Genomic DNA, 72,089 nt, shown 5'->3' on the forward strand with positions numbered 1-72,089 from the left:
GAATCTGAAACACCCAGGATTGACATGTATTAAATACACGTAAAGGACTGTGATGCAAATAGCAAATGTGAAGAAACTACATCCCAGATTCCTCACCAAACGCCTCTCCAGATGTTAATGATATAGATAGTCATCAAATCTCACTGTTGAATACCATATTTCAGAACTCCCTTAAAAGAGCCATTCCTCAATGACTGCTTCCATTCTGTTCAATTGCCCTCTATTACTGGCCTAAACTCTGCTGGACTTCAGAAACTGCAATCCAGCACTCACTCACAGGCACAACTCCAGTTTTTCATCATCAGCTGGCTTCACCAAGGTAAAAATACCTCCGCTTTCTTCCACGAACTTTAATCTTGCTCAGTTGCATCAAGCAAATACTGCTTGTGGAATTTGTGCCTGTGGAATTCTCTCCCACAGGAAATGGCCGAGGCTGAAACATTGAAGAAAGATGTAGACATCGTTCTTAGGAGTGAAGGGATCAAAGGATATGGCAAAAAAGCAGAAACCGAATACTGAGTTGCATGATCAGCCATGATCACATTGAATAGCAAAGCAGGGACCAAATGGCCTATTCCTACTGTATTTTGTATTTCTATAGTGTTAAACTGCTCATGATATACATTTCTTCTGAGCCCCCCACTCTAAAAATTAACTGCTTACAAATGTTTGAAACTTCCTGAGTTCTAACTGCATACAAATATCCAACTGTTCTTGGAACTTCTCACAGTCCCTACAAAATATCTATGTTGTTCAACTGCCCTCCCACTAGTATAATTAAGAACAGCATCGCTTAACATGGAAGCTACTTCTTATTCTCCCTCACATATTCATTAATTTCTAGTTCTGAGGAGGGGCCACCGGACCCAAAATGTTAACTCATTTCTCTTCACAGATGCTGCCAAACCTACTGAACTTTTCCAGCAACTTCTGTTTTTGTTTCTCATTAACTTCCAACCTCTTTATGTCTCCCTTTCCAACTACACTTCCAGAACTGATTCTCATTGACATATGAACTGTTTTTTAAATGACCTATTAGAGTCATAGGGGTATACAGCATGGAAACAGACCCTTCAGTCCAACTTGTCCATGCCGACCAGATATCCCAACCAAATCTAGTCCCACCTGCCAGTATCCAGCCTATATCCCTCCAAACCCTTCCTATTCACATACCCATGAAAATGCCTTATAAATGTTACAATTGTACTAGCCTCCACCACTTCCTCTGGATAGAGTTAAAACTTTGTCACAAATTCTGCTACACATTGTTAGGCAGGATTGAATATAATTGATTTTTCGGAACAGTCAGATCTAACCACTGGGGCGACACAATGGCCCAGTATTAGCTCTGCAGCCTCACCTGGGTACGAATCCAGCCTCAGACTGTGTGCAGTTTGCACATTTTCCTCATTTCTGTGTGGGTTTCCTCCGGGTGCTCCGGTTCGCTCGCACAATCCAAAGATGTGGGAGTTAGGTGAATTGGCCAAGCTAATTTGCCCATTGCGTTCAGAGATGTAGGTTAGTTGCAATAGTCATGGGAAATGGAGTGTAATAGGGTCAGGGAATGAGTCTGTGTGGGTTACTCTTCAGAGGGTCAGTGTGGACTTGTTTGGCTAAATCACCTGTTTCCACACTTTAGGGATTCTATGAAACAATATCTTAGCATTCTTTGTTCCATATGTTCTACCATTTTCACTGATGGTGGATTAGATGACAAATTGTGTACAACTGAAAAGAAATTCATCTCTTCGCACAATTCAGAAGACACAAATTATTTTAGATATTACCAATGACTCGGTCTCAGATTTATGATCATCCAAAGACTTGACTAGAGACTTAACTCTTTACATGTAAATGTTGATCTCTCTACACCTTCTCGGTGGCTGTAACATTATATTTGACATTCTGTTCTGTTACTCTGATTCGTTTGTATAGTATGATCTGCCTGTAAAGAACGTAATACAACACTTTTCACTATACCTCTGTACACAGACAATAATAAATCAAATTAAGAAGAGGGTTTAGATCAGAGTGATGCTGGAAAAGCACAACAGGTCAGGAAGCATCCAAGGAGCAGGAAAATTGATGTTTCGGGCAAAAGCCCTTCATCAGGAATACAGACAGGAAGCCTGCAGGGTGGAGAGATAAATGGGGCGGGGTAGGGGGGCGTTGGGGCTGGGGAGAGGGTAGCAAAGAGTACAATAGGTGCGTGGGGGTAGGGCGGATAGGTGGGGAGATGGGCAGGTAGGACAGGTCATGAGGACAGTGCTGAGCTGGAAGGTTGGAACGGAGGTAAGGTAGGTAGAGGGGAAATAAGGAAACTAGAGAAATCAAGAAAGTCAGTCAGTCAATCAGATGGTGAGTGAAGCAGATCTTGTTTATTCATTTGTGGGACGTGGACATCACTGGCGGGTCAACATTTATTGCCCACCACTAGTTGTTCTTGAGAAGGCGTTGGTGAGCTCCTTTCTTGAATCCCTCGAGTCTACCTCCTTTTGGTTGACCCACAATGGTATTAGGGAGGGAATTCCAGGATTTTGACCCAGTGACAGGGAAGGAACGGCAATATATTTCCAAGTGAAAATCACACAACAACAGGTTATAGTCCAACAGGTTTAATTGGAAGCACACTAGCTTTCGCAGCACCGCTCCTTCATCAGGTGGTTGTGGAGGACACAATTGTAAGGCACAGAATTTATAGCAAAGATTTACAGTGTGATGTAACTGAAATTATACATTGAAAAATCCCTTGATTATTTGTTGAGTCTTTCATCTGTTAGAATACCATGATAGTTTCACTTCTTTCATATGTAAATCATAAACTTTTTAAAAGTTACATTCTCAGGTTAACTGTAACAATTGGTGTCAGCCAGATAATATGTTGAAGGCGTTAGCTCCCTTTGTTCTCTGTCTGTACCATAATGTTTAGACTGATTCTAATCTAAAAAGTGAGTTAACAGAGTCTTACATGGATTCATGCAGTTTTTGAGCACAGTACAATGTAACTCTGCAAGTACAAATTTACCCTACAAATGTATATGTATATGTGTGCGTGTCTGTCTGTCTGTCTGGGGTGGAAGGTTGTGAGGGTGAGAGGTAGTGTATGTGTGTGAGTGTAAAGTGGTCTAAGTCTGTCAGAGGATGCATGTGTGGGAGTGTGTGTGTCTGTATGAATCCATACAAGACTCTGTTAACTCACTTTTTAGGTTAGAAGCAGTCTAGACATTATGGCACAGACAGGGAACACAGGGAGCAAACACCTTCAACATATTGGTGGGCGGGACAGTGGCACAGCAGTTAGCACTGCTGCCTCACAGCGCCAGAGACCCGAGTTCAATTCCCGCCTCAGGCGACTGACTGTGTGGAGTTTGCACATTCTCCCCGTGTCTGCGTGGGTTTCCTCCGGGTGCCCGATTTCCTCCCACAGTCCAAAGATGTGCAGGTCAGGTGAATTGGTCATGCTAAATTGCCCGTAGTATTAGGTAAGGGGTAAATGTAGGGGTATGGGTGGGTATGGGTGGGTTACGCTTCAGCGGGTCGGTGTGGACTTGTTGGGCCAAAGGGCCTGTTTCCACACTGTAATGTAATGTAATGTAATCTAATCTAATGTAATATTATTTGGCTAACACCAATTGTTACAGTTAACCTGAGAATGTAACTTTTAAAAAGTTTGTGATTTATATATGAAAGAAGTGAAACTATCATGGTAATTCTAACAGATGAAAGATTCAACAAATAATCAAGGTATTTTTCAATGTATAATTTCAGTTACATTACACTGTAAACTTTTGCTATAAATTCTGTGTCTTACAATTGTGTCCTCCACAGCCACCTGATGGAGCAGCATTCCGAAAGCTAGTGCTCCCAATTAAACCTGTTGGACTATAACCTGGTGTTGTTTGATTTTTAACTTTGTACACCCCAATCCAACACCGGCATCTCCAAATCATATTTCCAAGTGAGATAGTGAGGGGCTTGGAGGGGAACTTCAAGCTTGTGATATGTACCTTCTGTTCTTATCCTTCTAGATGGAAGCTTTCATAGGATTGATCTGTGTCGCAAACCCAAGAGGAGAACGTCAAACTTTGCACGTGAGATGTTTCAAATCCATTCAGTTACAAAGGTGTGAAACCACAAAAGATGTAATAAGACAATGCAGCAGACATTAAAAGCCTTTGTCAATGGTTTTTTATTCTAAAACATTAGGGCACCCTCAGAAAATGTGCTAAAGCAGGGAAGGGAACACCCTCACAACTACCACACAAAAAGGGACTGAGGTAGAATAGTCTCCTCTAAAAGACAAACTGAATGGATTCCTAGGGGAAATTGTTGGTGCAGACTAAACATTTTGCAAAGCTAACATTTAGGTTAATAGGCATCTCACAAAATTTAGTTGAACCCTGGAATAAATATCACAACATTACCAGATAGCAAGCCTTGCGATTCCTGAAGAAGGGCTTATGCCCGAAACATCGATTCTCCTGTTCCTTGGATGCTGCCTGACCTGCTGCGCTTTTCCAGCAACACATTTTCAGCTCTTACTTGACAAAACACTATTTACAGTTGACAGAAGTTCAACTACATGGCTCAAGGCTTTAGCATTTCACACTAAATGTATGCAACAGATAACTCCCAAGAAAGGGACATAAAATACCAGATAACTTACATGTACTTCATGAACAAGAATTCTCACTCCTGCTTGGAATCTTCTGTTTTGACAACAATCTCACTCAAAGGTAGGAGGAGGTTAAACAATAAAAAGTCAAGGAACAGCCAGTCAATGAATTGCCAGCCAAGGCACAGCTGCTTAAGGAACAGCCAGAAGATTTTACAGGGCTCCATGAGCTCATAGCAGAACTTAAACAAAAAGCAGTATCTCTTGAGGTTAATTCCACTGGAACGAGAAATTTATTTCACACCAACGTGACCAACTGCTGTAACTACAATGGTTTGGCAGCAAGGTTTTCTATCAAAGAGAATACAAATTTCAAGTGTAAACCAACTTCGAGAAGAAAGTTTTATGACATGGAGACAGACAACCAAACAAATCCAACTTTTCTACCTGTATATTTGCTGCACAGTAAAATTAAATCCTTCAAAGACTCAGTAGTTTCTCCAATGGTTCCTAACGGTTTCCTCCCACAGTCCAAAGATGTGCAGGTCAGGTGAATTGGTCGTGCTAAATTGTCCGTAGTGTTAGGTAAGGGTATGGGTGGGTTACACTTCGGCGGGTCAGTGTGGACTTGTTGGGCCAAAGGGCCTGTTTCCACACTGTAATGTAATGTAATGTAATGTAATCTAATCTAGACCTTTGTATTACCAAAACCAGACTTGCAAATAATTAATTCCAAACACAAGTTTTGTATCTTAAACAAAAGACTTAATATATTAAACATAACAATAATCTTTAGCACAAAAATACAGCAAAGTAATCTAATTAATGTCTATGCTTTAAATCTAAACACATTTGTTTTCAGCTCCCATTCACACAAAAGACAGACAGATAAACAGTGAAGGGGCAAATACAACAAAACATAAATCTAGTATAACAATAATAGTACCAGCAAAATGGTTGGGCAGATGTCATACATAGCTACAAAAGAGTGCAATACTTTATTGTGTGTAATAGAGAGCTATTAAACAAAGAAAAAGGCCCATTGAGTCGGTGCCAGCCAAAAACCACCTAACTATTCTAATCCTATTTCCAGCACATGGTCCATAATGATATGAGGACATGGTGGAGAGATAAGTACGGACGTCGCCCTGAGGTGTGGTCCTCCACACAGTCTTTATGGTAATAAGAGCCTATTCTTAAACAGTTGCATTGCAGAAATACTTTAAATATGGAAACATTATACAAAGAGAGAACGCCATATGGCCGTTCAATCCTGCTCAACCCAGCATCCCGTTCTCACTTTCTTCCCATTCCCGTTGTTCCTTTTGGCCCTAAACATTTCAACAAGTATCTTCTCAAAGCTGGTACTCTCGCCGACTGAACTACTTAGATCCCTTAAAGAATCCGCCCATTTAGAAGTTGCGAATAGCAACACACATATCTAACTTAATAAATGAAATTCGTCTTGTTTGGAACCATCCCAGTCAAACACTTCGACGCTACCTCCAATGAAGACGATATCACACCCAGTTCCTTCCGCCAGGCACTGCACAAGCGCCTGGCACGGAGCCCAATCCTGCCGCCAATGCGCAAGCACCTCGCTCCGTGGCTGGTCCCTGCCGGCACTGAGCAGGCGCCTGGCACAGCGCCCGGTCCCTGCCGGCACTGAGCAGGCGCCTGGCACAGCGCCCGGTCCCTGCCGGTTGGAGTGAAACGCTTCGGAGCCGCACGTGACCGCGAGCGCTCCTCTCGTGAGGGGCGGGGCAGGGAGCTCGGGCAGCGATGTGGCAGCGTTGCCTGGTAACGGCAGCTCGAGCTGGCGGGCGGCCCCGGGATCTGAGGGAGAGACTGCGGCCGGCGGGCGGGTGAGTGTGTGTGTGAGAGAATCCTTTTTTTTATCCGGGGTGAGGGCGGAGGAGAGACAGAGAGAGATCCCCGAGGGAGGGGGAAAGAGGGAGACCCCAGGGGGTAGGGAGGGAGACCGAGATCCGGGGGGATGAGGGGAGAGACAGAGAGAGAGAGAGATCACCGTGGATGGGGGGGAGGGGGGGATGGGGGGATGGGGGAATGGGGGAATGGGGGAGTGGGGGAGGTCCGTTGGGGAGTAAACCTGCTGGGTATTTCCAGCCAGCACTTAGTATTTTACTTTAAGGTAGCAGTCGGGCTGGTGCGAGCAGAGCGGCTGAGCCCTCGAAATGCCGAGGAGGAGGAGATAGGGCGGGGGGCCGGGGGCGTGTAGACCGGACCTTGGGAGTGTCAGTGAGACAGCGAGGGGCTGATGAAGTTAGTGGGTATCCCTGCACTGGGAAAACAGGGAATACGGCAGGTACTCGGCACTGATGCCTATCCACCTACTACTTCCTCTGTCTCGCTTACTTGCTGATGTTCCGCACCAAAACCCTGCTGCTACCTGAACCTAAAATACTAAGTGCTGGAAATATTCAGCACGTTTAGTAGCATCTGTAATGTTTCGGATTGAATCTGACTCTTTCGAACTGGTTCTCCATCTGATCTGAAACGCTCACCATCTGTCTCTCTGTAATGATGCTGCTGAAGCAGCTAAATATTTCAGCACTTTTTTTTAGCGCCTGCAATATTTTGCTTTTATTCAGTTCTCCCTTCCGATCTTGGTCCCTTCACTCCAGTTCCCTCTACTCGACGGTGATCGTGCAGAACGTCACTAAAAATGCTCAGTAGTCCAAAATGTCCCAATTTGACACTGCTGCGTATTACCTAAACGGAGTTTTCCAGAAATGCACACTGCAGCGAACAGAGGAACTTGGTCTGAATAGAAGTGGGGGGAAAATGTGTTGCTGGAAAAGCGCAGCATCCAAGGAGCAGGAGAATCGACGTTTCGGCCATGAGCCCTTCTTCGGGAATGAGGAAAGTGTGTCCAGCAGGCTAAAATAAAAGGAGGGATTTTCTCCTGCTCCTTGGATGCTGCCTGACCTGCTGCGCTTTTCCAGCAACACATTCTCAGCTCTGATCTCCAGCATCTGCAGACCTCACTTTCTCCTCGAAGAACGTGTTGACCCACAATGATCTGACGACTCACCTCACAAGTACCTTTCTTGACTCAAAACTAAGTTAAAAGTCACACAACACCAGGTTATAGTCCAACACCAGGTTTAATTGGAAGCACACTAGCTTTCGGAGCGACGCTCCTTCATCAGGTGATTGTGGAGGGCTCGATCGTAACACAGAATTTATAGCAAAAATTTACAGTGTGATGTAACTGAAATTATACATTGAAAAATTGATTGTCTGTTAAGTCTTTCATCTGTTAGAATACAGTGATAGTTTCACTTCTTTCATGTATACATCACAAAATTTTTTTTAAAGTTGCATTCTCGGGTTAACTGTCAACAATGGTGATAGCTAGACAATACGTTGAAGGTGTTAGCCCCCTGTGTTCTCTGTCTATGGCATGATGTTTAGATTGATTCTAATCTAAAAAGTGAGATAACAGAGTTTTACATAAATTCATGCGGTTTTTGAGCTCAGAGTTCTACATGAATGCATGCAGTTTTTGAGCAAAGTACAATGTAACTCTGCAAGTACAAATTCACCCCACAAAATACATGTGTGCATGTGGGTCTTTGTCTGTCTGTGTGTGTGTGTCTGTCTGGGGTGGGGGTTGTAAGTGTGTGGAAGTGTGTGTATGTGTGTAGTGAGTGCAGAGTGTCTTAAGTCTGTGAGGGGGTGCATGTGGGAGTGTGTGTGTCTATAAGGGTGTGTGTGGGTGTCTGTGTGCGCGACTGTGTGTACCTGTGTCCATGTGTATGTCAGAGTGTGTGTGTGTAGGAATATCTGTGTGTGTGTGTAGTGCAATGGTGATCACCTGTAATGTGACATGAACCCAAGGTCCCGGTTGAGGCCTTCCCTATGGGTACCGAACTTAGCTAAGCCTCAGCTCGGCCACTTTTCTCTGCTGCCTGTCCCGAAGTCCACCTTGGAGGATGGTCACCCAAACGTCTGAGGCTGAATGTCCTGGACCACTGAAGTGTTCCTCAACTGGGAGGGAACCCTCCTGTCTGTTGATTGTTGTGCGGTGCCCATTCATCCGTTGTCATAGCCTTTGCTCGGTTTCCCCAATGTACCATGCCTCCGGGCATCCTTGCCTGCAACGTATAAGGTAGACAACGTTGGCTGAGTCACATGAGTACTTGCCACGTACAAGGTGGGAGGTGTTCCCACGCATAATAGTGGTATCTATGTCCACAATCTGACACGTCTTGCAGTGTCCACCGTGACAGGGTTGTATGGAGTTGTCCTGAGAGCCGGGCAGTTTGCTACAAACAATGATCAGTTTGAGGTTTGGCGGTTGTTTAAAGGCAAGTAGTGGAGTTGCAACCCTTCGTTGTTCAGTACTTCCCAGGAGCTGAAAGATTACGCCATATTCTTCATGACCTGCAACACATTATCAATGAGGATGAGCACCTCACCAAGACCTTCCCCACACCTCCACTACTTGCCTTTAAACAACCGCCAAACCTCAAACTGATCATTGTTTGTAGCAAACTGCCCGGCTCTCAGGACAACTCCATACAACCCTGTCAAGGTGGACGCTGCAAGACGTGTCAGATTGTGGACAAAGATACCACTATTACGCGTGGGAACACCTCCCACCTTGTACATGGCAGGTACTCATGTGACTCAGCCAACGTTGTCTATCTTATACGTTGTAGGTAAGAATGCCCGGAGGCATGGTACATTGGGGAAACCGAGCAAAGGCTACGACAATAGATGAATGGGCACTGCACAACAATCAACAGACAGGAGGGTTCCCTCCCAGTTGAGGAACACTTCAGTGGTCCAGGACATTCAGCCCCGGACCTTCAGGTGACCATCCTCCAAGGTGGACTGCGGGACAGGCAGCAGAGAAAAGTGGCCGAGCAGAGGCTGATAGCTAAGTTCGGTACCCATAGGGAAGGCCTCAACCGGGACCTTGGGTTCATGTCACATTACAGGTGATCACTATTGCACTACACACACACACACAGGTATTCCTACACACACACACTCTCACATACACAGGTACACACAGACGCGCACACAGACACCCACACACACCCTTATAGACACACACACTCTCACACGCACCCCTCACACACCTAAGACATTCTGCACTCACTACACACACACACACACTTTCTCACACTCACAACCCCCACCCCAGACAGACGCACACACACACAGACAGACAAAGACCCACATGCACATATATATTTTGTGGGGTGAATTTGTACTTAGAGTTACATTGTACTTTGCTCAAAAACTGCATGAATTTATGTAAAACTCTGTTATCTCACTTTTTAGATTAGAATCAATCTAAACATCATGGCATAGACAGAGAACAAAGGGGGCTAACACCTTCAACATATTGTCTAGCTATCATCGTTGTTAACAGCTAACCTGAGAATGCAACTTTTAAAAAAAAAAGGTTTTGTGATTTACACATGAAAGAAGTGAAACTGTCACTGTATTCTAACAGATGAAAGACTTAACAGACAATCAATTTTTCAATGTATAATTTCAGTTACATCACACTGTAAATTTTTGCTATAAATTCAGTGTTACGATTGAGCCCTCCACAATCACCTGATGAAGGAGCGTCGCTCCGAAAGCTAGTGTGCTTCCAATTAAACCTGTTGGATTATAACCTGGTGTTGTGTGATTTTTAACTTTGTACACCCCAGTCCAACACCGGCATCTCCAAATCATGACTCAAAACAGATTACCTCAGCTGCGATGCCCCAAACCCCATAAGTTCAGCTACAGCTCAGACCTGAGCACTTCCCTCCTCCCCTTACTGCTGACTCAACTGTTTGTACATGCAATTGCATCTGCCTCACCACTTCTGCCAGCAAACACTCCCCACTACCTCCACCTAATCGCTTCTCTCCTGATCTTCATTCACTTGTGGGATGTTGGTGACATATGCTGTTCTTTCAGTGTCACTGGGTCAAAATCCTGGAACTCCGTTCCTAATGGTTTTGTGAGTCTGTGTATGGCGCATGGATTGCTGTGGTTTAAGTGCTTCTCAAGGTAAACTAGTCACTGGCAATAAATGCTGGCCAGTCAGTGACACCCGTGTCCCATGAGAGAATAAACAAAAGACCAGGATCTAAGTGGTGGGTGGGTGAAGGGGTAAGATGTGGTGTTTGGTGGTAAAAGTGGTCAAATGGAGGGAGGTGGAAACAGTTCAGTCGGAAACAAGTTGTCACTCCAACTGCTTTCAGCACTGACTCTACAGTTCCCATCCAAACCAACTGCTTCTCCCCTGCCCTGACCTGCCTGCTCTTCCCAATCAAACCAGCCCGTTATCCCAACCCGAACCTGACCTTACTCTTCACTCACCTATCCACCATACTCTCACACCTCAACTAACTACCCACTTCCCTATTTAGGGTAGATTAAGACAAAGGCATGGAAGTAAGGCCATTCGGTCCATCAAATCCACTCTGCCATTCAATCATGACTGATGGGCATTTCAATGCCACTTACCCGCACTATCCCTGTATCCCATAATTCCTTGCAAGATTAAGCATTTCTGTGTCTTGAAGATATTTAACGTCCCGGCCTCCACTGCGCTTCATGGCAATAAATTTCACAGGTCCACTACTCTCTGGCTGAAGAAATGTCTCCTCATTTCTGTTCTAAATTTTAAATCCCTCTAATTCTAAGGCTGTGCCCATGGGTCCTAGTATCCCTGCCTGACAGAAACAAATTCCCAGTGTCCACCTTTTCTAAGCCATGCATTATCTTGTAAGTTTCTATTAGATCTCCCTTCAACCTTCAAAACTCTAATGAATACAATCCCAGGATTCTCAGCTGCTCATCGTATGTTAGGCCTACCATTCCAGGGATCATCCATGTAAATCTCCGCTGGACACACTCCAGTGCCAGTATGTCCTTCCTGAGGTTTGGGCCCAAAATTAGACACAGTATCCTAAATGGGGCCTAACCAGAGCTTTATAAAGTCTCAGTAGCACATCGCTGCTTTTACATTCCAACCCTCTTGAGACAAATGACAACATTACATTTGTTTTCTTAACCACGGACTCAACCTGCAAGTCAACCTTTAGAGAATCCTGGACTAGCACTCCCAGATCCCTTTGAACTTGGCTTTATGAATTTTCTCACTGTTTAGAAAATAGTCCATGTCTGCATTAAAGATCCAGTGTTTGATTGGATGTGACTCAGGTGAATGAGTGGATAGAGAGGTGGGTCGGAGTCAACCAATGAAACCCCTGAGTCTGCTCCACCTTTCAGCGAGATAATGGCAAACTGATTGTGGTCTCAACTTCTTTCCTGCCTGTTCCCCTTCACACCCTCTCTGTTACTAACTTGAATATATTCAAGACCTAGCCTCCACTGCTTTCCAGGGTAAAGAATGCCAAAGACTCATGATCCTCAGAGAGAAGTTGTCCTGATCTCAATCCTCAATGCGATACCTTTTATTTTTAAACTTTGCCCCTGAGTTCTAGATTCCCCATGAAGAGAAATATCTTCTCCACATTAATCTTGTCAAACCTGCTCGGAATCTTTGGAGTTTGGAAGAATGAGAGGTGATCTTATTGAAACATTAAAAATTCTGTCTGCTCATACTTTCCTCATAAGACAACCCTTTCATTTCCAGGAATTAGCCTAGTGAACTTTCTCTGAACCGCCTGCAATTCAAGCATATTCTTCAAGGCAATAAAACCATGTGCAACACTTTGTGTGGGCTTACTAATGTCCTTACAATTGTAACATTTCACTATTTTATACTCAATACCTCTTACTATAAAGGCCAATATTCCAATTGCTTTCCTAATTACTTGCTGTGCCTGTAAGCTAGCACTTCATGGAATAGAATCCCTACAGGGTGGAAATAGGCCCTTTGGCCCAGCAAGTCCACACTGACCCTCTGAAGAGTAACCCACCCAAACCCATTCCCCTATCCTAATTCTACCCCTGACGAATGCACCTAACTTACATATCCCTGAACACAATGGGCAATTCAGCATGGCCGATTCACCTCAGCTGCCCATCATTTGGATTGTGGGAGGAAACCGGAGCACCTGGAGAAAACCCACGCAGACGGGGAGAATACGCAAACTCCACATTGACAGTTGCCCGAGGCTGGAATCGAATCCGGGTCCATGGCACTGAGGCAGCAGTGCTAATTACTGAACCACAATGCTGCCCCCATGATTCCTGTACTAGAGCAGGCAGACTTCTCTGCAGTCTTTCTTCATGTAAATATATTCTGGTTTACTGTTCTTTCAGTTAGGATAAAGTGAGGACTGCGGACGTTGAAAATCAGAGTTGACAGTGTTGAGCTGGAAAGGCACAACAGGTCAGGCAGTATTTGAGGAACTGGACAATCGACATTTTTGGCATAAACCCTTCATCAGGAATGGCTGACTTATGCCCGAAACGTCGATTCTCCGCTTCTCGGATGCTGCCTGACCTGTTGTGCTTTTCCAGTACCACACTCTTGACTCTGTTCTTCCTGTCAAAGTGGAAAATTGTTTAATTTCGCTCATTATATGCCATCTGCTAAATTTTTGCACTCATTTGTCTATCTTTCTGTCACATGTGTGTGCTGGGAGTAATTTTTGCCAATCTCATTCCTCTTCCTTTGACTTGTCACACATCTGGCCCTGTAGGTTCTACCAGGTGATCATCTGTCCCTGCACCTCTCAGCAGCAGCCTACAGAAAGCTTGTGTGAACAAGAATCATTAACAATGTGTAAAATTCTTACTGGACTTGACAAGGTAGGTAGAAACTTTAAATAAAAAACTGAACGGTAGAAAATTGTTTCCCTATGTGGAAAAGTCTAGGAGCAGAGGGCATAGCTTTGGAATAAGGAAGTTGCACGTTTAATACACAGATGAAGACAAACTGCTTCTCTGAGGGTAGTGAACTGTGGAATCCTTTACTGCAGAGGGCTGTAAGGCTGAGTTGGTAAGTTTTATTTTGTTTTCGAGGAGTTGGTAAATATATTCAAGGCTATGACAGGCATTTCCTTAATCAGGGAGTGAATCGAGAAATAATGGAGAAAAAGCAAGAAAATGGAGTTGAGGATTATCAGATCAGTCACGATCTCACTGGTGGAGCAGACTCGGTAAGCAGAGTGACTTAGAACTCCTACACCTTATAATCTCTATTTAGACTTCTTCCTGGCACTGAATGGAAATGGCCTTTATCAAAATCTTTCCTGTCCTATCTGCAACGTTCTTTCTTCAACAGCTCTTTTCTGCTGTCCAACTGAGTGAGAATACACTATTAAGAGTTCCATTTTTAACTATCCAATTATAGCCAGAGAATCTCTTTCCTCTTTTGCACAGTTACCCTTCTATTCCTTTGAGGATCTACCCTTGACCCCCTTCAATTTCTAATCTGCATGCTATCCTTAAGCAATATCAACTGAAAACAATACCACATTCTACATGTATGTTGATGATATGTAGTTCCACATCACCACCACTCTGCTAACCTTTCCTGTGCCTGTGATTTATCATACTGATTGTCTAACTATTGGAGTGGCAGAAATTTATCTCAGTTAATTACTGTGAAAACTGAAGCCATTGCTTTTAGCCATAAATTTTGTTGCCTAATAACCAATTCTGTTTCCTCGACAATTTTATGAGATTGAATTAGCTATTTACAACATCTGTGATCAGTTTAACCTTGAGGTGAATATTTGACACGCGTATGCTCTTCACCGCTAAGAGTGCCGACTTTCGACTTTGTAATCGTCTCCAATATGGACTTAATTCGTTGCTTGACAGAACCCTCATCCATCCATATACTTCATATTCAACTGTACCAATGTTTTCCTAGCTGGCCTCCCTTCATGTATAAGCTCAAATTTATTCAAAATGCTGCTGTCTAAGTTCTAATTCACACCAAGTCCTGTACTTATATTTCAGATCTGCTCACTGATTTGTAACTTGCTCTGTAAACTCCTTTGTATCCTTCTCCACCTTTTAAAATTCCTCTGAAAGCGTACATCTTTGACCAAGTTCTTGGTTACTTGCACTGGTATCTCCTAAACTGGCTCAAGGCCAGATTATGTTTGCTGCTTTTTGAAGAATCTTTGGACATTTTATTGCATTGAATTCAAAAATATTTGTATCATATAGAAAAGAGACGATAGAAGATAGTTAGTGATGGATAAGAATAAAAGATCAAAAATCAAGACACCATTCCTTGGATGGGCAATGATTGTTGTCAGCATGAATCAACCAAGTGAGATTAGGGTAGCTGAATTAGGTGGCACGGTGGCTCAGTGGTTAGCACTGCTGCCTCACAGCACCAGGGTCCTAGGTTCGATTCCAGCCTCGGGCCACTGTCTGTGTGGAGTTTGCACATTCTCCTCCAATTTCCTCCCAAAGACCTGCAGGTCAGGTGAATTGGCCATGTTAAATTAGCCAGAGGGAAATGGGCCTGTTTAGGTTACTCTTCGGTAGGTCAGTGGGAACTGGTTGGGCCGAAGGGCCAGTTTCCACATTTCTGGGAATCTAATCTAAAAAAGGAAGAATCTAATCATGAATTCCCTGTTCACTTTTATTTCTGGGAGTAAATGGATCGAGATGAGAGGGAACAATTTAAAAATAAATGCAAAAAAAAAATCAATGCAATGTGAGAGAAAGCATTTCCTTGCAGAGAGTAGTTGGGGTCTCTAATGTACAGCCTGGAAGTGTGGTGGAGGCAGGTTCAATCAAAGCATTCAAGAGGGAATCAAATGATCATTTGAATAGAAAAAATTGGCAGGGTAACATGTGGAGAAGAGGTAAAAGAATGGCACTCAGGTATGAAGCTTGTTCAGGAAGTTAGCACAGGCACAATGGACTAAATAGCTTCCTTCTGGTATAACAATTTTGCAATACTGAGTGTAAAATTGGAGTAAAGTGGTGTTAAGCTAATATAGGCCCTGACAAAGCTACATTCAGCACTGTCCATAGTTCTTGTCTACTGGAGAGGATGAAAAGAAAATGAGTGTACCAGGTCAGTGGGATTACAGCTATTAGGAAAGACTGAAGTGTTTGGGACTTCTTTCTTCAGAAATGCAAAAATTTAGACGAGACTTCATTGAGGTCTCTAAAGTTCCAATTGAAAGAATTTAAAACTAGAGACAATAAGTACAAAGCAGTTACTGTATTATATATCCGAAAGTGTGAATGTTTTTGCTCAGCTTCGTTAAAATGCAGATGTCACCGCCACAGGAAGTGGTTGCAGCAAATAGTTAAGATGCTTTTGATAGGAAATGAGCAAAGTCTATAAAAAAAAGGAAACAAAAATATAAAACAAGAAGATTTAATGGAGATTGTAGCTTTGTGATTCAGGACTCCCAGGCTAATTTTCTGTTTGGTTTGAATCCCTCCAAGGAAGATGGTGAAATTTGAATCCAGTAAAAATTTGGGAAAATCTGTTTGTCTTATGACCACAAGATATAGGAGAAGAAATAGGCCATTCAGCCATTAAATTAGCTCCAATACAGCAGTGCAGCCGTTCATTGAGATTGTGGCTGATCTGATAATTCTCAATTATACTTTTCCTGCCTTTTTCCTATTAGCCTTGATTCCCTTCCTGGTTAAAAATCTGACTATCTCAGATTTGAATATGCATAGTGACCCATCCTTGACAGCCTTTCCCAGTAAAGAATTTCATGGATTTACTACCCTTTGAAAGAAGAAACTTCTCCTCTTCATCTCTGTCTTAAATGTGCAATCCCTTATTCAAAGATCTCTGGTCTCCCTCAAGGAAAAACAACATTTCTGCATCTATCCTGTTAAGTCCCCTAATAGTCTATTATATTTCAATAAGGTTGACCATCATTCTTTTAAACTCCAGTGAATTCAGGTTGTAAAAACCCATCTGGTTCACTGGTGTCTTTTAGGTCTGGCTTACATGTGACTCCAGACTACAGCAAGTGGTTGATTCTTATCTACCCTTTTGAGCAATTAGGAATGACCAGTCTTGCTGGTGATGCCCATATCTCATGAACAAATAATAAAAAAATGAAACAAGCTTCTGAAAAACTAGATTGAAAGGAGGAGACTTGTAGGGTGTATAAATACCAGCACAAGCTAGTGCGCTGAATGGCCTGTTCTGCCTTTCTGTTCAATAGCTAGATTTTGGTTAGTTTATAATTGTGAAGCTAACAACATTTACCATTATAACACAATGATGAATCAGCACATTCTGCTGCCCACTTATGTCCATTTAAGTGCAGAAATCTGTAAGTTGCTGTTAAAGCTAGCCTGATCCTCCACAGAGTGCATGATAACGGTCTTGTTAATGGTTATGGCACTAAAATCAATGCAAAGCACGATGTTAGGGAGCTTTTCCACTTGATTTGGAGATGCCAGTGTTGGACTGGGGTGTACAAAGTTAAAAATCACACAACACCAGATTATAGTCCAGCAGGTTTAATTGGAAGCACACTAGGTTTCGGAGCGACGCTCCTTCATCAGGTGATAGTGGAGGGCTCAATCCTAACACAGAATTTATAGCAAAAATTTACAGTTTGATTTAACTCTAATTATACTTTGAAAAATTGATTGTCTGTTAAGCCTTTCATCTGTTAGAATACAGTGATAGTTTCACTTCTTTCATGTGTAAATCACAAAACCTTTTTTTAAAAAAAGTTGCATCTCGGGTTAGCTGTTAACAAAGGTGATAGCTAGACAAAGGCTTAACAGACAATCAATTTTTCAAAGTATAATTAGAGTTAAACCTTTTTTTTAAAAGTTGCATCTGGGGTTAGCTGTTAACAAAGGTGATAGCTAGACAAAGGCTTAACAGACAATCAATTTTTCAAAGTATAATTAGAGTTAAACCTTTTTTTTTAAAAAGTTGCATCTCGGGTTAGCTGTTAACAAAGGTGATAGCTAGACAAAGGCTTAACAGACAATCAATTTTTCAAAGTATAATTAGAGTTAAACCTTTTTTTTTTAAAAGTTGCATCTGGGGTTAGCTGTTAACAAAGGTGATAGCTAGACAAAGGCTTAACAGACAATCAATTTTTCAATGTATAATTACAGTTACATCACACTGTAAATTTTTGCTATAAATTCTGTGTTAGGATTGAACCCTCCACTATCACCTGATGAAGGAGCGTCGCTCCGAAAGCTGGTGTGCTTCCAATTAAATCTGTTGGACTATAACCTGGTGTTGTGTGATTTTTAACTTTCCACTTGATATTCACTTAAAAGACTAACTAAAGTTCAGGTAAATGCGTTCATGGGTACGTTTGTGATATGCTTATTTCCAACAAATGCCTTGGCTCTGAAAGTGTACTTTCGTAAAAGAAGAGTCTTGTTTCTTAGGAAATTAGTTCATGTGGAGATTTAATGAAAGCAAAATTTGTTTTTCTACACGTTGTTTTATCTCTCTTCCAAAGTTTTTACCAGATTTTGTTTTCTGTGCATGATTTAAATATAATTTATACAGTCTGTTTTAGAGATGGTTTGTTTTATTCTGTGGGTAGTTGAGTGTGGCTTGGAGAAGATCCTATTGAAGTGTATCATAACTTCACGAGAATTAAATATTGTACTCCTCAAAATAAAGAATAATTGGGAGTAGATCTAATATGAATCCAATTGCTTTATAAATCCTGATTTAGACTCTTGTCCGTCTGTTTAGATTTTTCAGTCAATAGTTTCAGGTCCTTGCTGTTTCTACTCCCATGCAAAAACTTCATAGATCTCTGTAGACGTTGTCTTATTGTATCTGATGCCAGATTGAAGAATGTCTCCACTCAGTAACACATGGAAGCTTTATGAACAACACTGTTTTTTGCTGTTGACCTTAAGGTCTACACCTATGTAATTCTTGATAAGAAAAGTGATGATTTATCAAGGAAAAGCAATACAGATATCCAAGACTGTCTTGCTATTTTTTTAAAAGAGATGTCAATCACTTTTTATTTAGAAGTTGTCTGTTAATGATAATCCAGCAATTTTCTATTTATGCACATATTTTAAGAACACATTCTTTTCAAAAGAACAAAATATTTCTGTGGTGGAAGTGCTTTTGATGTAAAGTATTTCCCCACCATCTTAACACTAGGTATATTCAGAATTTAAATTTAGAAGATGTGTAGTGGCTAGAATTATTAATATTTGTAAGGCTGTCTCCATGCAGTTTAACATAGCTCTGTTACAGAGTCTATTGGAAATGGTCCCATGGAAAAAGAATGTATACAGTGGTTTTATCCAGAAATTCCAACAATTTCACAATGCACATCTAATTTTATTAATGGGCATTTCTTAAGAAACAAACTTTTAGGTATTTGAATAATGTATTTAAATAAAACAAAAACAAAATACTGCAGATGCAGCTTTTCCTGTCTTCCCCTTTCAGCATTCTGAAGGGACTGTTCCCTCTGCCAAACTGATGTCCACTCCTCAGTCCCCCTCAATGTCTCCTCCCTTCCCAACAGACCTTTCCATGTAAGCACAATATGCAACACCTTTTTTTTTTACCTCTTCTCATCATGCAATATTACCAATACTCCTTCCAAGTGAAACTGTGATTTACATGTACATCTTTAAAATCTATGTACAATATTCACTGATCATGATAAGGTCTCCTCTACATTGAGGTTACCAAGCTCATTCTGGATGAACATGTTGCAGAATACCCCTGCTCAATCTGCAGACATGCGTGTATGGAATGAGCTGCCAGAGGAAGTGGTGGAAGCTAGTGCAACTGCAGCATTTAAAAGGCATTTGGCTGGGTAAATGACTAGGGAGGGTTTGGAGGGATATGGGCTGGGTGCTGGCAGGTGGGTCTAGATTGGGTTGGGATATCTGGTCGGCATGGACGGGTTGGACCGAAGAGTTTGTTTCCATGCCGTGCATCTTTATGACTATGACTCCAAGCTTCTGCTTACCTATCACTTGAATTCTCCACCTTGCTCCCATGCTGGTCTTTGCTGACTGATCTGTAAAAATGTTGCAGTGAAACACAGGGCAGGCTGGAGTCTTTGGACTCGAGATGGAAATGTGTTGCTGGAGAAGCGCAGCAGGTCAGGCAGCATCTAGGGAACAGGAGAATCGACATTTCGGGCATTAGCCCTTCTTCAGGAATGAGGAAAGTTTGTCCAGCAGGCTAAGATAAAAGATAGGGAGGAGGGACTTGGGGGAGGGGCGTCGGAAATGTGATAGGTGGAAAAAGGTCAAGGTGAGGGTGATAGGACAGATTGGGGTGGGGGCGGAGAGGTCGGGAAGAAGATTGCAGGTTAGGGAGGCGGTGCTGAATTTGATGGATTTGACTGAGACAGGCTGGGGGAGGGGAAATGAGGAAACTGGTGAAATCCGAGTTCATCCCTTGTGGTTGGAGGGTTCCTAGCCGGAAGATGAGGCGTTCTTCCTCCAACCGTCGTTTCGCTGTGGTCTGACGATGGAGGAGTCCAAAGACCTGCATATCCTTGGTGGAGTGGGAGGGGGAATTGAAATGTTGAGCTACAGGGTGGTTGGGTTGGTTGGTCCGGGTGTCCCAGAGGTGTTCTCTGAAACGCTTCGCAAGTAGGCGGCCTGTCTCCCCAATATAGAGGAGGCCACATTGGGTACAGAGGATGCAATAGATGATATGTGTGGAGGTACAGGTGAATCTGTGGCGGATATGGAAGTTTCCTTTGGGGCCTTGGAGGGAGGTGAGAGGGGAGGTGTGGGCGCAAGTCTTGCACCTCCTGCGGTTGCAGGGGAAGGTGCCGGGAGTGGAGGTTGGGTTGGTGGGGGGTGTGGATCTGACGAGGGAGTCATGGAGGGAGTGGTCTTTACGGAATGCTGATAGGGGAGGGGAGGGAAATATATCCTTGGTGGTGGGGTCCGTTTGGAGGTGGCGGAAATGACGGCGGATGATGCGCTGTACATGGACGTTAGTGGGGTGGTAGGTGAGGACCAGTGGGGTTCTGTCCTGGTGGCGGTTGGAGGGGCGGGGTTCAAGGGCGGAGGATCGGGAAGTGGAAGAGATGCGGTGGAGGGCATCGTCGATCACGTCGGGGGGGAAATTGCGGTCCTTGAAGGAGGAGGCCATCTGGGATGTGCGTTTTTGGAACTGGTCCTCCTGGGAGCAGATGCGGCGGAGTCGAAGGAATTGGGAGAATGGGATGGCGTTTTTGCAGGGGGCAGGATGGGAGGAGGTGTAGTCCAGGTAGCTGTGGGAGCTACCTGGACTACACCTCCTCCCATCCTACCCCCTGCAAAAACGCCATCCCATTCTCCCAATTCCTTCGACTCCGCCGCATCTGCTCCCAGGAGGACCAGTTCCAAAAACGCACATGCCAGATGGCCTCCTCCTTCAAGGACCGCAATTTCCCCCCCGACGTGATCGACGATGCCCTCCACCGCATCTCTTCCACTTCCCGATCCTCCGCCCTTGAACCCCGCCCCTCCAACCGCCACCAGGACAGAACCCCACTGGTCCTCACCTACCACCCCACTAACGTCCATGTACAGCGCATCATCCGCCGTCATTTCCGCCACCTCCAAACGGACCCCACCACCAAGGATATATTTTCCTCCCCTCCCCTATCAGCATTCCGTAAAGACCACTCCCTCCGTGACTCCCTCGTCAGATCCACACCCCCCACCAACCCAACCTCTACTCCCGGCACCTTCCCCTGCAACCGCAGGAGGTGCAAGACTTGCGCCCACACCTCCCCTCTCACCTCCCTCCAAGGCCCCAAAGGAAACTTCCATATCCGCCACAGATTCACCTGTACCTCCACACATATCATCTATTGCATCCTCTGTACCCGATGTAGCCTCCTCTATATTGGGGAGACAGGCCGCCTACTTGCGGAGCGTTTCAGAGAACACCTCTGGGACACCCGGACCAACCAACCCAACCACCCTGTAGCTCAACATTTCAATTCCCCCTCCCACTCCACCAAGGATATGCAGGTCTTTGGACTCCTCCATCGTCAGACCACAGCGAAACGACGGTTGGAGGAAGAACGCCTCATCTTCCGGCTAGGAACCCTCCAACCACAAGGGATGAACTCGGATTTCACCAGTTTCCTCATTTCCCCTCCCCCAGCCTGTCTCAGTCAAATCCATCAAATTCAGCACCGCCTCCCTAACCTGCAATCTTCTTCCCGACCTCTCCGCCCCCACCCCAATCTGTCCTATCACCCTCACCTTGACCTTTTTCCACCTATCACATTTCCGACGCCCCTCCCCCAAGTCCCTCCTCCCTATCTTTTATCTTAGCCTGCTGGACAAACTTTCCTCATTCCTGAAGAAGGGCTAATGCCCGAAACGTCGATTCTCCTGTTCCCTAGATGCTGCCTGACCTGCTGCGCTTCTCCAGCAACACATTTCCATCTCTGATCTCCAGCATCTGCAGACCTCATTTTCTCTTTGGACTCGAGACCAATCTGCTAGCTTCAACACTAAATATAACAATTTTAGATCATATTTTTCTACATATTTCTGTTTTGCTGGGTTGGCCTTGTTTCTTTATCCCTTCATGTTGCATTGAGATGATTTTTATATTCCCATTCTAATTTGGACACAACGTCTATTTCTTTATAATGTTCATTACCATCCTATTTGGCTGTTGCTTCATGAATCCTTTTGTAATTTAACCTCTTCTGGCCTCCAATCTAACATAGAGTCCTAGAGATGACCTAAATTAATTTAGTGCCATTTACCAGCATTTGGCCCATACCCCTCTAAACCCTTCCTATTCATATACCCATCTAGATGCCTTTTAAATGGAATTGTTCCAGGTTCCACCACCACCTCCCACAGCTCATATACTCACCACCCTCTGTGTAAAAACATTGACCCTTAGGTTCTTTTTCAAATCTTTCCCCTCTCACCTTAAGCCTATGACCCCTGGGTTTGGGCTCCCCTACCCATGGGAAAAGGCTTTGGCTATTCACCCTATCCCTGCCTCAACCTTCATTGCCCCAGCCTGTTCAGCTTGTCCCTTTAGCACAAACCCTCCACCCCTGGAAATATCCTTGTAAATCTTTTCTGAACTCTTTCAAATGTCACAACTTCCCTCCTAATGCAAGGAGAGCAAAATTGAATGCAGTATTCCAAAAGTGGCCTAGCCATTCTCCTGTACAGCAACATAACCTCCCAGAACCTATACTCAATGCACTGACCAATCAACGCAAGTGTACAGAACGCCTTCTTCACCACCCTGTCTACCTGCAACTCCATTTTCAAGGAACTATGAACCTACATCCCAAAATCTGTTTGTTCAGCAACACTCCCCAGGACCTTACCATTAACTGTATAGATCTTGCCCTGTCAAAATGCAACACCTCACATTTATCTAAATTAAACTTCATCTGCCACTTCTCGGTCTCCCTTATTGAGGACCGAAAACTAGAGTTCCCCAGTTAAGATGAAGATATGAGGAATTTCTAATCTGAGATTATTGGTCTTTGGAGTTAGCTTTCCCTGAGAGTAAGGGAAGTTGGGTAATTGACTATACCAAGGCTGTGTTGGACAAGGCAGTCATAGATCACGGGGAGCAGGTAGTTCCAATGAAGTTAAGGTCACAATTAGATCAGCTACAATTTTATTAAATTGTACTGCAGACTCAAAAGATTGTCCATTTACTGCTTTCATTTCTTATGATGTGAATGCATTGCCAGACTAAGGTGATCAGGGATGAAGAACATAAAATACCTGAGTTCAGTTTATATGTTTGCCCTTTTGTACTTTCCACCAAGTTGACATGGAACATTTTATCACTGGCAAGGTATCTTAGTAGATTAAGCCTTACTTCAGTACTTCTTAGTTATAAATAAAAACTTCAAAGTGCCCATATGTGTATTATGTCCTGTACTTACATTGAGCTAAAGTTTAAAATGATTCTGTTGCCACTTGGACTTACTCTATAGCCACTGCTAATTCATGGGGTCTGGCATGTATTATGTTCATTTTTTGCAGTTTAATTGTTCAGTGAATTAAAAGTTGTATGAACTACCAACACCCCCTCTCTCTCACTCTCACACTCATTCACATTCACACACTCTCTCTCTCTCTCTCAAACACACACACACCTTGCACCATATGCTGGGATATCAAATGAGACCAATTCAAAAATGCTTGTCTATGCCAGATTATTATAGTATTCCAACGCCTAATTGTTTCTCTAGATCAACATTTCCCGAACTGTTTCCATTATCCAATTGAGAATTGTTCTGTCCCGTTAGTAAGAATTTTGGGGGGAGAGGTGTCGATGCTGAGAACAAGGGTCCATTAAAATGGCAGTAATGCAATTAAAATGTATCAGAGATCAACAATAGGCATAGTCATCCCAGAATTCTTGTCTCCAAAATTTAGGTTGTAACTTGGGGCCTGATCCGCACTTCAAAGCCCTTTCCTGTATATCATGGTTTTTTGTTTTAAACATATTTCGAAGGCAGCTGGAATAAGATGAACCTCTTGCCAATGGACAGCAAATGTTTATGTTTAAGAAATGGGTTTCTTTCTCATGAATGATGGCTATTATTCATTTCTCTCTCCAGTTGGACCCTGTATTTATGCTGTCAGAATCCTAGAATGCCACATGTGGCTGCCAACTAGTCAATGACTTGGATGCATTTATTTTTACTTTCGTCAAAAGTTAATGCAACCTAAAACTTATAATCCCAATGATTTACTGTGTGTGTGAAAATACATTATAATTTTTCTCAAGAAAAGACAAAACAATAGAGGTTATTTCAAGTTGAATTTTCCAACAAAGATTAGAAATTTTTTTTAAAAAAGTTCCGGGTAATGCGATTTAAACAAAATCCTGACAGCTAATAGAATAAACTCTAATTATCCGTGGATATCTTTTATCCTTAACACATATATCCAGCCACAGTAGTTTACAGCTTGGAATGGCATTTGGTCAGTTTTGTGCATGCTGTTATATTTTGCTAGAGCAACCAAAGTGAGTCCCATTGCCTTGCTGTTTCCTCCTAGCTCTTCCATTGTTGTTATCCATTCTTCCCAGACTATGATGCCTGTCTCAAATGCACAAGACCCTGCTCAATGTCTGATTCTGTACATGTAGATATGACTTTGCAGTTTTAACATGAACAGAAATAGAAATTGCTGGAAAATTTCAATAGGTCTGGCAATATCTGTTGGGGGGAAATCAGAGTTAACGTTTTGGGTCTGTTCTGAAGAAGGATCACTGGCTCTGAAATGTTAACTCTGATTTCTCTCCACAGATCTGCTGAATTTTTCCAGCAATTTCTGTTTTTGTCTTTGATTTCCAGCATCCGCAGTTGTTTTAGTTTCCAGTTAACCATGATATTTGGTTTCTGTGAGATTAAAAAGTAGCTCAGTATTCTGAAAACACTGAAGTAGGTATTTTGAAGATTATTTTAGAGCAACAATTTGCAGTGTGATGTAATGTCCAAAGGTTCATTTTTATTTTGGTTTGGACAAATATTCAGATTGTGACTAAGTTGAAGGAATATAGTTTGGTGCATTTGGCCCACTGATGTGACACATCTGTTGTGAACAAAACACTCCTGAATTTGGCAACTGAATGCATCCATACTTACTGAAAACAGTCTGCAAATGTTGCCATTATTCAGGTGGAATCCAGTGTGAGAATGTTTATTTAGGATCTTTTGTACTTTTCTTGTGAGTTCATGTTAAAAATTAATTCCTTAATTAATTTCTGTATAAATTATAGTAGTTGTTCCAGCTATGAGAGTTAATTTTACATGGCCATTACATTGAACGTAGAATGATGCAGCACAGGAATAAGCCCTTTGGCCGACCACATCTGTGCCAACCATGATGTCATTCTTAACTAATCCCATCTGCCTACATATGGTCTGCATCCCTATGTTCTGTCACTGTTCATTTGCCTGTCTAAGTGCCTCTTAATCATTCCTGTCTTCTCTACTTCTACCACTTCCCTGACAATGATTTTCAGGTACCTGAAACCTTGTGTTTAACATTCCTACCCTGGGAAAATATTTTGATTATTCACTCCTCTCATTTTATATACTTCTACCAAGTCACCATTCAGATTTTGACATTCTCAGAAAAACAATCCAAGTCTGTCCAACCACTCCTTGGACATAATATACTCCAATCTGAGCAAGATCTTGGTAAACCTTCTTCAAAGCCTCTACATCCTTCGTATAGTGTGGTGACTAGAAATGCACACAGTCCTCCAAATGTGGCCTCGCTAAAGATTTATGCAGTTGCAACATGACTTGCTAAATTTTACATTTAGTGCCTGACAGATGAGGGCAAGCATGCATTATGCCTCTTTACTACCTTGTCCACTTGAGTTGCCAATTGCCTTGAGATATGGATTTGGACCTCAAGGTGCTCCCAAGGGCCCTGCAATTTACTGTCTACTTTCCCCTTGCATTTGATCTCTCAAAATGCACCATGTCACACTTGTCTGGATTAAACTCCATTCAGCCACTTTTCCACCATACTTTCTAACTGCTTGATATCGTTTTACACCCTTCCTCACTATCCAAAACTTATCAACATTTGTGTTGTTATGGGGAAAGTCACCAGCCTCGGAGTCAGAGTTTAATGACAGAGTTTATTGTACAAGGAAATACCCGAGCTCCGGGGAGAGAAAGACACCAACAACACAGTGGTCAGCTGCGAGTCTTCTCTCAAGCTGGAGCACATGTCAAGATACTTTTATACATTTTGTAATAATAGGTCAGTGATGAGGTTATTGTCTTTGTAACATGGTTTGTTTATGATAAACATTGTAGAATTGTTAATAGTTTTGGTGCAGTCATTGTCAGTTCCAGCGCAGCCTTTGTTAATTTCAGCGCGACCGTAATCAGTTTCAGCACAGACATTGTCAGTTTCAATGTCTGCACAGAAGTCCATTGTGTAGTAAAGGGTGCTAATCGCTCTTCCTGAGAAGGGCGATTACTGCAGCCCTGCCTATTATCACTCTGTATTGAGTCCATATCAAGCTGTTAGCATTTCTATCAAAGGTGTTCTGGCATTCTGGTGGCCCCAGGCAGTATCTGTGTTTACTCTGCTGTCTCTCTATCCATATTGTGGTCTGGCGGCTACCTTGTGTGTCAAGTGGCCAACTTATGGTTCAGTGGCCATCTTGTGGATCTGTGTGCCTAGTGTCACCCTGCCCCGTGCCATCTCCCACTTCAGTGTCATCTGCAAACTTAACTGATCAGGCCACCTACATCCAAATCATTTTATATATATTATACAAACAAGAGAGGTGCAGCACTGATCCTGGCAGAACACTATTGGTCACAGACCTCGAGTTAGAAAGGCACCCCTTCACAACTACCGTTTGCTTTCTTGACTAAGCCAATTTTGTATCCGATTTGCCAACTCACCATGGATGTCTGTGTGGAGTTTGCACATTCTTCCCGTTCTGCGTGGGTTTCCTCCGGGTGCTCCGGTTTCCCTCCCACAGTCCAAAGATGTGCAGGTTAGGTAAACTAGCCATACTAAATTGCCCGTAGTGTTAGATGCATTAATCAGGGTCTGGGTGGGTTGCTCTTCGGAGGGTCGGTGTGGACTTGTTGGGCCAAAGGGTCTGTTTCCACACTGTAGGGAATCTAATCTAATCTAATCATCAACCTTATATGCCTCTATCAGATCCCCCATCAACCTTCTGTGCTCCAAAGGTAGCAACTTGAGTTTATCCAGCCCTCCTTAATAGCTGAAATGCTCCATCTCAGGCAACATCTTGGTGAATCTCCTTTGCGCTTCCTCTTGTCCAATCACATCCTGCTTGTAATACTGTGACTAGAACTGCATATAGTACTCTAGCTGTAACCTAACTACAGTTCTGTACAGCTCCAACATTACCTCCCTGCTCTTATAATCTATACAACAATTGATAAAAGCAGGTATTCCATATGTCTTCACAACTGCCCTATTAATCTAAGCAGCCACTGTGGACAAACACCCAAAGATCCTAAGTTTCTCTGAACCCCCTAGTGTTCTGACATTCATTGAGTGCTCCTTGTTCCTTTTTCCAAAGTACATCACCTTACTTTTACAAGGTTTTAATTCCACATGCCACTAATCAGCTCATCTGACCAATTTGTTTTTATCCTCCTTTAACCTAACATCTTCCTCGACACTGTCAACCACCTAGATATTAATGCACAAACTTCTTACACCCCCACCAATTCTTATCTACATCATTTCTGAATATCATAAAGCAAGTTTTGAGAAGATTTATAGCTCAGGTTGAGGTTCTGGATGAAGGTTTGCTCGCTGAGCTGCAAGATTCATTTCCAGACGTTTCATCACCATACTAAGTAACCTCTTCAGTGGGCATCCAGTTGAAACACTGCTTTCTATTTATATGTTTGGGTTTCTTACAAAATACCATGCAAGAACTATAACAAACACTACATTGGACAAACAGGCAGAAAACTAGCCACAAGGATACATGAACATCAACTAGCCGCAAAATGACATGACCCTTTCTCACTAGTATCATTACATACAGATAAGGATGGACACCACTTGGACTGGGACAACGCATCCGTCCTAGATCAAGCCAACCAGAGACATGCACGAGAATTCCGAGAAGCATGGCATTCCAACTGGAACTCTATCAACAAACACATCGAGTATCAGCAGTGCTTCACTCGGAGGCCCACTGAAGATGTTACCTAGTATGGTGACGAAACATCTGGAAATTAACCTTCCAGCTCAGTGAACACACCTACATCCAGAATATCATAAACAATAATTGATCCAGCACTGATCCCTTGTGGTACACTACTGCACACTGAAAACAGTGTTTCAAAAATGTATTAACTACCTTTGAAGATGGAAAAAGTAGGATGGATAAAGGAGGACCAGCTGATACAGTACAATGCTAAAAGACATAAAAGGCTACAGCACAAGAGCTATTAGTAACAAGGGTCATTATATTAGCAATGAAAGAGATTAGCAAACTAACTAGTTGAGTATCATAGGAATCACGGATGGGGTGTCAACTCATTGGAATCTTTATTAATGACCTGGGTGAATGAACCAAATGTATTTGTCCAAATTTACTGATATTACTACAATGTGTAGGAATGCAAGTTGTGAGGAAAATGCAGTGTGTGTACAATGTAATTTAGATAAATGAAGTGGGTTGTGTGAAGGTTTGAAACAAAAATGGAGTGGTGGAAAACATGGTAGGCCTGGAAAAATCAACTGAGAGAAGAGCAGCATTAATGTTTAAAGTCCAGTGATCTTTTGTCAGATTGAGTATTATCGGGAAAAAGTGTGGTTATTAGGAAGCATTAGGTGTGGTAGGGAGAATGAAAATCAGAATGTTACTTAGATTAAAAAAAGTAAGTCTTGCATTTAAGTATACTATTTATGACCACCAGATACCTCAGTGCTTTGCAGCTCACACAAACATGGTGAGATAATAGCTGGGTAATCTTTTTTTTTGAAGGATAAATATTGGCTGGGACACCATAGACAATTCCCCAACTTATTTGCAGTAGCACACTTGTTAAGTGTCATCTGAAAGACAAAGTCATATATAGCCAGGGTGCTTAAAAAGGAATTTGCCTTCATTGCCTTTGAGTATAGGAGTTGGGCAGTCATGTTGAGATTATGCGTGACATTGGTGAAGCCATTTCTGGAATACTGTGTCCAGTTCTGGAAAGTATATTATTAAGCTGGAGAAGGTTCAGAAGACATGTTGTTGGGTATGGAAGATTTGAGTTATAAAGAAAGGCTGGATGAGCTGGGACATGTTTCACTAGAGTCTAGGAAGTTGTCAGGTGACCTTATAGAAGTTTATAAAATAACAAGGCGTGTGGATAGGATTAATAGGGCACTGCTACCTCACAACATCGGGGACCCAGGTTCAATTCCAGCCTAGGGCGATTGTCTGTGTGGAGTTTGCACATTCTCCCCGTGTCTGCCACAATCCAAAGATATGCAGGTCAGGTGAATTGGCCATGCTAAATTGCCCATAGTGTTAGTTGCATTAGTCAGAGTGAAATGGGTCTGGGTGGATTACTCTTTGGAGGGTTGGTGTGGACCTGTTGGGCGGAAGGGCCTGTTTCCACACTGTAGGGAACCTAATCTAATGGTAGTTGTCATTTCCCTAGAATGGGGAAATTTCAAGATTAGGAGGCACATTTTTAAGATGGGAGGAGAGAGATTTTAAAAAGATGAGGGGCAATTATTTTTTACACAGAGGGTGGTTCAAGTGTGAAATATGGATGTCGGTACTGTTACAATGTTTAAAAGACATTTGGATAAATACATGAATGGGAAAGATTTGGAGGGATGTGGGCCCAGGGGCAGGCAGGTGGGACTAGTTTTGTTTAATTTGAGATTATGTTCGGCATGGACTGGTTGGACCAAAGAGTCTGTTTGCATGCTGTATGACTCTATGATTGTGAACAACGGTTCAGCATTCCCTTGATGCTGCACAAGAATGTAAGTCTACACTTCTGTGCCTGAGTCCTGAGGTTGGACGTGAATCTGTACTGTAACCTTCTTACTCAGGCAAAAGTGCTTTAAATTGAGTCACCGTTGACTCACCAAATGGAAAGAGTCTGCAGAATACTGTAGGACATAGAGATCTGCATTTCAAATACGTTAATTACAAAACGTTAGCATGAAGGTACAGGAGGTAATTAGGAATTGGGATGTTGGTCTTTATTTCAAGGGTGATGGAGTGTTGAAGTAAACCAGTCTGCTACAACTGTACAGGGTGTTGGTGAAACCACATATGGAATATTGTATACAATTTTGATCTCCTGTTTAAAGGAAGGAGATATTTGCACTGGAACCCGTTATTGAGAAGGTTCACAGGGTTAATTACTCAGGATGAAGGATGGCCTTTCAGTAATAGTTGAGCAAATTGAATTTATACTAAATCGGAGTTTTTAGAATGAGGAGTGACTTTAGCATAAAGGAATCTGAGGGAGCTTGGCAAGGTCGATGCTAAGGGAATATTTCTCCTGGCAGGGTTGTCTATAACAAGGGGCACAGTTTCAGAATAAGGATTGGAGATGAGGAGGAATTTTTCCTCTCAAGGGAATGTTTAATCAGTTGCATTGTTTACCCAACAGGGTATTGAATATGAAGGGCTTTTGCCCGAAACGTCGATTTTCATGCTTCTCGAATGCTGCCTGACCTGCTGTGCTTTTCTAGCACCACTCAAATCTAGCCTCTGATTTCCGGCATCTGCAGACATCACTTTTGCCTAGGGTATTGAATATAGTTGAGTTAGAGCAATTTTTCATCTACAAAGAAGTTTTTTATTTTTCATTCATGAGATGAGGGCATTGTTGGCTGGGTCAGCATTTATCCCCCATCCCTAAACGCCGCTAAGAGTCAGGCACATTGTTATAGGTCTTGAGTCGCGTGGACCAGCACACGTAAGGAAGGCAGATTTCCTTCTCTAAAGACCGTAAGTGAACCAGGTGGGTTTTTATGACATTCGGCAATGGTTACATAGTTTGCCTGTAGGCTAGCTTTTTAATACAGATGCTTATTGATTTCAAGTCAATCTGCCTTGGTGGGATTTGAACCCATGTCTTCAATGCATTAACTTGGGATTCTGGAATACTAGTCCATACCACATTGCCATCACCTCATAGAGCAGACATTGAAGTGGAATTGAGACCACAATCCAATTAAATTTTATTGAATGCGAGAAAGCTCAAGGGGTTATACGGTATACTCTTAATTCATAATTTCAACCCTAAAGTGACCTTCCTGTTCCAAAATCCTTTTCCAGGTATCTATGAAACATGACAAAAACGAGTGTAGGTGATTATGCTGGATAACAGTTGATGAAACAATATATTGGAGACCCTCAAAGTGATGAAGCCTGCAGTTGGCTCAATTTTTCTGGGATCTCTCTTTCACAAATGATGAAAGAGCACATTGAATAACTTATAGAAAAATAATCCGAAAATGTAACACTCAATCAAAAGTACAAAAGATCTGTTTTTTTTTAAGTTGTAACTAAAAGAAATTGTAACTAAGCACACTACTTACTTAAGTAAGTCTAACTTAGAGTCAAACAGCATGAAAATAGACCGTTCGGTCCAACTCATCTACACCAGCCAGACATTCCAAATTGACCTAACCCCATTTGACAGAATTTGGCTCATACCCGTCTAAACTCTTCCTATTCATATACCCGTCCAGATGACTTTCAAATGTTGTCATTATACCTTTCTCTACAACTTCTTCTGGCAGCTCATTTTGTACATGCACCGCACTCTGCATGAAAACATTATCCCTCAGGTTCTTTTTTAAATCTTTCCTCTCTCACCTCAAACCCTTGTCCTCTAGTTTTGGATTCCTCCACCCTAGGAAAAAGACCCTATCCATGCCTGTCATGATTTTGTAAACCTCTATAATGTCACCCTCCAATCTCTTAACACTCCAGGAAAAAAAGCCTAGCCTATTCAGTCTTTCCCATTAACTCAAACCCTCCAATCCTGGCAATATCCTTGTAAATCTGTTCTGCATCCTCTTGAGTTTAACAACATCCTTCCTATAGAAGAACGACTGGAACTGAATGCAGTATTCTAATAGTGGCCTCACCAATGTCCTATAAAATTGCAACATGACATCCCAACTCCTGTAGTCAATATTCTGGTGAATAAAGGCAAGCATGCCAAGCACCTTCTTCACCACTCTGTCTACCTGTGAATCCACTTGCAAGGAACTAAGAACTTGCACCCCTCGGTCTCTTTGCTTAGAACACTGTCTAGGGCCCTTCCATTAACTGTATAAGTCCTACCTTGATTTGCCTTACCAAAATTCAATGCCTCATATTTATCTAAATTAAACTCCATCTGTCACTCCTCAGTCTAATGACACATCTGATCAAGGTCCCATATAGGAACTTGACATAATGCTCTTCATTGTCCTCTACACCAACTACTTTGGTATAATTTGCAAACTTACTAACCATACCTCCTATGTTCATATTGAAATCATTTTTATATAAATGATGAAAAGCAATGGACCTAGCACTGATCCTTGTGGCACACCATTGTCCACACGCCTCCAGTCTGAAAAGTAACCCTCCACTACGGCCCTCTATCTCCCACCTTCGAGCCAATTTTGTATCTGATTGGTTAGCTCCCTTGGATCACATGTGAACCCACCTTACTAACCGGTCTACAATGCGGAACCTTGTCGAAGGCTTCGCTGAAGTCCATATCAAAAATGTGTACTGCCCTGCTTTCATCAGTCATCTTTGTCACTTCTTCAAAAGTGCAATCAAGTTTGTGTGACACATGCACAAAGCCATCCTGACAATCCCTAATCAGTTCTTGTCTTTCCCCAAATGCATGTAAATCTTGTCCCTTCCAACAACTTACCCATCACTAATGTAAAGCTCCCCGGTCTATAGTTTCCTGGCTTTTCCTTGCATCTTTTCTAAAATAATGGCACCACATTAGCCAACCGCCAGTCTTCCTACACCTCACCTTTGTATTAATCTCTTCTCTAACTTCCTGCAAAGTTCAAGGAAACACCTGATCATGTCTTGGTAATTTATCTAGCTTTGTGTTTTAAGACCTTCAATACCACCTCTTCTCTAAAATGAACTGTTTTTCCAGACATCACTATTTATTTCCCAAGTTTTGTTAAATTAGTGTGCCATATTGAGGAAAAATACAAAGATCACAGCATTTAAAAGTAGTGACTTCCTTAGCTGGACACAAGCCAGGTTTTCTATTTTTCTCCTTTTATTGTTGGAAAAATTGCAAAGTTTAAATTATTCAAATTTTCAACCAGATTGACATCGTCTCAAGGATTTATTCCTATTAATTCAACATTAATATTTAAAAATTCACCCCAAAAAAAGTACGAAATTTGACTTGTAGAAATCACCAATAGATTAACTGGTATTCTTCAGACTTAGAGTACTTACTTCAGGGAACTGTCAAGCATCTTTTGATTGCTGCCTACTTGTTGGTTTCTCTTCATTTCTGACTAGCCTATTTGTAGTTCATAGTTCAGCTGACTGACAACCTCCACTAGTTGGAGTCAAATTTGATACAAAGGAAGATGGTCGTGGTTGTTGAAGGTCAGTCATCTCATTTCCAGGATATATCTGCAGGAATTCCTCAGGAGAGTATTCTAGGCTTAACTATCTACAGTTGTTTCACCAATAAACTTCTATCCAGCATAAGGTCAGAAGTAGATTTGTTCACTGATGATCGCAAAATGCCAAGCACCATTCATGACTGTTCAGATACTAAAGCAGTCCATGCCAACATGCAGCAAGACCTGGACAATATCCAGGCTTGTGCTGAAAAGTGACAGATAACACTTGCGTCATGCAAATGCCAGGCAATAACCATCTCCAACAAGAGATTACCCCTTAACATTCAATGAATAGACTCCACTGTCAATATCCTGGGAGATTGCCATTGATCAGAAACTGAACTGGACTAATCACATAATTATAGTGGCTACAAAAGCAGGCCAGAGGCTAGGGCTATTACAGTAAGTAACTCACCCCCCAACTCCCTAAAACCTGTCCATCATCTACAAGGAGAAGGTGAGGACGGCAGATGCTGGAGATCAGAGCTGAAAATATGTTGCTGGAAGAGCGCAGCAGGTCAGGCAGCATCCAAGGAGCAGGAGAATCGACGTTTCGGGCATGAGCCCTTCTTCAGGAATCTACCAGGCACAAGTTAGCAGTATGATAGAATACTCCCTACTTGCCTTAATGAATACAGCTCTATCAACACTCAAGAAGTTTGAAGGATGAAGGCTGACGCCCGAAACATTGATTTTCCTGCTCCTTGGATGCTGCCTGACTGCTGTGCTTTTCCAGTGCCACACTTTTCAACTCAAGAAGCTTGACGCTATCCAGGATATCAGAGTCTGCTTGATAGGTACCACATCGATTGATTCCAACACTGACGCTTTGTAGTAGCGGTGTGTACCAATCTCGAAGATGCACTGCTGAAGTAAACAAAAACAGCACCTTCCAAACCCATGACCATTTCTATCTTGAAGAACAAATGCATTTTCAACATATACCCTGTACATAGGAATACCACCACATGCAGGTTCGTCTCCAAGCCACGCATCTTCCTGACTTGGAAATATACTGCCATTCATTCAACTTTGCTGGACCAAAATCTGGAACTCACTTCCTAAAGTATTATATCTACCTATGCCATATGGATTTCAGCAGTTCAATAGGCATTTCACCACCACCTCAAGCAACTAGAGGTGGTTAATAAATGCTGGCCTAGCCAGTGATACTCCCATTCCATGAAACAATTAAAAAAAAAAATCACCATGTTGGCAGGCAGAGGACCTTTGCCAGTGATAATTAGTCCCTGGTCCACAAAACAGTCAGTGAGTTCACAAAAGGTATCAAAAACCTTGCTTTTGAAGCAAGTAGCCATCCTTTTAAATCCTTGGTTTTAAACAGTTCTTTCTCATTTTAGTCCAGTTTTAAGAAGCATAGACCTCTCAAATACATTAGTGAAGCTGTTGGAAGTTTCCGAGCAACTCAGCCACTTTGTAGTCACTTTTACTGGTATCAGTTTTGCATTTATCTTCTAGATATTTTAGAATTTGAATGCCTAAACAACCACAGTGGGATTTGAACTTTAATTTTGGATTGTTAGTTCATGCCTTTGGATTAATCTGGCTATTGTACTGCATTGCTATCTGCTTTGCGTTTTCAGTATTGTTAATGTACAATAAAATATTATAACTTAATAATTCACTTGTATAAACAGTGGATTGAATATAAATTGGGATTACTGATAAGTACATTATCTACCTTTTAACAAAATATTATTGAGGTTGACACAGACCAGATTTTAAATACATCTTACTATAATTTGTGTCAGGTGGAATCAAAATGCCAAATTTTTTTGTGATTGTATTCCACCATTTTAATCCAGAAGAAACAGTTTGGTTAAGCACCCCTGTTAACATTCTTATATGGAGCCAATTATGAATAACTTATTTTGAAATCTTTTTGTTTTGTTACAGAGTCCACTTGCTTCAAGATGATTCTTTGTAGATGAGCACAGTGGACACTCAGAGACAGGGCAGGTATGCACTTACTCAAAATGAGTAATTCTCGGATCTTCCAGATTTGTGGCATCATGGCTTCTGTGTTCATGATTCTATTGATAATTTTTTATTGGGATGATGTTGGGACAGCCCATTTTCACTTGCATACGACTATTTCGAAAATTCAGGTCACACATCTCCCTCTAATGACAAACTTAAACCATAACCAGCTGAATTCCAAAAAGGCAGTAGAAGAAAGAAAACCCAGTTCTGAACCTGACATTATTCAGGATGATCTTGACTTTATGTTGGTTGAAAGCACAAAAGGATACCTACAGGAAGGAGATTCTCCTGAGATGGAAGAAACTTTCAATGCAGTATCTGAACCTAACCCTGAGAAACTCCCAGGCTTTGACTTGGGAATCAATTCTGCCCAAACAAAGACTGAGTTAGAAAGGATACAAAATGAGAGGAAACAAAATATTAAAGATGTGTGTGCAGACTCCAGTATCATGTTCTCAGGGAAAAATAGGAATTTTGAAGATATTCCAAATAAAGAATTGGACCATCTTATTGTGGATGACCAGCATGGCATTATTTACTGTTATGTTCCCAAAGTGGCCTGCACTAATTGGAAGCGGATTATGATTTTATTAAGTGGCAGTATTTTGAAGCAAGGCACTGCATACCGTGATCCACTTGAGATCCCCAGGGATTTAGTGCATAACTCAACCAGCCATTTCACCTTCAACAAGTTCTGGAAGCGTTATGGCAAATTCTCAAAACACCTCATGAAGATCAAGCTGAAAAAGTACACCAAGTTTCTCTTTGTTCGTGATCCTTTTGTCAGATTAATCTCAGCATTCCGCAGCAAGTTTGAAATTAAGAATGAGGATTTTTATAATCGTTTTGCAATCCCAATGCTCCAACTGTATGCAAATTGTTCTGACCCGCCATCAACTGTCAATGAGGCTTTCTCTGCAGGAATCAAGCCCAGCTTTGTCAACTTTATTCAGTATTTGTTGGACCCTCACACAGAGAAGAATATGCCATTTAATGAACACTGGCGGCAGGTATACAGGCTTTGTCACCCATGCCAAATAAATTATGACTTTATTGGAAAACTTGAAAGTTTGGATGAGGATGCTAATTTCCTACTGAAGTTGCTCAATGTAGAAAAGCTTGTTCAGTTTCCGCAAAGTTTACGGAACCGGACAGTAAAGAGCTGGGAAAATGACTGGTTTTCAAAAATTCCAGTAGCTTGGAGAAAACAGCTTTACGAATTATATATGCCTGATTTTGTTATCTTCGGCTATCCTAAGCCAACAAACTTGTTATTTGACTGATGTTAAAAATGCACTAAAAGTCTGTTTTAAAGAAACATGTGCAGTGAATTCCTCATATGCAGCTCCTGGATAGGCTTTGCCTTGCCAGAAATATAATGGAAGTTTTCGTGTGGATGTCTCAATTTTGCATTGCATTGCTTCCATTTATGATACGTGAAATTCCTCTTCACTCTCAACATGCAGCCAAACCACAAAAGTAATTATTTTCATTTTGGCCAGTAAAGGACTTTAAGCAGGTTGCCTTGCCAATGGATAGATTTGATAACCTGCTGAAAATCAAGATTGGTAACTGCTAAGCTGATAAACAGTGGAATATAATCACTGGCATTTATCAATGAGATGTTCTTTACTATGCTGTAATTATGATATTTGAAATGATTGAATGTTGATAACTCTTTAAGCAACCAGTGAAAAATCAAGAGCAATTTTACTTCTGTTCTCTGAAGTTGAAACTGTATAGCATAGCTTATTGGAATAAGCACCAGACCTGTTGGTGTGGTAAGTGCTTGCCTTTATGAATCCCTGCTAATTCTGTGATATTGAGTTTTAAGGATAATTCATTCTTCCTCTAAAATTTCTTGATGTGAATAGTCCAGGATTATAATACCTATTAACGTGATGTACCTTGCTTTTCTTTACAACCTCTGCAATCATGAAGGCATCCCACACAAGAAGTCTTGGACCATCACCTGGATTTTTTTCTTGTTAAAGCAAAAGTAGCCTAGACTGCAAGCATCTTCTGACCTTCATAATTCAGTTTGTTATAGTAACTTGAAAGGAATCGTTCACAGAAAAATTAAGGCAGTGAAGAATTCTTACTTGAATTAAAACATCCCTCTGAGCAGACTGTTAGAGTGCAATATTGGGTTAGTTTTAAACAAAACTGTAGTATTATTACAAGCTCATTTTAACTTTACATTTTTAAAAGTTAACTCATGGAATGGGGAAGTCATTGGCTAGGCCAGCATTTATTGCCCATCCTAATGTTATTGAGCATATAGGCTACAAGCAATGCTGTCTGTAACCATTATGATTGGAATAATGTAAAAACAAAGTTGTGTGCCTTGAATTCCCTTAATGCAGTAAATAAGTTTTGCACATAATTTCAGGAAGTGTCAAATTTCAGTTAGTAAATTGAGCTACTGACCCTAGTTAATAAAGTCACATGGAAATATTTGACTATTGGTAAGTATTATACAAATATATATTTTATACATTTATGGGATAAAGCAATAGATTTTGTTGAGTTAAGAAAGTATCTTGTTTGTTAATTTTAGGGACTTTTGCACATTTTGATGTTTGTATAGCCTAAGAGTGAATAGTTATAGATAAAAGGAAAACTAAGGGATTATTTTCTGTACTAAATAATTAACTTGCCATTTTTCAAAACAAAGTCCTCTTATTTTAGAAAATATCTTAAATGAGAATAATTTTTGCCTCATGAAAATCTGATATTTTGAATCTTTGTTTCTCTGTAAGTAATTGCCTAATGGCTGCTTTAATTTAAATGAGGGATTGACCAACTTTTTGGAGCTGACTGGAGAAAATTAGAAATGTTCATCTGTGAGAAAATTGTTGCTGGCCTTGAAGCAGCAGCTGCCATTAAATCAGTGGAACTCTTCCAGAATGCACGCATTAAAATTCAGACTTTCTGCAAACACTCCTTATTTGGGTTCATTGCAAAAAGACAGCTTCTGTAAGCAAAACACCATCTCTCGTGGTCTGAAACTTTATGTATGCAACATGTTACAGTGTTTATGCTTTAACTTTTTAAAAATCAAATTAAAGCAAAACTTATGGCTATGTACAGAACACCTCACAGTCTATGAAGTGTAGTACTGTTCTTTTGTAGGCAAAACACACTCTACAACATCTAAGAAACAGCACTACAGTAATGAATGAATGATTGAATTAGACCGCCTGCTTGAATCAATTAATGTCCAACCTAAAGGGTGTTCCTCTGGCAAAGTGGCAATTCCTCAGTTTAGATTATCTGTTGAAGTCCAATGCTAGAGTATGAGCCTATCAGAAAAGTCCCAGCTGTTCACGATAAATATAAATGATTTGGACGTGGGAACCAAATGTAATTTTTCCATATTTTCAGACGATGTAATTCTAAGCAGGGTTGTGAGTACTGAAAGCAATATAAAATGGCTTCTGGAGAATTTTGACAGACTTGGTGAATAATCAAGAACGTGGTAGATGGAATGTACAGTACAAAAATGTGAAATTATCCAATTTGATGGGAGGAACAGATGTGCAGAGAATTTCTTAAATGGTGAGAGATTGAAGAGTGTGCAAAGGGACCTGGGGATCCTTGCTAATAAGTCCCTGAAGGTTAACGTGAAGGTGCAGCAAATAATTAGGAAGGATAATGGAATGATAAACAAACAGAAAATTTTAAAGGAATGAAAAAAATCTGACAACACCTGTAGAGAGAGTAACAAATGTTTAAAGTTGAATATGACTCTTCTTCAGAATTGCTTTTACTTTCCCATGCAGTTTAAGGTGAAACCAGTGACAGTCACTAAGGGAGATGTGCCTGTGGAAGCAAGTTTTGGCAAACACTTTATCAAATACCAGGAGGGATACTCAAAGATTAGCATAAATCCTTTTGGAAAGAAGAATTAGAACTTCAAGATGGATTTACATGGAAGAAAAGTGGCAGTGAATTAATACTGTAAAATACTGAAGATACAGAAAATATTAGAGAAATTCAGCAGGTCTGGCAGAATCTGTGGAGAGACTTTAAAAACTTAGCATTTCTAGTCTGATATAACTTCTTCAGAAGTGAACTGTTAGCCTTTATTGCAAGAGGATTTGAATGGAGGAGTAGTGAAGTCTTGCTTCAGTTGTAAGCTTAATAGACCATTAATGGAGTTCTGTGTGCAGTTTGGTTTCATTACCTCAGAAGGACTTTGCCACTTGGCGGTGCAACAAAAGTTCACGAGACTTGTTCCAAGGATGGCAGAACTCACCTATGAAGAGTGATTGGGCAAAGTGATCTGTATCCTCTAAAGTTTCAAAGAGTAACAAGTAATGTCATTGAAACCAACAAGATGCTTAATGGGATGGACAGGGCATCATAGAATCCCTACAGTGCAGGAAGAGGCATTTCAGCTCATTGAGTCTTCACCAACCCTCCAAAAAGCATCCTGCCCAGACTCTCAGACCCCCACCTTCAATCCACATAATGTCTGGATTTACGATGGCTAATCCACCTAGCCTGCATGTTTCGAGACTGTGGAAGGAAGCCAGGGCACCCAGAGGAAACCCATGCAGTTATGGGCGAATGTGCAAACTTCACATGGACAGTCACCTGAGGGTGGAATCGAACCCAGGTCCCTGGCGCTGTGAGGCAGCAGAGCTAACCAGTTGGGGTATGATGTTTCCCTGATTGGTTAGTCTCAAATAAGGGGGTGCAACATAAAAATAAGATGAAAAATCTTTCACAGCAAGTTGTGAACCTTTGGAATTTACTACCCCAGAGTGTGTGAAGCTCAGGTTTTGGGTGTATTTGGGAAGTAAAGATTGATCATTTCTTGATTACCAGTGACATAACGATTATGAGATTGGGGTCAGTATAGGACATTCGGGTGTTTGACCGGCCATGATTGTATTAAATGATGGACCAGACTCAACAAGCTGCATAACCTATTACTATTCCTATCACATTTTGACTGAGCTAAGAAGATTAACGCTAAGCCAGGCAGATAGCATTGGAGACATGAATGGAAATTTTGCCATCTCCATATCCTAATAGGCCATGTGATGAAAATTAATAGATTATTTTATCAGAAGTGAGAGAAGTACACTTATGATTCAAAAACACAGCCAGAAAAATTGCATATAAACTAAGCCATTAGAGTCAGTTCTCAAGAGTTTAAATCTATTTTACACAGGGGTGTGTCTCACCATCTGATAATTTGCAAGGGGATGGCATTGGCTGTTTTCTTGACTTTGAAGTGATATTTATATAGCTATTAGTCGATGGTGCTAACTTCAGAATTTGAATATTATTCTAAAAAAGCTTGAATGGAGAAAATTTAGTTCTTGAACTTGAATGCTGAGGCAGGAATGATTAGTACTGAAGAACCTTTATACAGCCAGAAGCCTTTTACATCAGATTAGATTAGATTACTTACGAGTGTGGAAATAGGCCCTTCAGCCCAATAAGTCCACATTGACCCGCCGAAGCGTAAGCCATTCCCCTACATTTACCCCTTCACCTAACACTACGGGCAATTTAGCATGCCTAATTCACCTAACCTGCACATTTTTGGATTGTGGGAAGAAACCGGAGCACCCGGAGAAAATGTGCAAACTCCACACAGAGAGTCGCCTGAGGCGGGAATTGAACCTGGGTCTCTGCCGCAGTGAGGCAGCAGTGCTAACCACTGTGCCACCCACTAAAAAATAATGTCCTTTCCGTTTACCTCAGATAATGGTTCTTCAAAGTTTGTGCGAAGATTTGTAGCTGGGGTGCTCGTTGTTGTGGTTCTGTTCGCCGAGCTGGAAGTTTTTGTTGCCTGGCTAGGCGACATCATCAGTGCTTGGGAGCCTCCTACGAAGCGCTTCTTTGATGTTTCCTCTGGTGTTTATAGTGGTCTGTCCCTGCCGCTTCCGGTTTTCAGTTTCAGCTGTCCACTGTAGTGGTTGGTATATTGGGTCCAGGTCGATGTGTTTGTTGATGGAGTTTGTGGATGAATGCCATGCCTCTAGGAATTCCCTGGCTGTTCTCTGTCTGGCTTGCCCTATGATAGTAGTGTTGTCCCAGTCGAATTCATGTTGCTTGTTGTTTGCGTGTGTGGCTACTAAGGATAGCTGGTCGTGTCGTTTCGTGGCTAGTTGATGTTCATGTGTGCGGATTGTTAGCTGTCTTCCTGTTTGTCCTATATAGTGTTTTGTGCAGTCCTGCATGGTATTTTGTACACTACATTCGTTTTGCTCATGTTGGGTATCGGGTCCTTCGTTCTGGTGAGTTGTTGTCTGAGCGTGGCTGTTGGTTTGTGTGCCGTTATGAGTCCTAGGGGTCGCAGTAGTCTGGCTGTCAGTTCCGAGATGCTCCTGATGTATGGTAGTGTGGCTAGTCCTTTTGGTTGTGGTATGTCCTCGTTCTGTGGTCTTTCTCTTAGGCATCTGTTGATGAAGTTGCGCGGGTGTCCGTTTTTGGCGAATACCTTGTATAGGTGTTCCTCTTCTTCTTTTTGCAGTTCTGGTGTACTGCAGTGTGTTGTGGCTCTTCTGAATAGTGTCCTGATGCAGCTTCATTTGTGTGTGTTGGGGTGGTTACTTTTATAGTTTAGGACTTGGTCTGTGTGTGTGGCTTTCCTGTATACCCTTGTAGTGAATTCTCTTGTAGTCCTGTATACCCTTGTAGTGGACTCATAACAGCACACAAACCAACAGCCACGCTCAGACAACAACTCACCAGAACGAAGGACCCGATACCCAACATGAGCAAAACGAATGTAGTGTACAAAATACCATGCAAGGACTGCACAAAACACTATATAGGACAAACAGGAAGACAGCTAACAATCCGTATACATGAACATCAACTAGCCACGAAACGACACGACCAGCTATCCTTAGTAGCCACACACGCAGACAACAAGCAACATGAATTCGACTGGGACAACACTACTATCATAGGGCAAGCCAGACAGAGAACAGCCAGGTAATTCCTCGAGGCATGGCATTCATCCACAAACTCCATTAACAAACACATCGACCTGGACCCAATATACCAACCACTACAGCGGACAGCTGAAACTGACAACCGGAAGCGGCAGGGACAGACCACGATAAACACCGGAGGAAACATCAAAGAAGTGCTTTGCAGAAGGCTCCCAAGCACTGATGATGTCGCCTAGCCAGGGGACGAAACGTTTGCAACAAAAACTTTCAGCTCGGCGAACAGAACCACAACATAATGGTTCTGTTTATAAATTCATTGACAAACGTCAGCAAAAGAAGGAACCTATCCATCAGTTTTTTTTTGAAGGACTAATCATTTTATTATATTGAACTTTCAGAAAAAGCCTTCAATTTTTTTTGTCTGTTAATATTTCAGAGATACAAGCATGTGTTTGATGTAAATGACTCATGGATTGAGTAATATTACATTCGAAATCTGAGTCAAATAGCCCCCTATAGAAATACAAGTGCCTCCATTTTTCCTTTCTTACCTCACTAGACTAGGGAACCATTTTCAAAATACAGTTTGAGTTATCTGAAGGCCATTGTTGATCATCAATTTATTGACCTTAAATGTCAAATGCATATGCTATAGTTTGCAGCAAGTTTGAACCATGCTTTTGTCACAGTATGAAATGTACTGAATAATTCTGGTTTCAGCCGTGTGGGGATATCTGAAAGTTAATGCTTGAAATTGAACAAACGGTAAAAACATGAGAAAGTCTAGAAATTGATTTTTCTTTGAAAATAAAATTGAATACTACGGACAAGAGGTAACGCTTAACGTCACCTTCTCTTTTATAACTATTATTTTGAAACTGTTACCAATATTTTTGTCCAAATATTCCTTCAGTTAAAAGCAGTTTCTTTGTATTGGCCTATGGCATCTGTTAGTTAGAAATGGTGAAAAGGATAATTTAAAGAGAAATTGATCATGGAACAGTTCAGCACAGGAACAGGCTGTTCAGCCCATCATATCAGTGCCAATCATGATGCCTTTCTAAACCAATCCTATGTGCCTGCACGTGGCCCTCTATTCTCTGCCTGCGCATGTGCCTATCAAACATTGCTAATGTATCTGGTACCACCCTGACTGTATGTTCCATGCACTTACCACCTACAAATTTAAAAAAAACTTCCCTCTCACATCTCCTCTAAGCAATGACCCTCTCACCTATCCCGTCCTACCATTTGACTTTTCCGTTCTAGGCAAAAGACTTTGACTATTACCCTATCCATGCCTCTCATAATTTTTTTAAACTCCTCTTAGGTCACCCTTCAGCCTCCACGCTCTAGCAAAAAAAACCCAAGTTAATCCAACCTCACTTTACAGCTAATACACTCAGATCCAGGCAACATTCCTGGTTAATCGCTTATGCACTCCCTCCAGGCCTCTGTATCCTTCCTATAGTGTGGCAACCAGAATTGCACACAATATTTAAAACGTGCCTTGCTAATTTTTATACTTAATTCCCCAACTGATTAAGGCAAGAATGATGTATGCCTTCTTTACCATCTTATCCATTTGTTTTACAACCTTTAGGGAGCTGTGGACTTGCACTCTTAAGATCTCTCTGTATAGAAATGGTCTTCAGTGTCCTGCCATTTACTGTATTCTTTTTCCTCAAAATGCATTTTGGTCCAAGCACGACATTAGTTATTTGAGTTCCAGACATACAATTAAATATGTTACAAGTGTAAAAGTTCTGTGCTAGCAATCACTGATTAACAATCACAATATCTTGGCATCTCACCAGTTACTTATATTACCAAATGCTGAACTCTAATTAAGGGATAGCTGGGTAACTTATTCCCTACCTTTTCCTTAGACGTGTGTGAGTGCAACAAGCAAACATTATTTTTAATACTCCTTTCTTTCTGTGCCTCCTCTGTACCCAGTGACTTAATTTTGTCTTTCAGACTTTTGAAACAAAAAGCTTGAGTGAGTTAGGAACTAATGATTCATAATATTGGCAAACATCAGAAAATAGTAGTGATGAACAATCAACTAAAAGCAAGGATACCGGAAGAAGAGTCATGTTAAAACTCAACGTTAAATGTTACTCTCTCTGCAGCTACTGCCAGACCTGCTGGGTATTCGCCAGCATTTTCTGTTTTTATTGGTGATGAACAGTTTTTATCTCCCAGGACTGCAGTGCTTCCTGAGATGTACTGATCTATATGATTTTGGCATGGAATTTCAAAGTTTGTAAATGACATGAAATGTACAAATATAATAAACAATGAGCAGGAAGAGACTTTCGGAGGCCATAGGCTAGTCAGGCATGTGGGAAAATAAACTTAGTATGGAGAAGTGTGCAGTAATTCACTTTGATAGAGAAATCATGGAAAAATTAAAATCTAAATGAAGCCATTTTTAAAAGAAACGAAGAACCAGAGCTCTAGGTGAGTATGCACACAAAACCTTGCAGGTGGCAGGACAAGATGAAAAATTTGTCATTTCATGGATTGTGTAGAGTAACAACTAAAATGTCTTCAGCTGTTTAAGCTAGTTAATCATTTCACATGCTAACCGTGCCCCTATATCTTATAAAGACTGCATTGCTGTGATCCTTCCTTCACCTTTGCAGATCAGGAGTTGCAACTTCATGTATTCCATGACTCTATTCTGAGTGATCACAGTCACACACTGGCAATTTGTTAAAATTCTCCACTTGTGCATCAAACATTTGCTAATTAAGACTTAAAATGTCATGTGGGATCCTTGACTTTATGACTAGAGACAGAGATTACAAACGGAAAGTTATACTGAACCTTTTATAAAAGGTCCTAATTGGGCCTCGGTTACTGATGCGATCTGGTAGAATATGTACAGTGTGGAAATAGGCCATTCAGCCCATCGGGTCCACATAACCAGTGCCATTTGCCTTTGGAATGGTGCCAGGGAAGGAGGATTTACGGGGAAGCAGGGGTTGTTCTCTTCAAAGCACCTAGCTAAATGGACATTTGATGTGGTACTCTAAACTATGAAGGCCTTTAATATAATAAGGAGAAACTGTTTTCAGTGGCAAACTCAATAATGAAAGGATGTGGATTTAATATAATTGACAAATGACGTGGAGTAAAATTGAGGATTTTTTGTAGAGCTTTTAGGATTTGAATGCTCTGCCTGAAATGTGATGGAAGCAGATTCAGTTGTACTATTTGGAAAGGAATTATTTAAATACTTAGAGGGAAAACATGTTTGGTATTCAAGTCAAAGGGTGGGGGCTAGGGGTATTTGACTACCTTTCAAAGAACCAACATTGGCACGATGAACGAAAAGACCCTTTTTCAGTTTGTATCACTCTGAAAACTATATTCATAAGCTCGCTTATATGATCTTTCCTCTTTGAGCTTTCTACATATTTTTAAATTATTTCTACAGCCTTAGTAACAGTTCTTTTTTGTTGGGGATTATTTGAGGTTGCTTGTTTTTGTAGGTTACAAGGAAATATTTAACAATTTAACCCCCTATTTTTCAAGAGAAATTTTAAGTCACTCAGATGGTTAGTGATAAATGCAAGTCACGAAATGTACATTAAGTCACTTTTAAAATCTGTGTCATAGTACATTAATACATTATTACAATGAAAAAGTGTAGGAGACCTGGCAGACTGCTTTAGAAAATATGTAGACATTTTGACATTATGGATTGTTTAAAATGAACCATCAATAACAAAAAAGTTCTACTTCCACCCATGATCAAACTTACTTCTCACTAAGGATGTCCCTATATTGGAATATATAAATTTGGTGCTCACTCTCTGGTAAATAGAAGCAAAATTTTTTAAAAGCAAAATTTGTTAAATTGAAGGTTTTCGGGAGGACAGTTAGATAGTTGTTTCATGGCATTATGCTTAATGGTTATATAACACTTTTAATTCTTGTGCTAGATCAATAATTCAGTAGAAAACTGAACTCACTGTTATGTTGGACATTAATGTAGTCATCACATACTTGTGAGAAGTTATAATTCATTTCACTTGATAAAAGTGAGTCAGTTCTGCTATAACACGGTAGTTCCGTTCTTGTGCAATCCCGTGTTATAAGAAAATTGCGTAATAGCAGCACCATTTAAACTAATGTGGCCGGAATTGTGTTATAACCAGTACATGCTTTAGAAACAGTGTCCCCAATTTGTCAATCGTGTCATTGTTAATTCATGTCAACGAAACGTGATATAGCAGCACGACCTATATTAGAATAAATATTTTGTAATTGGTTCAGAGACCAGATGTTTTTTAAAAGAAAATATTTTTATTAATAAATCAAATGTCTGAGAATTTGTATATGTTGGGCCGAGGATTATGTATCTCCACAGCTAGGTCAGTATTCTGCCTTGCATGCACAGTAGTGCTACTTTTCATCTGTTTCCTGTTTAAGAGCATAAAACGTGGAGAGTTTTGAACATTTCTGCAGACTGAGTTCTACATAAATGCATTTGAAGCTCCAAATGTCAAGAAATTGTGTATTTCTTTGGGACTTCCTTTAACGTTTCTCCTTGAAATGCATGTCATACACTATTTATTAATTTCTAGTTTCCAAAGATATGTGGTCACATTGAGGTCAGTGACCATAATAAGTTGAACAATGGATAAAATTGTGTATTTGGAACAAAAGCAAATAGATTTTGTTGAGTCTCTTTTTTTAAAACTGGAATTTATAAATTTTGAGATGGAATTAAATAGATAAGGGATTGACCATTACATACATCCTTTGGCTTTTACTCAAAAGATACCAAAACTGCTGATCATAGTCTTTTATTTTGAGGGCTTACATTTCTATAAAGAAAAAGTTACAAAGTGAAGAATATGCCTTTCTTAAATATGTATAGGAAAAGTTTTTGAAAAATATTGCTTTTTTGTTTTTGTTGTAGTAAATTGTGCAATAAAACTGCTCAGGCATACTTAAATAAAATTGGTCTCTGTGTGATGAATGAGATGCAAGATGTGAATGTGATTAAAAATACAAAACTAAATCTAACTGAACATTTGAATTTCTGTTTCTATTGAGAATTGTACCATGTAAAAACTGATAAACTGACATGGGCATTAGCTTTTTTTCATTCACTGAGCTGCAGTTCTGGTTGTCTATCCCTAGTAAGGACATTAATTTTCAGCCGATTTTCTTAACTGTCCTTAACCCAGCAAAATCTTAGGATATTGTGAAACATATAGGAAATTATTTAAAATATGCAGCTTTTTTCATTTGACATACTTTTGACTACATTGACTTATAGCCTAGATTTTCAGTGATCTTGGAACCCCTCAAAATTTCAGGTCATGATTCTGGTATTTCCCCACTCCATTCTGAAGGTTTTCAATTTCACCCCATTTTTCAATGAATTAAGCTGGTTCAGATTGTGATTTGCAAACAGACCTGACTGGCTCCATTGTGGACATGGGCATGTACTAATACTTCACCTTTATCACAGAGTCTAGCAATTTTTTCAAATGTTTTGTGGATTATGACACATCTCTGTATATTAGAGGTGTTGTAGACCATAGACTGCATGAAGGAACATATTGGGAGTTAAGTTATGACCCCGTACCCTCACCACCAACTGTGCCAAGCCAATAAACTCTATGCTTTTATCGCTAATAAACTCTACAGATGTAACAAATCTTGGAGTAAACATTAGAACATGTAAAAATAAACTTTTAAAGGAGTAGTTTATTCATTACTTTCGTGAAGGTTTTTTTTAAGTTAGGCAAAAATGTGTTGATCATTCAGATCCTTTGAACTATCCATAACAGAAACTGCAAATACCTGAAACCCCTTGCTGTGTAAATAAATGTTTCATAATTGATAGAAGGGATCAAAGTGCCAGAGCTGCCAATCAAGCAATATTTTCCCAGGAACTCAGCAGTTTCAACAGTCTAATTAATGTCTAGGTACTCAACCAAGCTTATGTGTTCTTGGCTGACAATCAGGATATCCAGTATGGCATGAAAGAGGACTGATGTACCACCGCTTGATGTGAGGGTCATGTGTAGAGGTGGAAGGCACAGCCTGTGATTGGGATATTGCAGGGGTGAATGGATGAAGCAGGAACACTGTGGAGTATGACAATATTTATTATAATGGATGCACCTTTTAAAGTGCCCACCTCAGCTTTAAAGTTATAGTCCAACAGGTTTAATTGGAAGCACGAGTTTTCAGAACGCTGCTCCTTCATAGGTGATTGTGGAGTATAAGATTGTAAGACACAGAATTTATAGCAATTTCTGTGTCTTACAATCTTATACAGAAGAACCTTGATTATCCGAAGGGGATCACAAGGTCCCAACAGAAACATTATGCCAAAGAGCTGTTTCAACCCTGATCGCGTCTTTTGTTTACAGGTACAATAATTAAAAACAAACTTGGCTCACTGAAGTGCTGCCAAAAACAGTCCTGGGCAGACCAGGCACCATCTCTAAATGACTGACCTCCTGCCCTCTCTCTCTCCCCAACAATTTCCCTGGAGTTCTACACAGGAGTGTACTCTGAACCCCCGTTCCCAGGGTTTCCCCCGTTCAAATGTTGTATGTGCGTGCGTGCATGCGCGTGCTATTTGGAGACTTACCTAGCAAAGGCAGCAGCAGTCTTACTGTTAGTGTGCAGTCCAGATGCCCTGGGGTGGGAGTGGGGTGGTTTTCAGGTTGAATGGTGGGTGGGATGCATGGGGATGTGGGGTTGGGGGCCGGATCTGACAGGGTTGGGGCCGGACGGGGGGCGGTGTTGGATGGTGTTGGTGGTGGGGTCCACCTCAGCTTAGGCTGCCTCAAACTATTGGCTGACTGCTTGGAGCGCAGTTCTAGAGCTGGTTTTTCCTGAGGTAGGTGAGGTGATTTGGGAATATTCCTGATTTTGACTAATCCCCTGGAGGATTAAAATGCATGCTTTTTTTTTGAATAACTTAAATTGATATGGGTTGTAAGTATATTTAATCTTTTTGCAGAATTTGGGAGACACATCAAGTATTTGACTACCCATTCCGATCATATCTTGTAAATGAGATGATCATTCTTTTTGTACCTAAAGGAGAATTCTTGTAATCGGTTAAAGTAATTTTTTAAATAAAACAAATTGCAAAGTCAATAGTTTTATTGCAAGAAAAACTAGAATTTGCACTTAGATAGCACCTTTCACATGTTTACAACCAACGATATCCTAAAGCAACCATAGCTTATGAAATATGTTTTGAATGGCAATCATCCTTATAATTTAGGGAAACAACGCTGTCAATTTGTACACTGAAATCCCCACTACATAGTAATCTGTTCTCGTGATACCCATGGCATTGGGGTTGGTTAGTTCAGTCGGTTGGATGGCTGGTTCATGATGCAGAATGACATCAACAGTGTGCCTTCAGTTCCTGCACTGGCTGAAGTTACCATGAAAATCCTATCTTCTTGATCTCTCCCCTCACCTGAGGCATGGTGACCCTCAGGTTAGATTGCCAATTGCTGTCCCTCCATAATGAGGTAACAGCCTATGGTCATCTGTGACTATGGTGATTTTATATTTTTACCCTACAACAGTCCACAAGTTACATGTCGCTATCCTGAAAATGCCTGTTGGAAACTCAAGTATGTTATATCTACGAGCTACCCTTTATGTACCCTCCTTGTTGCCTCCTCAAAGAAATGTAGTAAATTTGTACATCAGCCATACTCCATCTCCATTTGTAAATCCCATTAGGTCTCTAAGTGATACTACTCCTCTTACCACCCCATTGCTAATGTTTTCACTTTGCTTATATGCTTGTTTAAGTTCCCCTCTATACTTTTGTCATATGCATCCCTTTTCTGCTTCATCATTTTCTCTATCTCTATTGCATTGAGTGAGTTCAGGATTTGTTTGCCTGGTGCAGCAGCCTCCTGCGCAAGGGATAATGGCATGGTGTTGGCAATACAGGCAGATCTCAGAGTTAAGCAGCATAGATAAACAGTGGCAAAAATCAAAAACACAGGTACAGGTGAATGTTAAGAGTTTGTGAGTCCATTCAGTATTCTAACAACAGTAGGGTAGAAACTGTTACGAAACCGGCTGGTGCGTGTGTTCAGGCTTCTGTACCTTCTTCCCGATGGTAGAGGTTGCCGGGGTGGGATGCTGGCAGCCTTTCCTTGACAGCGAGCCTGGTAGATGGATTCTGTGGATGGGAAGTTGGCCTTTGTTATTGTCCTGGCCGAGTTCACCACTCTCTGTAACCGTCTCTGATCTTGAATGGTACCGTTGCCATAACATGTAGTGATACATCCAGATGGAATGCTCTCGATGGCACACCTATAAAAGTTGGCAAGGGTATTTGCCGTCATGCCAAATTTCCTCAGCTGCCTGAGGAAGAAGAGATGTTGTTGGGTCTTTGTAACCAGCGTGTCCACATGAAGAGTCCAAGAAAGCTTGTGGATAACCACTCCCGGGAGCTTGACGCTCTCTACTTGTTCCACCTCTGTGCTGTTAATGTGTAGGGGAGGCATGAGTAACATCCTGCCGAAAGTCAATAATGATTTCTTGGTTTTGCCAGCATTGAGAGTGAGGTTGTTCTTGGTGCACAATTTTTCCAGGTCTTCCACCTCCCATCTGTGGTCTATTTTGTCGCCATCTGAGATTTGACCGACTACGGTGGTGTCATCAGCGAACTTGTAAATGGCACTAGTCTAGTATTTGGCGATGCAGTGATGGATATACAATGAGTACAGTGGGGAGCTGAGTACGGACCCCTGGGGGGGCTCCAGTGTTGAGTGTTAGTGAGGATGAAATATTGTCCCCAAGCTTCACTGATTGTGGTCTGTGGGTCAGGAAACTGAGGACCCAATTGCAGAGAGTGGGGCTTAGTCCAAGATCACTAAGTTAAGCAATCAGTGCAGAGAGGAATAATAGTGTTGAAGGCTGAACTGTATTCAATGAGTAGGATTCTTACATAGCTGTTCTTGGTGTCAAGGTGTTCTAAGGAGGAATGAAAGGCAAGTGATATGGCATCTGACGTGGATCTGTTTGTCCGATAGGTAAATTGGAGTGAGTCAAGAGTAGTGGGGAGGCTGGAGTTGATTAATGCCATGACCAGCCTTTCCAAGCACTTCATGACCACTGAAGTTAGGGCCATTAGGCGGTAGTCATTGAGACATGCTGCATGAGCCTTCTTAGGCACAGGGATGATGTTGGTCCTCTTGAAACAGGCAGGGACAGTGGCCTGCTGCAGGGAGAGGTTGAAGATGTCCAAGAAGACCTCTGCTAATTGACCTGTACATGCTCTGTGTGCACAGCCTGGTACTCCTTCTAGTCCCTTCGCTTTCCTTGGATTCACACGAAGGAAAACTGATCTGACCTCTGATGCAGTGACTGTTGGGATAGGTTCATCACGACTTGTCAGAATAGGTGTTACCTTTCCACCAAAATTCTGCTCAAAGCAAGCATTGAAGGCGTTGAGACGATTTGGGAGGGATGTGTCATCGTGTGCTATCTTGCACTGTCTCTTTTTAGAACTTGTGATGTCATTCAGTCCTTGCCATAGTCGCGGGGTGTCTGTCTGGGTCTTTAAGTTTGGATTGGTATTGGTCCTTGGCTGTCTTAATGGCTCTGCGAAGGTCATTCTTGGATTCCTTATATTTGAGTGGATCTCTGGATCTGAAGACCCCATGCCTGGTTTTTAACAGGTTCTTTGGGGAACACCCAGATTGACTTCCTCGGTATGCAGTCCTCCACACACTTGCTGATAAAGTCTGTGATGGTGGTGGTGTACTCGTCCAAGGTACCAGTGGACTGTTTCAACATGGCCCAATCAGCCGATTCCAGACATCACCAGAGTTGATTCTCTGCCTCCTCCGACCAACACTGGACCTGTATTTGTGAGGGGGTCTCCTGCTTCAGCTTTTGCCTATAAGCCGGGAGAAGAAACATGGTATTGTGGTTGGAGTTCCCAAAATGAGGGACGTGGATGGAACAATAGGCATCTTTCACGATGGTATACAGTGGTCTAAAATGTTTGGGCCCCTGGTGGGACAGGTAATGTTCTGGTGATACTTGGGCAACACCTTCCTCAGATTGGCTTGATTGAAGTCGCCAGTTATAGGGCTTTGGGGCGTTCCGTCTCCAGGGTGTTAGTGGTGGAGTACAGCACATCCAGAGCTTCCTCAACCTTTGCTTGTGACGGTTTCTACACAGCAGTTAGTATAGCAATGGTAAATTCCCGTGATGGATAGAAGGGGTGGCATTTGATGGTGAGAAATTCATGGTTTTGGGGACCAATGGCTGCTTAGGGTTGCAATGTCTATGCACCGCAAGTTGTTGATTATAAAGCAAACCATCCACCCTTTGTCTTACCTGAGGACGCTGTACGGTCCATACGATAGATAGAAAAACCATCAGCCTGAAGTGCGCAGTCGGGAATGGATGGGTTGAGCCAGGTTTCTGTGAAGCAGAGGTGCGCAATAGCCTGCAGTTCACACTGGAAGCCGAGCAGTGATCTTAGTTTGTCCATCTTATTCTCCAGAGAATGTACATTTGCTAGAAATAATCTAGGAAGTGGGGGGAGGATCTTGAAGCCGCGTAGTCTCAATCTTACTAGCAGGCTGGCACACTTACCCGCTTCCTCGCAGGTTTCTTACATTTGAGTGTTCTGGTGGTCTGGTGGAGTGGATTGTGACTGCTTCCAGTTAAATTATCCTTCTGAGGACCCTGTGGAGCAGGTAGGTTGCAGTTTAGTGAATTTTTGCAGAGGATCTGCTTAGGACCCAGTGTAGCAGGTAATTTACTGTGTGGTTTCTTTTACCGGAAGGAGTTTGCTTCGGACCCAGTGGAGAGTTCCTGGTTTCAATTGCTGCCGATTTACTGCTCCAGGTCCAGCCACGGTTTTTGCAGAAGTGTTTGGGCTGCTGTGCAGGTACGTTTTGATAGATTTCATGCCAGGCAGGCGTCTTATGGAGTCGGGAGTGTTTCGTGTCGGTTCTCCTTCCTGGGGCAGGTCTCTCAGATCCCTCCATTTTCCGACAGGCCCCAGGCCTGTGGCTCATGTAAGCTGCCTCTGGCTGGCCTGGCCACGTTCCGGGGTGGTCGGATGGGTCATGAGCATCACATGGTCTGCTGCCTTCATCCAGTAAGCTGGCTTTGAGGATCAGAGGAGCTTCAAGCCTGTGAGTTTAGATAAAACATAGTTATTAGTAATTTTTAAAAGTATGCTATTAAGTTTAAAGAGTGTAGAATGGTTGTAGGAAATAGGAAACTTAGATCTGCACACAGGAGCTCGCAAGGAGTCAACCATATCCAGTGCCATTTTGCATGCCTTCAGTCTGAACAACAATCCTCTACCATCACGTTGTATCTTTTACTTCCAAGCCAATTTTGTATCCAATTGGCTAGTTCTCCCTGGATCCCATATGATCTAATCTTACTAACCAGTCTACCATGTTTTACTATATTGAAATACATGTCCATGAGGAGGTTTTGTGGTGCACTACATAACCACCTTGCCTCAAAGTCAGAAGCTCCAGGTTGAAGGCTCACTTGGGGATTTGATGACCAAGGAAGGTGCATTCATGACAAATTATCAATCTGCACCTCCTTCAAATACATACCAGTGGCTGGCTATAACATGTATGTAAGGTGAATGTTGTCACAGCAGCTCAAGAATCCTGGTTGGCCAATTTGAGTCAAATTGTTGCCAACAGCACTGGGTTTGATCTCGTTTCTATCTGATCTGCCTCCAAGCCCTACCTGTGACAACTGTGGTGTTAATGATTGGGATTGTCTTCAGACAGAATTTGAGCAGAAGATGGGTCCAGTCAATATTGTATTGTTTTAATCTGCACCATGTTTCTACATACTCTAGCATTCTGCAGCTGCTTTTGCTATTTGTATACTAGCTGGCAAATATGTTTAGTTTATAAATCACAATATATCAAAATGTCTTTATTAATAGAATTGGACCGAATAAAAATAGTATAAAAGACTGAGTCTTATTTTTGTAAATATTGCTCAAGGGACCCATGAATTTTATGTCAGTACTGTCATCAATAAAACACTTCCAAATGCCAGACAGGCATTCTCGTTTCAATTTTTCTGAGTTGTATAAGGCAACATTCTTCATGTTATAATGTACTCTGCAAAAATATAATTCAAAAATATAAAATATAATAACAATTAATGTGATTAATTTACTGCACTTAATTTGATGGTACCTGAATTTTCTAGGAATCCATTCGAGTTAGTAATAAGAAGAAAGTTGTGAATTTCACAAGTAGAGGCAACATGTAGGTTGGCAAAACACGAGTGATCATTCGGATGCTGTCTGTTTATATTACCTCATGTAAATCATCTATTAGCAGAAGAATCAACCAATGCACAAAATAGTCAGTGAAGTAATGTGTCCAGAATAAGTAATTCACCTTTTGTGTGGCTCATGATCTCAATAAATTCAGCATAAGTCATCTCTCCGACTCACTTATTTGTTGGACAAATAATATGCTGACAAATCATGTCTCTATAAATATGACTTGGGTTTATTTAGAAATACGACATTAATAGAAGCAATAGTCAAAACTAAGATAAAACACACTTGTTTAGTTTACTTCTTAAAGCAATTTCAAAAGTTCAAAGCTGAACATTATGTATTCTTGGATTGCCAACTCTGGATTTATTCCTCACTTGACCTTGTGTTATCTGTCTACTAAAAAGACCTTTTATCTTCCCCATGTTTCAAAACAAAAATTACAACATTCAAACAAAGAGCAGAACATTTTTTAATGATCTTGCGTTTTCTGTCTTACTCTCTCAGTTGTTCATAACAATATCCAAGAGGCTAATCTTTAATTCCAGGTGGTTTGGTAACCCTTAACCATGAGATAAACCTTAACCATGAATTTAAAGATTAACAGAACAGCTCTTCCAAATGTCTGTGGATGGAGAAGTAATTCAATCAAGTAATTGCCTGTAATACAATTTTAATTTAGCAAAGCTAAAGTGGAGATGTGGAAATGTCAAAAATTATATTTTACAATTGAAAATAGGTGTTTCTCACAGGAAGGTCTGAAAGTAGAAGACTGCTTCACTAGAAACTTATTCTCAGCTGTCTATATTTCCTTGCTTGCACCTCTCCTGATGTGACATACAATAACAATTAATTATAACTGATTCCTGCAGGGACATAAATAGGATTAAATGACTTTGACAATAATGTAGAGCTGTTAGTTCAGAACTTCCAAAAGACAGCTCGGATTGCCAAGCTGTGCTTTAAGCTATGAGGTAGCAATGGCCTCCATGGAGCTTTGAGCAGGCTACAGTCACTCTTTCTTTAACAGGCCCTGCACTCATAGAGTCATACAGCATACTTCGGTCCAACCAGTCCATGTTGTCTATAATCCCAAACTAACTTAGTCCTACCTGCCTTTACTTGGCCCATATCCCTCCAAATGTTTCTTATTCATGTACTTATCCAAATGTCTTTTAAGAGTCATAATTACCCACATCCACCACTTACTCTGGCAGTTCATACCATACACGAACTGCTCTCTGTGTAAAATGAAAAGCCTCTCATGTCTTTTTAAAATCTTTCTCCTCTCACTTTAAAAATATGTCCCCTATCTTGAAATCCCTCATCCTAAGAAAAGACACCTGTTATTAAGGCACCTGCCATTCACCTTATCTGTATCCATCATAACTTTATAAACCTCAATAAAGTCATCCCTCAACCTCCTACACTCCAGTGAAAATAGTCTGAGGCTATCTAGCCTCTCCATATAACTCAAAACCTCCATTCCCAGCAACAATCTGGTAAATACTTTCTGAACCCTCTCCAGTTTAATAATGTCCTTCCTATAACAAAGTGACCAGAACTGGGCACAGTAGGCCTCACCAATGTCCTGTATACCTCAACATAATGTTCCAATTCCTGTATTCAAAGGTCTGCGCAATGAGGGCAAGCATGCTAAACACCTTCTTAACCACCCTGTCTAAGTGTGATGCAAGCTTCAAAGAATTATGTATTTTTTTTGTAAATATATTTATTAGCAATTTTTTTTAACTTTACAAATATATAAAATTATTGAAAAAAAATCAATCACAAATATCAATATAATAAAAAGAAAAAAACACAAATTACAATACAACTGCTATCTACTAACTACTAACCTACTCTATGATACAAAGCAAACCCTAACACTGTGCAAAGCAACACCAAAAAAAGAAAGAAAAGCAAAAAAAACCCACAAAAACCCCACAAAATACAGAACAGCTATGCTCGGTGCAAGGCTCCCAAACAAAGGAACAGGTGCATTGTATACAGACCCGTATTAACTCGGGAGACCCCTCCAGGGCCCAGGGCTTGACAAATCTAATCATCCTGGTTAAACAAACACCCTTGTTAAGATAACTGATAAATCTATATTCAAATAACTCAAGTAGGACTGCCATGTCTTACAAAAATTGTCTGTGTGTGGTGCGCCATATTTGTGAAAAAGTCCAAGGGAATGTGCTCCATAATTAATTTCTGCCATCCCAGCAAGCCCGGCGGGTTCTAAGACACCCAGTTCATCAGAATATTCTTCCGTGCACAGTGTGCAAGAGTATTAAATAGTTTCTTTCCATGCCCGTCTAAAGATGGTAAATTCAGTAGACCTAAGAGGAGAGATATTGGGTCTACTTTGACTTCAGTCCTCAATACCCTCCCTATCTCTCCCGCCACAGCGCTCCAATAAACACAGAGCCTATGGCATGTCCAGAAGCAATGAGTAAGAGTACCTACACTTACTTTACATTTGGGGCACACTGAAGATGCCCCTTTTTTAAACTTTGCCAGACGGTCTGGTGCTAGATAAGCCCTGTGTAAAATATTTAACTGCGTAGCACATGTCCTGTTACAGATTGAGATCTTTTGAATATTCTCCCATATGTTCTCCCATGTTTCAGAAGAGATCTCCACTCTCAGCTCTTGCTCCCAGACCTCACATAACCGGTTAATATCCTGCCAGGCCCTGCCACCCAGCAGGTGACAGAGGGCACTAACCGAAAGGGTGCTTGTGGAGTGTAGCAACAACCTCTCTGTATCAGGCTTATAGGTTCTGGATCGGTGGTGCTGGAAGAGCACAGCAGTTCAGGCAGCATCCGAGGAAGAACATTCATCTTAATGAGAGATATTCGGCCCAGCCATGAAACTGGAAGAGCCTCCCATCTCTGGAGATCTCGCCTAATATCGTCGAGCAAATGAGCAAAGTTAGTCCGAAATAACAGATCAAACTTGGGGGTAATAAAAATGCCTAGGTACTGGAACCCTTCCCGTGACCACTTAAAAGGGAACTTAGAGCCACCTTCAACTTCTGGCACATCCTTAAGGTTCCCCAAAGGCATAGCCTCCGATTTTGCAAAGTTAATCTTATATCCTGAAATAGTCCCAAATGAATTGATACATTGTATCAAATGGGTACTGAGGTCATCGGGTTCAATAAAAACAAAAGGACATCATCCATCTACAGTGGGATCTTGTGTGCCCCACTTCCGGAGCGATTATCTGGATGTTCTGACGAATAACCTCTCCCAGTGCTCTATCACCAATGTAAACAACAATGGTGAGAGGGGGCAGCCTTGCCGACTACCCCTACCAATTGTAAGATTCCCAGACTTCACCCTGTTGGTGATGACCACGGCCAGAGGGTGGCGATATAAAACCTCCACCCACCTAGCAAAGACCCCACCCAACCCAAACTGTTCTAAGACATAAAAAAGATACGGCCATTCCACCTAGTCAAATGCTTTCTCTGCATCAAAGGAAATCACCAACCCCTGAATCAATTGTTGCTGACAAACTTGGACCACATTCAGCAACTTTCTAATATTATTAGAGGACCTATGGCCCCTTATAAAACCTGTCTGGTCCTCTTTAATAATATGGTGCAACACCCTTTCGAATCTCAGCGCCAGGATCTTGGACAGAACCTTGAAGTCTGAATTTAATAGAGAGATGGGCCTGTATGAGGCACAATCCTCAGGAACCTTCCCCTTCTTAAGAATTAAGGAAATATTAGCTTCACTCAAAGATGGTGGTAGGTGTTTACGCGTGTAGGAGTGATTGTACATCTCCAACATCGGCCCTGACAGAATCCCTACAAACCCCTTATAAAACTCACCCGGAAGACCATTAGGGTCAGGCGCTTTCTCACTCTGAAGTTGCCTAGCTGCCTCCTGTATTTCCTGAACTGTCAAGGGGGCATTAAGGAGAGAGGCCTGTTCCAAGGTTACCCCTGGGAGGTCCACGTTCTTAAAAAAAGATCTCCATTTTAGCACTCCTGTCTTCGAACCTTCAGACCGATACAATTCAGAGTAAAATCTCCGAAAAGCCTCATTAATCTTTTTAGCATCGTATGTAAGGACCCCGGCGCTGTCTCTGATTGTAGTAATGGATTGGGGAGCATCTTTTTCCTAGTCAGGTATGCTAAATACTTCCCTGGCCTATCCCATATTCAAACAGCCTCTGTCTAGGGTGAAGACATCTCCAAATATCCACCAGCCCCAACTCCTCGCATAAGTCAAACACCTGTTTGGCCTGCAAAGAAATAATTGGGGGCCCACAAGGCATTTTGTTCACTGCCGGATCCAAAAGACAATTAAAATCCCCCCTATAATAATGTGCCGTGTTCCAAAAGCAGGCAACTGCTGGGCGGCACGGTGGCACAGCAGTTAGCACTGCTGCCTCACAGCGCCAGAGACACGGGTTCAATTCCTGCCTCAGGTGACTGTCTGTGTGGAGTCTGCACATTCTCCCCGTGTCTGCGTGGGTTTCCTCCGGGTGCTCCGGTTTCCTCTCACAGTCCAAAGATGTGCAGGTCAGGTGAATTGGCCATGCTAAATTGCCCGTAGTGTTAGGTAAGGGGTAAATGTAGGGGTATGAGTGGGTTGCGCTTCGGCGGGTCGGTGTGGACTTGTTGGGCCGAAGGGCCTGTTTCCACACTGTAAGTAATCTAATCTAATCTAATCTAATCTAATCTAATCTAATCTAATCTAAAGTAATCTAATCTAATCTAAACTTCGAGAAAGCACTAATCAAAAATTTGAGGGGATGCGCCAGAGGACAGTAGACATTTAAAATGCCATATTCCTCCCCATGTATCAGGGCTTTAAGTATCACAAACCGTCCCTGCTCATCTTTCACCTGCTCTAATAATGTGAATGGAAGATTTTTCTGGATAAGTACCGCCACTCCCCTACTTTTAGTAGTAAAGGATGAAAAGTACACCTGGTCATAACCCCCCTGTTGTAATTTCAGGTGTTCCCCATCATCAAGATGGGTTTCCTGCAATAAAGCCATATCAACCCTTTCCCTCTTAAGGCTAGAAAGTACTTTTTTCCTTTTAATAGGCGAATGACTTCCCTCAATGTTCCAGGTGCACCATTTAATAAGACACTTAACCATATCCCCTGTCAGACACCCTTGAACCCCTTGAAGGGAGAGCCCTGCTTACAAAGTGCCGAGCATAAGTAAATAAAGACTCAGAATCGAAAAACTATATATACAAAAACTACTCTATCATAACTATAAACAACTATAGAACCTTGAATGGAAGACTCTTCCCCTGCCCATAGGGGGCACTCACCCTACCCATCCCCTCCTTTACAGGTCCTTCAAACCTGGACTGTGCCCCAGTCTTAGGCCAGAAAAAAACAAGGAGATGATCCTTAAATCAAAAGACAAAGTCAGGATGAGCACTGATTATTTTCCAGAGTTCGATAGATTCGGGATCAGTTCCTGTGGATTGGAGGGTGGCTAATGTTGTACCACTTTTTAAGAAAGGTGGGAGAGAGAAAACAGGAAATTATAGACCAGTTAGTCTGACCTCAGTGGTGGGAAAGATGCTGGAGTCTATTATAAAGGATGAAAGTACGAAACATCTGGATAGTAGTAACAGGATAGGTCAGAGTCAGCATGGATTTATGAAGGGGAAATCATGCTTGACTAATCTTCTGGAATTTTTTGAGGATGTAACTCTGAAGATGGACGAGGGAGATCCAGTAGATGTAGTGTACCTGGACTTGCAGAAAACCTTTAATAAAGTCCCACATAGGAGGTTAGTGAGCAAAATTAGGGTGCATGGTATTGGGGGCAAAGTACTAACTTGGATTGAAAGTTGGTTGGCTGATAGGAAACAAAGAGTAGCGATAAATGGCTCCATTTTGGAATGGCAGGCAGTGACCAGTGGGGTACCGCAGGGATCAGTACTGGGACCGCAGCTTTTTGCTATATATGTTAATTATATAGAGGATAGTATTAGCAATAACATTAGCAAATTTGCTGATGGAACTAAGCTGGATGGCAGGGTGAAATGTGATGAGGATGTTAGGAGATTACAGGGTGACCTGGACAGCTTAGGTGAGTGGTCAGATGCATGGCAGATGCAGTTTAATGTGGATAAATGTATGGTTATCCACTTTGGTGGCAAGAACAGGAAGGCAGATTACTATCTAAATGGAATCAATTTAGGTAAAGGGGCAGTACAGAGAGATCTGGGTGTTCTTGTACACCAGTCAATGAAGGTAAGCATGCAGGTACAGCAGGTAGTGAAGAAGGCTAATAACATGCTGGCTTTCATAACAAGAGGGATTGAGTATAGAAGCAAAGAGGTTCTTCTGCAGCTGTACAGGGCCCTGGTGAGACCACACCTGGAGTACTGTGTGCAGTTCTGGTCTCCAATTTTGAGGAAAGACATTCTGGCTATTGAGGGAGTGCAACGTAGGTTCACGAGGTCAATTCCTGGAATGGCGGGATTACCTTACACTGAAAAACTGGAGTGACTGGGCTTGTATACCCTTGAGTTTAGAATACTGAGAGGGGATCTGATTGATTCATATAAAATTATTAAAGGATTGGACACTCTGGCGGCAGGAAACATGTTTCTGCTGATGGGTGAGTGCCGAACCAGAGGACACAGCTTAAAAATACGGGGTAGACCATTTAGGACAGAGATGAGGAGAAACTTCTTCACCCAGAGAATGGTGGCTGTGTGGAATGCTCTGCCCCAGAGGGCAGTGGAGGCCCAGTCTCTGGTTTCATTTAAGAAAGAGTTGGATAGAGCTCTCAAGGATCGTGGAATCAAGGGTTATGGAGATAAGGCAGGAACAGGATACTGATTAAAGATGATCAGCCATGATCATATTGAATGGTGGTGCAGGCTCGAAGGGCAGAATGGCCTATTCCTGCACCTATTGTCTATTGTCCACCCATCCCTGGCTTCATTACACCCCTACTTGTGACTAAAAGAGAAGCAGAACAACAAGAAAAAGGGAGAGAGACAACAAAGAACATCCACAAAATTTTCCATCAGAAAATTCAGTTATCAAAAAAAAAGGAACAACTTATTCCAAAGTCTTTTCCCCCCTTTCTAAAAAGGAAATTATTAATGAGAAAGAAAGGAATCAAACAAAGGAAAGGAAAACATGGGGAGAAATTGAAAAGAGAACAAACATTAACCATGTTCTTCAGGCCAGTCCGTCTATTTTAAAGTGTCCACAAAGTTTTTAGCCTTATCTGCCGAGTCAAATGTATAAACTGAGTCTTCATGGCTGAAACGAAGTACTATGGGGTATCTCATGGAGTACTGGATGCTCAGTACTCAGCCTCTTTTTAACTTCATCGAAGGACTTCCTCTTTCCGATTACAGCTGCTGAAAAATCCTGGAAAAACATGATTTTTGACCCCTTGTACAGCAGTGCCTGCGGATCTTTACCTAGGGATCTGGAAGTTTCTATGACATTTAGCTTGTCCTTATATGAGTGGAAGTGCACTAGGACCGGGTGGGGATGCTGCACCGGCCCTGACCTGTGCACTGTAACCTGATACGCCCTTTCAATCTGCAGCCTGCTGGACTCCATGTGAAGGCCCAAAAACTTCGGCAGCCAGCTTTCAAAGAAACTGACTGCTCACCTGACTGCTCACCTTCCTCACCTTCAGAGATTTATCCTCCCACCTCGATTTTCCGAGGTCATCGATATGGTTTTGCAAGGCCTGCACCTCTCGCTCCAGCACCTGGATCCGACTGGATGAGGTTTCCATTACAGCTTCCGAGGCCTTAGTTCCGACCCTCCACCTCCTCCAGCCTCTCCCCAAGACCCTGGATATCCTGCTCGTGCTTCTGCAGCGTGGATGTGATAGATTGCACCTGGGCACGAATCTCCCCACAGATGTCCTCAATTGCAGCGGCAGCTTTTAAGGTAAGTCTCTCCATCGCCGCAGCCAATTCCTGTGAGTCTGTCAGGTACCCGGGGGGTTCAGGAGAGTCTGCTGTTGCTGCAGTCTCTGGTGTCGTAGGTGCTGCAGGGGAGAGTCCTCCCTGCCGCTGTTTGCTTGCTCCTTTATCCTTTGGTATCCTTCCCACTCCCAAATATTAACAAATATGTGTTCTGTAAGGTTTTAAACTAATATTTCCACACATAAGTTGGCCAGGGATGGGAAAAAACACCGGTATGCCTTGGCTGTTAGGCAGAGCTGTCCACAACAGTCCTACAGAATTGCCGCCATCATGCTGAGTCCAGAATTATGTATTTGATGTACATAAGTGTACACATAATGCATACGTATTCATGTCCCCTCAGACACTCTCTTGGTTCTCAATGTTGGATCATCATGTTTTGCACAATTCAAAATGGAGTTTTGAAGGCTAAAATAGGAAGTTAATTACATAAAATTTTGATTGGAACCAAGGTAGAATACTATATTCAGTTATCAGTATCACACCTTGAGTAGGGTGTATTAGCCATTAGTGCTAGTATAATGCCGATTCACTAGAGTGTTAGCAAGGTAAGATGGGTTAAATTATGAGCATAATTATATGTTCTAAATGTGCATTCAGTACAGAACATTAAAGAATCTTCTAATTAAGGTGTTAAGATGATTAAGATATTTGACAAAATACTGAATGGAGCTGCATTATTTTTGAGATAAGGACAGAATCCAGAAATGCATCACATTAGAGCCAGGCCATTCAGGGTTAATATCAGGAAAGGCTTCTTCACACAAAGTCTAGTGGACACCACAAACTCTCTTACATCCTCCAAATACCCCACCCCACAAAAACAACTGTTTTGAAACTTTGTTAATATGATATTTTTCCAAGTGTAGATTGATAGAGTTTTGTTAGACTAATTTATTTTTGGAGGTGGGCATTACTGGAGTTGTGATTTTAAAACAGCCACCGTTGAGTCTTGGGTACCATTAATACAGATTTCATTCAAATATCTGCTGGGGACAAGCTTCGCCTGGTTACCCAGGGTAGCATCTCTGCAAATGCAAACGCAAAACTTTCAGCACAGTTTATAATTCTCAACCCAATAGGGCCCCTTTCTTATCTCAATCTCAACCTCAGGTCTGCTGATTTCCATGGCAACTCAAACTTCCGGCTTGCTTTCCTCCATGGTCATTGTAGGAAAAGAATATTGATTACTAGTTACATTTTTACCTAGCTTCCCCTGGGAATGGAAACGTATCTCATCATTCTACAGTGCTGGTCACAGTTCCCATCATATACGATGAAAATGCTCATAGCTTCATTTGACTTCTCTAAGCTATAAGGGTGCATTTAAATATTAATTGTAATCAATTGTCTCACTTTGCTGGAATGATCAGTCTTTAGTGTCAATCCCTTGTTTCTGTTGAGAAAGATAGCAAGAGGACAGCTTTTTGAACAGGACAGACCATATGGAGAAGTTCTATTAGGGTGATCTGAGATTTTGACTCAGTGACAGATAAGTAACTGTCAAAATGGGGTGACTAGGAATGGAACTTACATATGGTTGTGTTGCCATACATCTATTGGTTTCTGCTATCTTTCTAATGATGGAGGTCACAGATTTGGAAGGTCCTGTTGACAAAACCTTTGGGTTGCTGCCATGCATCTTGTAGACTGTGCATTGATGGTAGATGGGATCAAATGTCCTAGATAGTGTGGCATTTCTTGAGCGCTTTTGGATTTGTATTCTTCCAAATCCAAGCCAGCTGACACCTGGAGGAAGAACACTTCATCTTCCTCCTTGGGACCCTCCAACCGCATGACATCAATGTTGATTTCACCAGTTTCCTCATCTCCCCTCCTCCCATCTTATCCCAGATCCAGCACCAGCCTCTTGAACTGTCTTACCTGTCCATCTTCCTTTCCCCCATCAGCTCCACTCTCCACTCCAACCTATCATCATCACCCCCCACCTTCATCTATCTATCGCCTTCAAAGTCACCTTCGCCCAGCCCCATCCCCACTCCGATTTATCTCTCAGTCCCCTTGCCCCTCACCCCACATTCCTGATGAAGGGCTTATGCCCGAATGTCGACTCTTCTGCTCCGCGAATGCTGCCTGACTTGCTGTGCTTTTCCAACATCACACGTTTTGACTCTGAAACTCCAACATCTGCAGTCTCAATTTTTCGCACTGAAAAGACTTTGTCTAGTCAGGAGATTCATTAGTAGCTGTAGCCAGATTTATAATGCTACAGGTCCAGTTGGCTTTCTATCTAATGGTAATTGTAAGGCTGTTCATTGTTCTGAGATTCAAAGAACAAAGAACTTTACGGCACAGGAACAGGCCCTATGGCCCTCCAAACCTGCGCCGATCCAGATCCTCTATCTAAACCAGCTGCCTATTTTCTCAGGATCTGTATCCCTTTGCTTCCTGCCCGTTCATGTATCCGTCTAGATACATCTTTACTGATGGTATCCGGTTCCTGCCCTACCATCTCTGCTGGCAATGCATTCCAGGCACCCACCACCGTCTGCGTGAAGAACTTTCCCCATATATCTCCCCTAAACTTCAGTGATGATAATGGACATTGGATGCCAAGGGGAGATAATTGGACTTTCATTACCTGGTAGTTATGTAGCATAATTGTTACTTGCCATTAATCAGCCCAAGCCTAAATTTTAAATCATAAGAGCACAATTCTTTATCTCAAGAGTTATCAATGACATTGAACAGCACACAGCTATCAGTAACCATCCTACTTTCTGACTTTTTCGCAGAGGTCATTAAGGTAATTGATGAAGTATTGGCAGACGATGGTTGGGCCTGGTTCACTGCCATAAATGAACTCTTGCAGTGATTAGATTAGATTCCCTACAGTATGTAAACAGGCCCTTCAGCCCAACCAACCCTCTAAAGAGTAATCCACCCAGACCCATTTCCCTCTGACGAATGCACTATGGGCAATTTAACATAGCCAATTCACCTGACTGCACATCTTTGGACTGTGGGAGGAAACCCACACATATGTGGAGAAAATATGCAAACTCCACACAGACAGTTGCCCAAAGCTGGAATTGAACCTGAGACCCTAGTGCTGTGAAGCAGCAGTGCTAACCACTGAACCACTGTGCCTTTTGGCTGCTATGATTGGCCCGTTATTACAGATTACAGATTACATTACAGTGTGGAAACAGGCCCTTCGGCCCAACAAGTCCACACCGACCCGCCAAAGCGAACCCACCCATACCCCTACATTTACCCCTTACCTAACACTACGGGTAGTGTTCTGAAGAAGGGCTTATGCCCGAAACGTCGATTCTCCTGTTCCCTGGATGCTGCCTGACCTGCTGCGCTTTTCCAGCAACACATTTCCAGCTAACACTACAGGTAATTTAGTATGGCCAATTCACCTGACCCTGCACATCTTTGGACTGTGGGAGGAAACCGGAGCACCCGGAGGAAACCCACGCAGACACGGGGAGAACGTGCAAACTCCACACAATCAGTCGCCTGAGGTGGGAATTGAACCTGGATCTCTGGCGCTGTGAGGCAACAGTGCTAACCACTGTGCCACCGTGCCGCCCACTATGATGAGTTAGAGTGGACAAATAGAGTTCAGATTAAAAATTCACTGTGTTCTAATTGCTTGGGGTAAGACTCTCGCAGGATGAACAAATTATAATGTTCCTAAGGGAAACATTCTCTCTGATCAGCTGTTGCCTGACTGCTCCCAGCAGGTTCAGCACGTTAAATTGTTTATTTGTAAACAGCACAGGATTTGTGAGGCTCAGGAGGATTCTCAGGGTAGCAGAGTACACAATCCACTGCAACAAGCAATGTAATGTGTTTTCTGTTAGGAATACTATCTCACTGGAATGGATCTTTGGCACTAATACAATCAGGGCTAATATTTATTGCCAAAAAAGAAGTGCTGAAAGGTACTTTTCCCCAATGTTGCTGCAACAGTTCAAAGTTCAAACTCAAAACATCGCTAATTTTTCACCGCAAGGTTGGGGATTGTAATTAATGCAGTTAAAGAAAAACTCTGCAGTTACTAGCCTGGTACCAGACCAAGAGAATAATCCTTTGCTTTGTTGCACTTAACAGATGGCAGCTCCCAGGAGATCTCATCAACTCTATTCGACGTTTAGCAATTTTTAAAATCTAGTTTTCCAAATTGTTTTTAGAATAGTAAGTTATGGAACAGTGAACCAGCATCCTCCCTGGTTCCCAGCAATTTGTCACAAACAGGTGTTCACAATTTAGTTATATTCTCAATCTTGGCCTACACAATTATCTGTGGAGTTGTCTTCTAAACAGGTAAAGCTCAGTAGTTCCTCCCCTCCCCGATACTTAACCATGTGCCCCTCTGGCAACAATTGCAGTGAAAGACAAATGTTCCTCCTTTTTTTTAACCAAGGGATTGAATAAACAATAGTCCCATTAACAGCACGGCAGAAGAATCAAATCTGCGAGTTTTTTCAATGTCTACAAGTTGGAGTAGCATCCAAGGTGTATCCATCATGTTCACAGGGAACAGGATAAATGTTGTACTTTCAAAATCAAGTGGGACTCAATCACCATGTTCTGTGAACAGTGAGTGAAAGGTGTAGCATGTTTCTCAACATCAATCACAAATTGAAAAGCTTTGACATTGTTGCCTAGTCCCTCTTTTAACAAGTTAGACAACTCTGACCTGAATGTCATGTATTTAGAAAGTCATAGAGTCATAGAGATGTACAGCATGGAAACAGACCCTTTGATCCAACCCATCCATGCCGACCAGATATCCCAACCTAATCTAGTCCCACCTACTAGCACCCGGCCATATCCCTCCAAACCCTTCCTATTCATATAACCGTCCAAATGCCTCTTAAATTTTGCAATTGTACCAGCCTCCACCACATCCTCTGGCAGCTCATTCCATGCACGTACCACCCTCTGCGTGAAAAAGTTTCTCCTTAGGTCTCTTTTATATCTTTCCCCTCCCACCCTAAACCCATGCCCTCTAGTTCTGGACTCCCCAACCCCAGGGAAAAGACTGTGTCTATTTATCCCATCCATGCCCCTCATAATTTTGTAAACCTCTATAAGGTCACCCCTCAGCCTCTGACGCTCCAGGGAAAACAGCCTCTGTTTAGCCTCTCCCTGTAGCTCAGATCCTCCAACCCTGGCAACATCCTTGTAAATCTTTTCTGAACCCTTTCAAGTTTCACAACATCTTTCCGATAGGAAGGAGACCAGAATTGCTTGCAATATTCCAACAGTGGCCGAACCAATGTCCTGTACAGCCGCAACATGACCTCCCAACTCCTGTACTCAATACTCTGACCAATAACGAAAAGCATACCAAACGCCTTCTTCACTTCCGCAATACTGAAGCAGTCAAAACATTCCGAACACAAGCAAGTCCAATGCAAAAGATCTCAAATTTATTAGAAAACAAGTTACAAGCCTTTAATACTAAACAATACTTATTACATCTTTTTATTTCAAAAATGTACTTTATTCATAAAAATATCTTGATATACAATCACTAAAGCAATTAGGTTCTGTACCTAGACCAGACAACAATGGCAAAGCTTATGAAGGAGCAAACAAATATTGGCATTTCACTCTATCCAAGAAACAAACCAAAGGCATTTCTTACTTGTACAATATTATATTTACATACCTTTGAGGCACTGGGAGCATCCAATAACTGAACAGACCCCATTTAACTTAAGCAGAAAGACCTTAGACAGTGATCTTTCCCTACATGCTACCTCTAATTCTGTTCAGCCTCTTAAGCTTTCAATACTTCCTGAGTCTCTTGTACATGTACACAGTTACCCTCTCGCTCTGGCTCTGTCTCTGTCTGTGGGACTACAAAGCTGCTTTCTCTCTTCCTCTTTCTTTATTGCATCAGCAGGTCTCTGCCTTCTGCCATGCCTCAGAAGGTCTCTTCTTGATTAGATTAGATTACTTACAGTGTGGAAACAGGCCCTTCGGCCCAACAAGTCCACACCGATCCGCCAAAGCGCAACCCACCCATACCCCTACATTTACCCCTTACCTAACACTACGGGCAATTTAGTATGGCCAATTCACCTAACCTGCACATCTTTGGACTGTGGGAGGAAACCAGAGCACCCGGAGGAAACCCACGCAGACACGGGGAGAATGTGCAAACTCCACACAGTCAGTCACCTGAACCCGGGTCTCTAGCGCTGTGAGGCAGCAGTGCTAACCACTGTGCCACCGTGCCGCCCACCGTGCCGATCTATAGACAAGTTCTATTTTTACATTTTTTCCACTAGCTTCTGGATAGTTCTATAGCTTTAGTCAATCAGGAGATTCTGATTAATGGCTTCTGAAAATTTAGATGGCTTTGTTAATCACTAATTTTTTTTTGTGTGTCTGCTTCTTGTTGCTAATATATAACCCTTCTTTGTTTAGTTGGTGTGATATGTCTGTCTAGGATGACTGTTGAGAGGATATGCCCTTCACACTATGCTAATATATTTAGTTAAAAATCGCACAATACCAGATTATAGTCCAACAGATTTATTAGAAAGTACAAACTTTCGGAGAGCTGCTCCTTCATCGGGTAGCTCGTGGACAGGCAGGAGGCTGGAAGAATACAGCAAGTCAGGCAGCATCAGGAGGTGGAGAAGTCAACATTTCAAGTGTAACCCTTCTTCAGGACCTGAAGCCTCCTGCCTGTCTACTCTGGATTCCAGCATCTGCAGTATTTTTTAGCCTCTACCCAGGTAACTAGTTGGCAGAATCATAGGACAGAGAATTTATAGTAAAAGATCAAAGTATCAAACAACCGATGTGATGTATTGAACAAACCTAGATTACTGTCAAGTCTTTAATTACTTAGAATGGGGATGCAGGTTTTGATTGATTAATATGTAAATCCCAGAACTTCTTTCAAGTCACAGTCCTGACATAACCTGAGGTTTTATCAGTATAAAAAAAGTGACAGCTCAGACAATGCATTAGAGGTGTGGGGTGAGAGTCTGTCTGTATCCCAACATTGAGTCAGACTGATTCTACTTCCAAAGTAGGAATTGATAAAACGTCACACGGACTGACTGCCTACAGATTGTGTGCTTTTTGAACAAATTAGAATGTATCTGCAAATACAAATCTGCAAATGCAAATTCACCCTAGAGACTGATATGTGTGTTTGCATGGATGTGTGTCTGTGAGGGAGAGACAGTGTGTTTGTATGCCTGTGAGAGTGTGAGCGCATGAGTGTATATATGTGTGTTTATATGTGCTTGTGTGTGAGCGTGTGTGCATGAGAGGATATAGTGTAATGGGGTTACCTGTAGTGTGACATGAACCCAAGATCCCGGTTGAGGCCAACTTCATGGTTACTGAAGTAAACTATCAATGTCTGCTTGACAACCCTGCTTTGTTGCGTATCCCAAAGTCTACCTTGAAGGATGATCACCCGAAGATCGAAGGCCAAATGTCCTTGACTATTCCCTGACTGGAAGGAAACATCCCTGTCTGGTGATTCTTGTGCAGTGTCCATTCATCCATTGTCATAACATCTGCTTGGTTTCGCTAATATACTGTGTCTCAGAGCATCATTGCCTGCAGCGTATGAGCTAGATAATGCTGGCCAAGCCGTATGAGTACCTGTCGCACTTATGGTGGGTGATGTCCCTTTGTTTAATGGTAGTATCCATGTTGATACTCTGATACATCTTGCAGTGGTTGACATGATAGGGTTGTACAGGGTTGTGGTCGTCCTGAAGGCTGGGCAGTTTGCTGCAAACAATGTTCTGTTTAATTGTTGGCGGTTGTTTAAAGATGACACCTGGAGGTGCAGGGAAGATCTTGGCAACGTGCTCATCATCATCGATAATGTGTTGCAGGCTGTGAAGACATGGTGTAGTTTCTCTGCTCCTGGGAAGTACTGGACGATGAAGGATACCCTATCAGTCGTATACCATGTCTCAGAGTCATAGAGATGTACATGCCGATCAGATATCCAAACCTAATCTAGTCCCATTTGCCAGCACTTGGCCCATATCCCTCCAAACCCTTCCTATTCATGTACCCATCCAGATTCCTGTTAACTGTTGCAATTGTGTTAGGCTCCACCACTTTGGCAGCTCTTTCCATACACTCACCACCCTCTGTGTGAAAAAGTTACCCCTTATGTCCCTTTTATATCTTTCCCTTCTCACCCTGAACCTATGCCCTCTAGTTCTGAATTCCCACACCCCAGAGAAAAGACTTTGTCTATTTACCCTATTCATCCCCCCTCATGCTTGTGTCTGGTCTCTTGGTTTTGTGACGTCAGAATTTTATTTGGCCAATCTACCCAGCATTCCTCGCTGTTTGCCCAGGTTCGCAATCTGTGTTTTAGTAGTCAGAAGGCTGCTACACCATAGAACTCCCTAAAGGCAGGTTAACCCATAATATTAACAGTGGAAAATGTGTGGTTATTTGGATGATCTGGTAGAATGACTCACTGACCTGAACTGAATCAACATGTTTGAAAATAAGCATGAAATATACTGTATTTAAATTAGGCAAATGGCTTTTTGTGAGGAAATTTGACGTATTTAACAGCTGATAGGAGCATGGTTTTTGTCACGAATAAAACATCTTATTTTCTTGTATCATTTTATCACAGTGAAGGCCTTAGACAGTGATAATTGAAGAAAAGTTCAAATTGTTTATCTAGATTAAGGCTTTAACTTAACAGGGAATAGTCAACATAAAATTAAAATACATTTTAGTAGTCAGAAGGCTGCTGCACCATGGTGGCACTGTGGCTCAGTGGTTCGCACTGCTGCCTCACAGCACCAGGGTCCTGGGTTTGATTCCTGCCTGTCTATGTGGAGTTTGCACATTCTCCCTGTGTCTGTGTGGGTTTCCTCTGAGCACTCTGGTTTCCTCCCACAGTCCAAAAATGTGCAAGTCTAATGAATTGGCCATGCTAAATTGCCCACAGTGTTAGTCAGGGGTAAATATAGGGTAGGAGAATGGGTGTGGGTGGGTTTCTCCTTGGAGGGGCAGTGTGGATTTGTTGGGTCGAAAGGCCTGTTTCCACACTGTATCTAATCAGTTAGACAGAGGAAGAGAGAGTAAAGGAAGTACCAGTTAAACAAAACATGATCATTATGAAAACAATTCTTTAGCAAGTTACAGTGTTCAAAAGTATACTACAGTCTGAATCTTCAAATCTGTGTTGGATTCACTCCCAGAACAGACAACATGTTGCCCATTTAATTTTGG

The 72,089-nt window shown here is 41.8% G+C and overlaps 1 protein-coding gene across 1 annotated transcript; it reads left to right on the forward strand.

Moving 5' to 3' along the window:
* Positions 1-6,221: 6,221 nt before the first annotated feature.
* Positions 6,222-38,761, forward strand: LOC122560475 (carbohydrate sulfotransferase 12). Its single transcript, XM_087998030.1, has 3 exons — positions 6,222-6,480; positions 13,273-13,381; positions 35,576-38,761. Exon 3 carries the CDS (start codon positions 35,641-35,643, stop codon positions 36,943-36,945), a length of 1,305 nt encoding a protein of 434 aa, XP_087854156.1. The 5' UTR covers positions 6,222-6,480; positions 13,273-13,381; positions 35,576-35,640; the 3' UTR covers positions 36,946-38,761.
* The last annotated feature ends 33,328 nt before the right edge of the window (positions 38,762-72,089 follow it).

The sequence above is a fragment of the Chiloscyllium plagiosum genome, unplaced genomic scaffold (genome assembly GCF_037043375.1).
Source record: "Chiloscyllium plagiosum isolate Xiang-an unplaced genomic scaffold, Cpla_swu_hap1 HiC_scaffold_20, whole genome shotgun sequence".
Taxonomy (NCBI): Eukaryota; Metazoa; Chordata; class Chondrichthyes; order Orectolobiformes; family Hemiscylliidae; genus Chiloscyllium; species Chiloscyllium plagiosum.

What these genes read in the sequence shown, in the direction of transcription:
- LOC122560475 (XM_087998030.1), top strand. Translation starts at nt 35,641, where the DNA reads ATGCACTTACTCAAAATGAGTAATTCTCGGATCTTCCAGATTTGTGGC.